This window comes from Alosa pseudoharengus, unplaced genomic scaffold (genome assembly GCF_046254945.1).
Source record: "Alosa pseudoharengus isolate Yale_2024_CS ecotype anadromous, Long Island Sound unplaced genomic scaffold, YU_APseudo_1.1 YU_APseudo_1.1_scf_10, whole genome shotgun sequence".
Classification (NCBI taxonomy): domain Eukaryota; kingdom Metazoa; phylum Chordata; class Actinopteri; order Clupeiformes; family Clupeidae; genus Alosa; species Alosa pseudoharengus.
This window is the reverse complement of record NW_027468565.1, coordinates 10,524,222-10,596,310: the sequence shown is the minus strand read 5'-3', so window position 1 is coordinate 10,596,310 and position 72,089 is coordinate 10,524,222. Positions and strand designations below refer to the sequence as shown.

The 72,089-nt window shown below is 42.4% G+C and overlaps 2 long non-coding RNA genes across 2 annotated transcripts; one reads left to right on the top strand and one right to left on the bottom strand.

Annotated features, from left to right (window-relative positions):
- The first annotated feature begins 32,435 nt into the window (after nt 1-32,435).
- On the top strand, nt 32,436-37,933 carry LOC143139540 (uncharacterized). Its single transcript, XR_012990435.1, has 3 exons — nt 32,436-32,797; nt 34,285-34,561; nt 37,261-37,933. It is a non-coding gene; the product is annotated as an uncharacterized LOC143139540 (long non-coding RNA).
- Nucleotides 37,934-38,592: 659 nt separating this feature from the next.
- LOC143139532 (uncharacterized) lies at nt 38,593-41,909 on the bottom strand. Its single transcript, XR_012990434.1, has 2 exons — nt 41,858-41,909; nt 38,593-39,667 (listed from the first exon to the last, which is right to left on the bottom strand). It is a non-coding gene; the product is annotated as an uncharacterized LOC143139532 (long non-coding RNA).
- Between the last annotated feature and the right edge of the window lie 30,180 nt (nt 41,910-72,089).

Below are 72,089 nucleotides of genomic sequence, written 5' to 3'. Positions count from 1 at the left end.
GGTCAGGCCTGATGCAGAACATGTCAGACGATGGCTTCTGTTCTAAATCTTATTATCAATGAATGAATGTATGAAACATAACAAGGAACGTATTCAAATGATCTTTTTTTCCCACATATCCTCTTCTGTGAGAGTAAACTTCATGCAGCATAAAGGCCAGAAAAATCAGATTCACTACAACAACAACCTTCTGAGTCACTGTCTGGTGGTGATATTTTTCAGTAATACTATTATCTCCAATATAATTTTATGACAATTCAGTCCATTGGCACCTCCAATTTATTGGCACACTCCCACAATAAGTAAGGGATAATGTATAGAACGCCGGTCATTATTGGGAAAATAAGTCCCGACAGGGCAAACCGGACCCCGACGCGCAGCAATAATGACCAGCGTTCCATTATCCCGCTTATTACACGGCTACTTGCCAAAACGAAATAGCCTAATAAACTCCCCACAATATGACTTTAGCCTACATAGCTTAGCCTATTACCGTGACATTTGCTAAAACAAATAGTTTGCAACACACGCGCTGAACTGGAATCAAACATTCTTTAGAACACAGCTGATCAACCGTCTGCTTTCACTTAAGTTCCAGCCCTTGCGTAGTGATATGAAATACCTGAATTAGAAGAATAAACTCCGTTGCCATTGACAGCGGTCATTATTTTTTTCAGAGGTCCTTTCCTAGGAAATAATGACCGCTAGAACTTTGGGAAATCCCATTCAAGTCAATGGAGCGTTCTACTTGCCTTGTGAAGAGCCATGTAATAACAAACATTAAGCCTATTGTCCATACGCATTAACCGCCATTGTCCAAAAGTGAATAACTAGAGAACTAACTCATGTTCCAAGTGACTTATATTGGGCTGGGTTATCTGAAAGAGAGGTAGTTGTCTAATTTCACCATTGTTTCTGTAGAAAGAAAACAAAGCAAACCTGTGGCTGGCTAACAGCTAATATGAGCCTACAGCAAATTAAGTGAGGGCCAGGCTACTTTGCAATTGAGAAGGTTGGAATGTTCCCTGGTGTTTTCGCCTTCAGCCAGAGAGTAATATTGCTTTTGGATCTCTGGCCTTTGAAAAAGGGTTATTGTTACAGTACAGTACAGGAGCTTTAGAAGATTAGTTTGAAAAACAAATGGTCTGGCTCAGGACTGATGTTTGAGTGTACTGTGTTGCTTTATTGCTGACATTTATGGAATGCTGGGTAGGGTTATAATGATTTGGGTAATGGTGGTAAAGATGATTGCAGCAGTTACACTAATCGTGATAAAGAACATAATGGTTTGTGATGATGGCAATGATGTTGAAAATGTCACACAATGATGAGCCCTTGACATCAGAACCGGCAAAAACGATCGCTGTCACAATAGCAGCGCCGACAGCTGCGACAATGATCGCATCAGTGACGAAAGTAATGAGAGGGAAGAGCAATACATGGCGACCGCTGCGTGCCGCACGGCAGAGGCAGAGAGATACGGACCGAGACTCGCTTTGGAGGATCATGAATGCCACCTGTGGAGATCTGAGCCGCGGCTTAAGCAGAGCCCATGGTGGGTTCTCTGCGGCAGAATCACGTACAGTACGTCGGCGCTGATCGCTTTTGATCTTGACGTAACCTTGCCGTTCGCTCACTAGCTCACTCTGCCACAGGCCAACTCCAGTGAGGGCTCTCTTTCTCTCCACCTTGCACTGTGTGTGTGTGTCTGTGTGTGTGTGTGCGCAATGAATTTGATGGGCGGCTTGACGTTGATCTTTTTCATTTTCTATTCTGTCTTTTCTTTTTTAAACTCCGTCGATAGGTTGATGGGGAAGGGGGTTCTTTGAGGGGTGAAAGTGAGCTCCATCTGCCTCTGCCTCAGCTGCTGCCGCTGCTGCTATTTCCATCAGTACAGTGGAACTGATGTTGGGCTTGTTTCCAAACACCCTGCTCTGAATTCTGACTTGTCGCTGAGAGCCTGGTTTATTTTTGGGGGGCTTTTGTTAGAGAGTTGGTAGGCATACACCATTTTCATAGCTCCTCCAAACTCGTTCACAGCCCACAGGAGATTTCTGGTAACCCTTCTTTTAGCAGTCCCCTAATTACTAAGTATTTGCCTTTTTTAAGTATTTCCTACATACAGTAGTTTCTCTGTATTTACATACAGGTTACCTGTGGTAATTACCCTGTAGTATACTATAATTGACCATGTATTTACTACTAGGTAAAGGAAGGGTTACCAGAGGGTCTGATGGTGCTCTGGCAAAGCAACTGGCCGCCAGTCACTGTGGCGACTGCAGAGCACTGCTCATTTTCATAAAACTAATTAGCTGTGTGTGTGTGTATCTGTGTGTGTGTCTTTGTATATCTGTGTGCATGTGTGTGTGTGTGTGTGTGCGCGCGTGTGTACGCTCCCTCCTGGCTCTAGCGTCTGAGTGTGAGCATGTGTGTTCATGCTATGAGGCTGCTAGGCTACTTAATAAGTCTTCCATTCCACCTTCTACATGTTTAAACAGTCTCGTCTATAGACTTAGTAGATGTCTTTCATTTTTATTTTGCCTCTTGATAAATTAATTAACATATCTCAAGCACGTGTTGCATGACTTAATAGGTTTGCTCTTTAATAAAGCACTATTCACTTAGATTATTGTTTAAAGGAACACGCCACCCAAAGTCAGTAGTAATATATGGTCTTACCTTAACTTTCACGAGTTGAGTCATACCTCTCCCGTGTCCGTACGTGCACTCAAACGCTCTGGCTCGCGGTGTTAATGTGTTAGCATGTTGCTATGCTAGCGGCCTCAGACGTAGCCATAGAGGGAGGAACATAGCGGTAATCAAACACATCCACGTTTTCCCTACTTAAATACAGTTGCACGAGTAGTTGATAAAAATGTGTAAGGTCACACAACATGAAACGTGGCGATTTTCCAAGCAAATAAACAGGAGAACTACAATGTGTGGCGCAATAGCACTTGGGAGTACTTCAACGTTAGCGTAGTAATATTAAAAAACACCAAATTGTAGATCCTATCTACCAGAGTTTAGAATTCATGCTTGATCGACCCCTCAGCCTCCCCCTCCCCTCTGAGCGAGAGAGGCACACACTAGAGATTCACGGATGGGCTATTATTTCAACCTTAACTACATAGCAAAACTTATCATCCATCCTCCATCCATGCACCAAAGTTTTTTGACCAATTTTCAAAACCGCACCCGCCCGCCATCACTGGTTGTTTAAATGTATATGGGTGATGCAGCGCTGCTGATGTGAGGCTAGAAAGCCCTTGCCTGTTCTAGAAAGATCCAATGCAACAAATATAAAAGGCTAAAGTCCTACATTGGCTATGTTGTAGCCTATCCCCAGAATATCAACAGCAAACTCAGTGTCTCGCAAAACAGTCTCCAAATAAAACGCACATCGGCCTGTAGCCTACAATTTTATCATTGTAATAAAAAACGCATGCTGTATCTGGCCTACTAATTAATGCCTATACTTTATTTTTTGTAAAAACAAAGAAATCCTTGATAAAAATAACAAGTCATTCACATTATAGGCTACTTTACGCACTGTCATGTCAGGGTGACACTATGTATGACAAGCCTGTTCTGAAGACTCCCATTCATTTTGACTGCATGGGAAGAGAGCGCGTCTTTTTCAGACAGACAGCGCAATTCATTTTGTACCAGCAGGCCGATCGGACGAACTATGGCGCCTCGATATTAAAGAAACGACTCTATTCATTCCGAAAGTCCACCGCACACAGCAACATGCATGTTCACATTTTAGTAACACCGCCAAACTTGCTTTGGTAACCCTTCTCTGCCTTACACATCTAAATTTTCAGACTATTTTTCTTACCTTCTTTTTTCCGCTGTGGATGTTGAGCTTGTAGAAGTTTTAGCTCTTATGTTCTGAACATTTCGCACTGCCCCGACGTCATTTCTGAGTCATATCACTCCATAATCCAGTGGTTCTCAAACTTTTTCTTTCATTCCCCACTTTGATCAAGGGGGCATTTTCGAGCCCCACCTGTCCATCCCCGCTCTAAGAAAGTGCATCAAGCTTAAAATCGTCAAATTTATTGAAATAACGACAAGTTCTAAATATGTCCTCTTCAGCAGAGTTAAAATCAGCTGGTGCTGCAGATATAATATAAATAAACATAATGTGCCACTGTAAATTAAACACACATATTTCTGTTTTCCAGCAACATATTAGCAAGCACAGGCCAATATTTTACAGCATTGCAGGCTACAATATATTCAATGAAATAGCCTACCAACATGCTGCATCAAGGCCGTAGTCATGATGTAAACATTGGGGGGGACCAAATCTGTGGTGGGGTCTGAGGGACCCTCAAACAGAATTTCAATACATTTCCTACCATGCAAAAATATTATTAAAAATCCCAAACAAGTCGTAAGGTCAGTCAAAAATTAACTTTTGACGGACATATGAATGGCATGGATGGATTATGAACCCCTGGACACAGATGCCCCCCCCCCCCCCCGGTGAGTTTTGTGAAAAGAGAAGGGTGGAGAAGAAGCAACTTCACTGGTCCATCCCTGGACCAGTGACTCCATTTGTGTTTAAAATGTATACTTTAAAAGAAATTACAAACTAGAGTATCTTATGATAACCTCTATATTACACAGAATGTGGTTCTTTGACTTAGCCTATTACTTACACCTGAAGATTTTTTTAAACTAAGGCTTAGACTCATTTGGAGCCTAATAAGATTTTGTCTTTTAGATTTTATTATGCTGGCGGCTAATCACACAATTTTAACATAGTTTGAAAGGGACAGGATTCAGGAATAGGCCACTAAGACAGGCCCCTCTTCTGTCTGACCCACCTCATGTTACCCCTGTATGCATTGGTGAATGGAGGTGCAAATTCCTTTCTTTGGTTATTGTCCGCGATTCACATTAACTGTAGGCTATCACGTACTGTAGGCTATCACTTAGGGCAGGCCTATTGTAAACGTCGCCACATTTGATCGTTTTGCCTGCATGGCTGCGCGATTGTGTGCGCATCTAAATAATATGCAAGATGCAACAATCATTTCTAAGAGGCCTATAAACGGTAATTTCTGGCATTACTACTAGCATATGAATGCATTATTTATGTTGAAAGACGTGAAAGAAATCACACAGGCTTGCACAATTCATCATTTAAAATAAAACGTTTCACTTTTGCTATCATTGCGAGAATAGGCTACAATATGGAAAATGTTCCCTTTCAGTCTGATCGGCTCCAAACATGTATGGGATTTCCTTAGCCTGTGCTACACCTTTTCAAGAAGTTTTGTGAAAATTGTACCAGTAGCTTTTGCGATATTGTTAATAGCCCTACCTCGCCGCAGTAGGGTGCATTAAATGGAAGCTTTTGATAGCTCACTCCACTAACGAAAAACGGAAAATCACCAGGACAAACCACTCAGGGGTGTAGGCTACTCTGGAACCATAGGTCACTAATTTGTGCGTTATTTACGTTTGATTACATTTCAGCTACAGTATGTGTTGGTTTCCTGTAGGCCTAGTATAGCGCTTTATTCTTTATTTATTTTTCTATGTCCGAATATTGAGGGGGACATTTTGGTCATATTTGAATATTGGGGGGGACACGTCCCCCTCAATGTCTATGGTGACTACGGCCCTGTGCTGCATATGGATCCATAATCCAGTACTGAGCACTGCTGGTTGGGAAATATTTTTGAAATAAACTTTGCAGGGATGTGATGTAGGCCTACTGTTTAATACATGGGATCACAAGAGTGGCTCCCGAATCAGACGTTTCTGCGATTTCACTCAGATTCTCAAAGTGATCGAGGCGCCTATACCTCGAGTTTTTTGGTGAATGCAGTAATCTTATCTGTGGTAGGTGCTTGTCTTTGCCTTGTAACTGGGAGATTTAACTCATTGAGCTTTCCAAATATATCGCTAAGATAGGCCAGCTTCATCAAGAAATTTTCATTAGTGAACAATGTTGCAGATTGCGCTCTTCCTCCAAGAAGAGGCGACACAGAGCTCAAACACGCGCGCACTTTACCTCGGCCACCTTGCCTCGCTGTGAAACAGTGGGCTACAGCTGTGTGGTCAGCTCCCATCTCCTCGCAAAGTGCGGGGAACAGACGCGCTTTTAAGGGCCGGGTCTTGAAATTCATCACTCTCACAACCTTGTTCAAAATCTCATTCAGGTCGGGACTAAGCTGCCTTGACACGAGCGCTTCCCTATGAATAACACAGTGCGTCCATTGCGCACCGGGTGCTGCCTAGGCTACAGATAAAAATAATTTAAAAAAAACTCCTGTTTTTCACGTCAGTTCGCGCCCAACCTGGCATGTCTCCGCGACCCAGTAGTGGGTTTGAGAAATGCTGCCATAATCTGTCTCTCTTTTAAATGCCTATTCCCTGATTGGTAGGCTACAATTACTATGTGTTTTATAATATCGAAACAAAATAATCCAGGCAGTCTCATGATGTTTACACACACACACACACACACACATTCACCTCCGTAAATAGAACCAACTTGACGTTGACTTCAACCTGTGCTAGGAAGCGAAATTATTTGCAATGGCTGACTTAATAGACGATGACGATAACGACTGGCTTGTAGCAGACCCAGAACCATATTTGTTTGAACCCGAATACACAGATGAGGAACTAGCTTTTATGGATTGTGAAAGGAAAGATGAGTGAGACGGTGAGAGAACACGGGCGAACAGCAACTGGTGGAGAGCCTGTGCTGTCGAGAATAGTGTTGCCATCAGTAGCCGGGGTCATAGATCTGGCTGTGCCACAGAAAGCGATGCGTTTGCAGCAATGATGTGGTGTAATCCTCCGGTGAGAAATGCTGAGAGCAAATCCTTCAGAATGCATGTTATAACCATGATTGTTCACAATCTGTTTTACCACTACCTGCTACTTTGCTAAGTCAGCTAAAACTAACGCTAATAGTCTCTTACGAAAATGCGTGTCTGCGATCAATCATGAATTCTAAACTCTGTGGTGGATAGGATCTACAATTAGGTGTTAATTAATATTACTACGCTAACGTTGAAGTACTCCCAAGTGCTATTGCGCCACACATTGTAGTTCTCCTGTTTATTCACTTGGAAAATCGCCACGTTTCATGTTGTGTGACCTTACACATTTTTATCAACTACTCCTGCAACTGTATTTAAGTAGGGAAAACGTGGATGTGTTTGATTACTGCTATGTTCCTCCCTCTATGGCTACGTCTGAGGCCGCTAGCATAGCAACATGCTAACACATTCACACCGCGAGCCAGAGCATTTGAGTGCACGTACCGACACAGGAGAGGTATGACTCAACTCGTGAAAGTTAAGATAAGAACATATATCACTACTGACTTTGGGTGGCGTGTTCCTTTAAATGTTTGAAAATTGATGCAAGTGAATATGAGTGTCCTAACTACCAAAACTCTACTTTCACCATTGCATCCAAGCACAACCCGTTAAAATAAATGTCAACACTTTGAATAGTCATAGTATTAAGTACAAATTAAATACCTTGGTGGTGATTCATATCCCTCTTCAACAAAAGGTCATATCCCAGGGTCCATTTAAAACCCATTACTGTAAATTGATGATTATAGAAGTCTTGTGTACACAATGCACTGCCAGTATCATAAACGCAGTGTGATAACCCTGATAAGTGAATCCCCTCATTATGCTCACAGTGAGAGTAACAATGTGTGCTCGGTGTTGACAAAACTGTCCTATTTGCCTGACACCCAGTCTGGACAAAACTGCTTTTTTATGACAATCAGATGATTTAAGATATTTTAAGATGCATCTTGAGCTGTTGTTGTACCACTCTAGAGTTGGAGGCAATGGTTTGGTGAGAGTGAGAGGATATAGAATGGATGTCAACACGACAGAGTCAAAGAGGCCTTTGTCTTTTTGGACAGAAGGCCAAAAACAAACATCTGAGGAGCAGAGCAGCAGCATTCTAAAGGGGCCTGTCGTTCAAAGACTTCCTGTTTGTTCAACTGCTAGCAGTCAGGGGCTGGGGCAGAGAAGTAGCACACAGGTTGTCTGCTGAAAGAAAAAAAAGACTTAAAAGGAAATATACAAATAGATGACGAGTACAAGTAAAAACAGATGGCTACGACTGTCAGGCCTCTTCACATGAGGGCAGACCACAAACAGTTTTCTGAAACACAAGATTGGAGGAAACTAAAGAGATTAGGACTTGAGATCAGTATGACTATCTCTTGATCAAAGATATTGGTGTGGTTTGTGGTTGTGTATAAGCTCTAAGTATAAGTCAATTTCATGTTTATTTCTAGGGGTATCATTGACAAAGTCAACACTACATACATTTTAAACTAGATGTACCGCAGAGCGGTACAAAATATGACCGCCGTCCAGTCCAGCACATTTTTTCCACAAAAATAAATCACGCTGAAAGGCCTATATGATTCTAACTGTCTCACTAAATTGCATTATCCACACTCAATTCTCACTGGTATTTGCTAGACAACAAGTACCAAAACATGATTAGTTTATAGATTTCACATGGAAAATTCATTTTATACAACCCCACCCCCATGTTGCCTTGAATTGTGTGCATGTGTGCGTGTACATGTTTATGTTTATGTGTGTGTGTGTGTGTGTGTGTGTGTGTGTGCGTGCTTGTGTGTTTGCCTGCGTATGTGTGTTTGTGCATGTGAATGCATGCGTACATATGTCTACTGTGTGAGTATGTGTCATACGTATGATTACTGTGAATGTATGTGTGTGCGTGTGTATCTGTTTATGCACATGTGTGCACATGGAATGGGTTAATATGACCCCTGGAGGCAAACATACGGAAAAAATTGGTCATCCTAGGCCCTACGGTTCTCAAGATATTCACAGCTGTGTCTGCCCTACCCTCCTTTCGGGGGGTCCAGTCCAGCGGGGAAAAACCATGGTTCCATGCTATCCATGTGGGGTTACATGCCCACCAAGTTTCGTGTACCCCGGTCTTTCAGTGTCCCGGGAATCCTTGTTGGTGTACGGTCACTAAATGTACACATAAATTATTTTATTGTAAGGCCCCCCATGAACGAAAGTTCACAAAACTTGGCAGGCATTCGGAGGGTGTCATAATGATCCTACACTTTCAATTTCGTGCAGTTTTGATCATGTCAGCCAGAGATATTGTGATGAAAACACTTAATTTTTTGCTTTTTAATTTTTAACTAGGTGGCGCTGTACATGAAATAAGTGGTAATGGGATGGGTTGACATACATACGTACAAGACCAACATACAAAAAAAAGGTGGACCTCCTAGGCCCTACGGTTCTCGAGATATTCACAGAAAACTGTCTCCGGCCACCTACAGGCCAGTTGGTGTATAGTAACATAAATTAATTTATTGTTATGTACCCCGGTCTTTCAGTGTCCCGGGAATCCTTGTTGGTGTACGGTCACTAAATGTACACATAAATTATTTTATTGTAAGGCCCCCCATGAACGAAAGTTCACAAAACTTGGCGTGCATTCAGAGGGTATCATAATGATCCTACACTTCCAATTTCGTGCAGTTTTGACTATGTTAGGTCACAGATACCTGCGATTACAACACCTCATTTTTACTTTTTTGTGTTTAACTAGGTGGCGCTATACATGAAATGAGTGGTTATGAAATGAGTTGACATGGCCCCTTGAGATCAACATACCAAAAAAAAATGGTCCTCCTAAACCTTACGGTTCTCGAGATATTCACAGAAAACTGTGTCTGCCCTACCCTCCTTTCGGGGGGTGCAGTCCAGCGGGGGGGCTACAGATCAAAACGAAAAACGATGGTTCCATGCTATCCATATGGGGTTACATGCCCACCAAGTTTTGTCTACCCCGGTCTTTCAGTGTCCCGTTGACGGAAATTTGGACATGCGAAAAAGAAAAAAAAAGAAAAGAAATCTGACTAAACCTATATGACCGCCGCTTCGCTGCGCGGCGGTCATAATAATTTAAGTCACATAACATTATGTGCTTAAATGGTAAGTAAAAAATCTGAAGCTGTGTACCATATCAGCCCTTGTTCTAGTCATCTGCTCATTTGTGTGCTTCAGAGCAGCAGCAATCAAAATGTTGATTCATCGTTGTTTCTGCATATATATTAATTGAAATGCATTGAACCATGTATAAGTTTGTGCTGGCATCAACACAATAAGATTTTCTAAACTGCAAGTGCTTAGTATGCAAAGCAGTCACATAACAAGGGTTGTCAAGTGACCTGACAGAGGCACCACAAAGTTTAGTTTGCATTTTGAAGAGGTTTTGACAGAAATTTTTATTTAATCGAAATTACAGTTGTACACTTTGAATACAAAAGTTGGATTTAATGGTGTAATTTGTGTGAAGTCTTAACAGTTGTCTGTAAACACGCATTGAATAGTGTGTGTGTGTGTGTGTGTGTGTGTGTGTGTGTGTGTGTGTGTGTGTGTGTGTGCTTATTATGACCACCGGGCAGCGAAGCGGCGGTCATATAGGTTTAGTCAGATTTTTTTTTTTTTTTTTTTTTTTCATGTCCAAATTTCCGTCAATGATTCCCGGGACACTGAAAGACCGGGGTAGACGAAACTTGGTGGGCATGTAACCCCATATGGATAGCATGGAACCATTGTTTTTCGTTTTGATCTGTAGCCCCCCCGCTGGACTGCACCCCCCGAAAGGAGGGTAGGGCAGACACAGTTTTCTGTGAATATCTCGAGAACCGTAAGGTGTAGGAGGACCATTTTTTTTGTATGTTGATCTCAAGGGGCCATGTTAACCCATTCCATGTGCACACATGTGCATAAACAGATACACACGCACACACATACATTCACAGTAATCATACGTATGACACATACTCACACAGTAGACATATGTACGCATGCATGCACATGCACAAACACACATACGCAGGCAAACACACAAGCACGCACGCACACACACACACACACACACACACACACACACACACACACACACACACATAAACATAAACGTGTACACGCACACATGCACACAATTCAAGAATTTCTCAGAATTATGAACAGGCAAGATGATTTATTTTTGTGGAAAAAATGTGCTGGACTGGGCGGCGGTCATATTTTGTACCGCTCTGCGGTACATCTAGTTGTTAAACAATTCATCAGAAACCCAAACATTATCGATAATAGATATGTTAAATTACTTTTTAGGTGTGCAGACTTTGATGACAGAATTGCATGTACAGTAAGGGAAGCATGAATATTGCACAAATGGAAAGCTTGGACAAATGGAAGCTTTTAGCAGGCTCAGGAAGACTCTAATGTTGCGTCATTCATTCATTACTGTCTACTCCAGACCGATAGCCTGTCTACAACTGTTCTGCTTGTTTAAGTGTGCCATCATTTTGACCCCCCCCCCCCCCACCACCACCACTTGCACCCCCTCTCCACCCCACCCCACCTCACCACCACCAGTTTGTTCCCTATCTGATTGTGTCTCCACTCTTGCCACCTCAATCCAGCAGGATTGTGTTTTGCAGTGTGGTGTTTAGACACAATCTGGCACACCTGTTTGAAAGATTTTCAAAGGACCACTGAGTGTTTTGTACTCATTTTCTTTTCCTCCATTGTAGTCGGATCGCCATGACTTCTCACATCTGTTACTGGTGTCTTGCCTTGTCATGCACTAGAGAATTAGGTGCACATGTATATCAAGTAAATCATACCAGAGGCAACTCCCATCTGGCAGTATGTCTCTTGACATCCATCTGTTGAGCGTTAAGTATGCCCTCTATATTATAAAAACATGAAGTTCCCAAATGCCATCATGCACCATTCTGAGTAAACACAACTAAACAAACCACTTCTTGACATGAGAGGAAACACTCTGTAACAGAGTGTCACAACTGAGCACACATACTTGGGTCTCATTTGCATGAACCAAGATGCTTGTGCAAGACATCAGGTCTGCAATATGCCCTGTGATGCAGATTTATCTATTTAGGTGACTGGCCCAAACACTATCTTTGAACTTTGGTGTGTCCTCACTCTAAAAACATGTTCTACATTCCTACTGTGACCCTCACCTCCTTTAGCATTACCAACATAATATTTATCTTAAAGAAATACAGCTAAAAGGAGTGACCATTTGACTTATTTGCTCATTAGTTTCTGTTTCCACTTCACCACCAGTGTGAAAAAGTCTTAATTACCCAGGGTACGTTTAGGGTTAATCTAATCATGGCAACCTAGTTTACCATAAAGATCATTTAGTTTCATAACCACAGTGGCATGAAACTAAATTATCTTTATGTGGATTTTAGATAAGGCATGCTATCGGCTAAAATGGGCCATTATGACATTGTAAGTTGTATGGTAACTTCAAAGAAACACTGGATTTGTGTATGGTTGCAAAGCTATTTTTTTTAAATAATTGAAAACTATGCTGATGAATATACTGATGAATAGCCATTAGCTGAGATGTAGTATTATCAGCAGGGAGCCCAAATACAATAGTAATACACTGACATCACTACAGATATACAGAGGAACTAACAAGGGGGTTGGTTAAACCAAAAGCAGTTGTTTATGATCAGTGGGTAAATCATACTGAATATACTGGGAATTACTGTGAGATTTCTCTTTCCCTCATCTGTTAAATGTGTGTAAGTCTTACAGAAGCCTGTAGGATAACGTCTTTACCTTCCAGTTGTTCAAATGATAGATATATGGTTTTAATACAGAGAGAGCCATTCACTGCACATAGCTCCATAGGGCATAATTGGACTATTTAAGTCTGCATGTTTAATCCGCTGGTCAGGACGAATTTATTTAAATTAAAAGAATGTTAAGAGTTCATATCAAGGAGGCCTTTAAATTCATTAATGTACCAGTGGACATAAACTAATAGCCTTTTGAATCATCCAATTTTATATCTCAAATTTAAAGAAATAAAAAAAATATCAAGATCATATCACTGACCTCAGTAAGAAATATCGATTCACGGTACATGCTGTATATGATGCCTACAGTCTTGTTGACAATGGGATAATGTATTAGATTTCCACAAAAATGTTATAACCTAGTCCAAATGGTTTTTCAGTGTAACTAAATCCAATTCACACATTGCATCAAATACCTCCACCTATTAACATCCTGACATGTGGTCTTCATTTTTTAATGTGTTGAATGTGATAAATTACATATTAATGCTTATATTATTATTTCCAACTATTTATGCAGCTGTCAAAAAACTGGCTTGTGGAGCGGTGTCCAGCGGTGTCCATTTCCTAAACAACGTGAGTGTAGGAAATGAGCACTGAGTGAATGATTTGTAAAAAGACTTTATCAGCCGTGCTGTCACCACCTGCCAGCACAACTGAGGGAGCATTCGTTAGCAAAGGAAAATGAAATCTCAAGAAACGTGAGTCATTTGAACTTTTGTTGTTTTGTTGAATTATTCCGACTGCCTTTCATCATGGAGCAAACTATAGTTCAGTCAGGAGCACTTTGTCCAGATAGTTAATTACTTCAATGCATAATGTTTCATTTGGCGATATGGCTCTGATCTGGGAGCCCCCTGCCCTTCCACGTGCAAACATGGAAAGCCTAAGGCAGAGGGAGCAACCAAATAAACTCCCCATAGGGTAAAGAACAGACCAGACATCAATGACAAAAACTAGACATTTATAACTCAAAGGAGGAGATGGGATGGAGGTGGGTTGCAAAAAAGGCTTGCATAGAAAACGGCAAGAGCAGGCTACAGCAGCTTAAAAAGGACATTCTGAATGATGTCCACCAATATAGCGAGTGATCAGCTGATCAATCAGCTGGGTGGTCAGCTGAACAGTTAGCCAAGTTGCTGGGCATGACTCCGTGGCCTGCCTGAACTAACGCTATGCTCCATCTTTAATTTAAGAACATTTAAGATCATTTATTTTTATCCTGACATTGTGCAGTTATCACAGCAGTACTGTGGAGCATAGGGGCATCTATTGTAGCAGTTCCAGTGTTCATCATTATAGGAGGGGCTTGAGATGTAAGCGTCATTGGGGGGCATATCAAAAGGCCTGATACACATCACAAGAACAGATTTAAAATAGTAGGGCTTTAGCGAGGGGCTGGTGAAAAAATCCACTAGGAATGAATGATGTTTGATCAAACAAGGCTGCAAGGCACCTCAAGGACAAAATGGTGGAAATGCCAAGGGGTATTTCGATGATTGGTGGGCTGAGGAGGAAGGGCAGGGTGCATTTGATGTGTAAATGCAGGAATCCTGCACAGGTCTCCCCCAGTACACACCCCCACCATATGTCTCGGGCAAGGCGTTTTTGTCGCCGCCCTAGCACCGAGTGGGAGGACTGCACATGTGGAGGGCCCTCATAAATACATAGTGGAGCTGCTTCACACTCCTCTTTGATGCCGGAGCCCCGCGTTTAGGAGAAGAGATGAGGAGAAGCAAAACAGATTTGGCCTTATGAATGTTTAATGAGTCGCCCGGCTCCTCGGGGAGCTGTTGTTGTGGCATACACACGATGATGCGCCCTCCTCCCATCCTCTCCCTGCCAACCTGCGAGGGCAAAGGCAGCCTCTGTGGCTGTCGTCTTTGAGCAGCGGGCGCAGGACCCAGCCTCCAGTGCTGCTCTGACGCCGGTCCCAAACTGACAATCCCACCGGATGAAAAAGCAGCTTTAAGTGAATGAAGATACGGAGAGAGACAGTGATAGAGAGAGAGAGAGAGAGAGAGAAAGAAGGGGAGGGAGAGAGAGGGCTAAAATGAGGAGGGAGAAAAATATATCCCTCCATTCTAAAATGACAGCACACCAGCCACAGCTAATCGGAAGAGATTTATACTCTTTCTTCTCCCCTCCTTTCTTTTTGACTTCTTTTTTTCCAGGAGAAGAAATGGCTGCCTCATTTATTCTGAGATGGCCAGGCAAGGACCCGAGGCGAATCGTGGCATGCCAAGCTGCCAGTTATAATTTTTCAAATATAAACAACTGTCTTCTGAAGGGACCACCTCTGACCCTCATTTAGCCTAACCTAGAACTTTCTGTCGCCACACATTGCAGAAAATGCCTCAGTATGACCATGCTGTCTCCGGAGAAATAAGCTTCCAATTATCTGTTCATCCCTTCACAATGATTGACTTTTCCACGTTCTTGAATTTTTTTTTAAAATATCTATTAGGATGTATCAAAGGTATATGGTACTGTAAAACAGTAAAGGGAGCCTTTAAGTGTCTGACCATTAAGGCCTTTAAGTGTCTAACCGTGCTCATGACTGTTGTGACTGTCATGTACTTATCATTTCCGCTGTGTGCTTTTGTACAGAGCTGCTTGTAAAGAGAATGAGGATTTCTGTCTGTCTGACGTAGACATTACGTGAGCACTACGTCATGTGACTCAGAGCTGATCATCCTTATATGCTCATGCATGTGTGAGCGTGCACATGCACACACACACATGAGTCTCAAATTACACAAAATACTGTATTTACAATCTGTTACACAAACAAACATTGTGGCTTATACAAACAAATATATGCTATATATCATAACTCTAACTAGATGAGCTGTCACTTCACCTCATCCATAGTTGGTGATGAACTAGATGAAACTGGACATAAGGCTTTAGCTATGACTGTGAAGAAATTGTGCTGATGCTGATACACACACACACACGCACGCACACGCACACACACAGCATGCGCACGCACAATCATATCTGTTTTTCATGCACTGCTGCACAATTCGCTATGCATCCAAGTACATGCACTCAGATACATAGACACACGAAGGAAATTTGAGACACACACACTGCCACAAAGACACACAGAGTCCCTTACTCTGCCAGCGATTCTGGGAAGTGAATGGTCAGGATGCTACAGAATCAATGGAGTGGAGTCACAATGTTGCAAGGGAATTATAATGACTTGTTGTGTCTCTTCCTGCTTGTATGCATGCATTGGAGTCCCATTACACACAACCTTGTAAAACTACATATCAACCTTTCCCACATGCCAACATTGTTTCCGTAAGTGACTTGTTAAAGAGACAGAAGCCACGGTTGTGGCTGCGTCCAAACCATACCCATAGTCCTTACTGAATTTATTTTCACCTCAATTTGCTTTGATGAATTCCTCATGCATTATAATCTGTATAATAGCAAGCATGACTTATCTTACATTATTATACGGATCTTCACAATGCAAGTAGAATGCTCCATTTACTTGAATGGGATTTCCGAAAGTTCTAGCGGTCATTATTTCTTGGGAAAGGACCTCTGAAAACAAGAATGACCGCTGTCAATGGCAACGGAGTTTGCGCTTGGAACTTCATTCAAAAGTGAAAGCAGACGGTTGATCAGCTGTGTTCTAAAGAATGTTTGATTCAAGTTCAGCGTGTGTTGCGAACTATTTGTTTCTCAGCAAAAGCCACGACGAAACGGTAACAAATAAGTGTAAAGAGACATAGGCTATCATGGAGTTTATTTTTTCGTTTTGGCAAGTAGCCGTATAATAAGCGGGATAATGTATAGAACGCCGGTCATTATGGGAAAATAAGTCCCTTCAGGGCGAAACAAGTTCGGGGTCCGGTTCGCCCTGTCGGGACTTATTTTCCCCATAATGACTGGTGTACTATACATTATCCCTTACATATAAGTCATATTTGAGTGTTTTCAGTGGGATTTGGGAAACTCTATAGATAAAGTTGAACTCTAAGGAAGGATTAACGTGGGCATACTATGAGTAAGTGGCTCTTAGTCCATGATCAATTTGAACAATGGGGACTCCCAGGAAGTTACAGTACACTGCAGAAAAAAAGGATATGTATATGGTGCACTTAAATACTGACTGCAAGTAGGGGGCTATAGGCATGGAGGTACAGTAGGGGCTCTCTGCTACATGAGGTAGGGGCTACAGTATATGTACATGTACAACAGGCATCTTTCTTACTTGTTCATCAACAAGCCCTGCATGCCCAAACAAAAACAAATCCATGTCATATCCCACCACTGAGCAAAGGACACTGTGGGTAACACAAGCATGCTAGTTGATTGCCTATTGAACCAAGGGGACTGTAATTAAGAGAACAATTTTGCTTCCCACACACCACGTCCTAAATGATAACTTACCAAATATTCATACTTTTCTCTCTCACGCTCCTCCACCCACACCAACTATGTTCCAAGAAAGATTCACTCTAAAAAAAGACTCTTACTAAAATGTGTAATACATTAAAGTTTCTGTGATCTACTCTAACGTGCATGTGCTGATGATCTGTATTAAATACTTACTCATAAATGTTTTGAACTCCCATTAACTCTGAAATTGTTCAAATCATAGCGCTACAGCCACCCCAACTTGCCGGCTTCAATGTAGGCCATTCTTTTATCTTAAATGATATTCACCACCCTCTTATTAATGCACAAGTGAGGGAATCGGTTAGACATCACTGCTTTATAAGCTAATGTCACGACCAGAGATCATTAACATTGCTTTCATACTGCGGAGCTCATTCTCAAAGGAACATCTCATGCTAATTCTATTCCTTGTCTTGTTTTGTCTGTAGGGGAGATCATTTTTAGTCAGGAAGCAGGCCCAGTAGCTAGTAAGCTGAGAAACACATTCATTCTTTAAATAAGCCCCATCACATTCACATTGCAGGCCCACATCGTACAACTTAACTATGTTAAGCAGACATTCATTGGGTTCATCTCAGTGCAGCTGTACGCAATATTTTAAGGTGCTCATCTACACTACATAGATGACATTTAATACCGATATGAATTTCTATATCGTTACTTACAAATATAAATTGCATTTGCATTACTCTGTGTATTACCTCAAGTATCAGGTAGGTATGTGGGCAGACAAAGATTTGGGTAGCTGTTGCCATGGATTACATCTTTTTTTTTATCCAAAAGGTGTTCATACTTGTATTCACAGGGAGAGGGTGGATATTTGCAAAAGGCTTTGTAAAGACCAGCAGACCGTGTGTGTGTGTGTGTGTGCACCCCAATCCCATCCACTACCCACATGAGAACCTGTCTTTGGGTGTAACAGGTTTAGCTCGTAGGAGGAACACGTTGCCATCCCTTCAAGGTCTCGCCGGCTCTGCATTTATTTATTTCCGAGCACGCTTCTGGGTTTGTTTCTGCAGACACTTTTCTCTCTCTCTCTCTCTCTCTCTCTCTCTCACTCACACACACACACACACACACACACAAACAATCACACACACACACTTTCTCTCTTTCTATCTCTCTCTCTCTGTCTCCTGGCGACGCAGGAAGAGATTTGTCAGTGAGCATAGCCCATTTAAGTGAAGATATCTTCTATTCCCTGCCAGACCTCTGTGCAGAGAGCAAAGCAAAGGAGGGAGATAAAGAGGGGGACTGACCAGTGCACTCGAGTCTCCACAGAGGGCACATGCGGCCAGGGCAGTGTGCAGACCCGATCACGTTACCCAAGTCTATCTCATAGACAGCTCCAGACTGCAACCCCAAATGCAAAGAGAGGGCAACAGGCAAACAAAAATGGCCAAAGTTGACTAAAGTCATGTAAACGAATGCTAGCCGAATTTCCTGTTTAACTGTGACGACGCCTACTGTGCAGCGATTTGTGTAATCGCATGACTAAAACAGTCATGAGTGTGTGGATTTCTAATGATAGCAGTAGAGGCTTAGTCATGAGTGTTGACAGCGTGTGCGGTGGGGGGATTTTAGGGTTGAGGCTGTGCTCCAACGCCATGGAATAAGAGAGTGTGGGAGAGTGTTCTGGTAGGATTATCTTAATGCTTTTAGCATCATATGTGGCTTTTTTTGTGTGGAGCTGATTGAATTATGACAATGTTATTAGTCAGAGCGTTGATGTAATTTTGAATCGTGTCAAAATGTCAGGAACTCTTCTGTTTTTTTTGTTTGTTTTTTCTTTCTTTCATTTTTCTCTCTGTCTTTCTCTTTCTCAAATATACACAGTGTGTCTTTCCCAACAGTCTCTTTCATGCTGACCAGAGGTATGGGGGAGGATGAGCGAGAGGTTGAAGCTGTTTCGAGGGGGGTGGGGGGCAGTGCGTTCATATCTATCCTCCATCTTCCTCCATCAAGGACACAGAGCCATGCTGCTGGCGTTGCCATGACGACTGGCCTGGGTTGCTGTGGGCGCAAGACAGACTGCGGGCAGAGCTGGTGATGCGTTAGTGCCAGGAGCAGAGTTTGAACTCTGACCCCTCATTCGCTTGGTAAGTGACCGCAAATCACCTGAATGGCGATGTGAAGCCTGCCCTGACGGACGATGCGAGCAGAGCGGGGACACAACCACAAGGGAGGAATTGTTCTCTGGACCTTTAATGTCTGTTTCCTCTTCCTCTGACATATGGTAGCACCTGAGAGAAAAAAAAAACAGGAACAATCTGCTAGCAGTCACACTTGAGGACAGTGTCAAATACATGATGCATAAGCTAGGCATAAAAAAGAGAAGAAATGCAGTTAGTAGACTGACATTCTGTGGAGTTTCTTGAGTTAGAATTGGGTGCGGTTGCTTCATTATTGTTTTAGTAGCTACTCCAGTGGGAGGTCTCAAACGTTTACTTCTATAAAAAAAAAAACAGGATACTTTTTCAGGGCTGATTGACATGTTCCTGTTTTGAAACACTCAATGCATTATGGTGACACTCATTCAAACCGACAACAAAAGAAACTTTTTAAAGGAACCAAATAAAGTCAGGACGGATCGTTTTTATCTACACCTCATCTTCTACACATTGAAGAAAAAAAAAATAATTTAATAAAATCCTTTGATAAGAAGACCTCAGAGGAAATCATGCAATCTCCTGTAAAAGCCAACGGCAAGTGTGGTGTCTTTCGATTTATCTTCCTTCTTTCAGGTTTATACATTCAATATGCTTTGAAATGTACCCATGTACTGCAGAAGAAACAGACTGTATGAGTAGACTGGACAGAGCAGACACTGGTCTGAGCTTTAGAAATAGGCTGAGGGTGGCTCAATAAGTCTGCCTTTAAATGTGCCCTGGAAAAAAATATTTTTTTTCTATCAAAACAAAGCTTCCACTCATCGATCCTGTATGCTTTAAACCCACTGAAACCAACAAAAAAGGTGATAAAACAGTGTGTGCGAAGGTATTCATGTGTGTGTGTGTGTGTGTGTGTGAGAGAGAGAGAGAGAGAGAGGGAGGGAGGGAGGGAACAAGACACAGTCAGTCAGACAGGCAGACAGACAGATAGACATAGAGAGGAGGTGAGGAACTACAAACATAAATACAGTCCTGTGGACTGCAAGCATTTTGATTTATATCAACTGAACATTTCCAGAGTGGTGTGTGCTCAGAGTTGGCCAGTGAAGGCAGCATCCCAGGGCAGTAACTCACACCATTTACTAAATGAAAACCCACAAGACTAAGGCCTTCCTTACTTACCAACAGAAACAACACAGGCAGCCACTTCAGGTGGCCTATCCTATGTTGTTTCAACTTCATAAAACTCAGTTTGCTTCATCTGGAAGAGGATTTAGTATGGATTTATTTTCACACTCTTTCTGTATCTCTCTCTCTCTCCTTCTCTGCATCATGTTTTCCCAAGGGATGGATTGTGGTGGGATTGATGGGTTCTCAGAATTGTGTCAGCGCTTGCCTTCTCCTGTGTTTAACGGTGACCTCAAAGCTTTGATGGAGTAATTACTGTGTACAGCGAGAGGTGGTGATTTAGAGTCTAGCTTTTAAATTAAGGTTGTGGGGTGTTATATGCCCCCCATTTCTACAGACACACACCATCATTTCCTTAAACGTCTGCTTCTTCCTACAGCAACTTGGGCTGTGGACTGGACTTGAGAATGCCTGCATCGCACACAGTCTCTTTCGGAAGCAGATTTATGCCATAAGCTGCAATGCAGCACTTATTAATTCATATTATCGTCCTGGTGTTTTGAATGTCCCTGCTGCACAAGATGAATCGATCGAATCAAGAGAGAGCGAGAGAGAGGGAGAGCAAGAGAGGGAGGCTGGGGAAGGAGAGGAAATGTCATACACAGCATTAATCAGTAATGAGAGACATGGGCATGACATGTATGGGCTCCTTTTGTGGCTGCCTTGCTTCTGATCTCCTGCAAGCCTCGAGAATTTCTCAAGTGGGGTTTTGCCTGCTCCACAGCAGGGGGGGTTTTGATGCATGGGAAATCAAAATCAATATAGTAGCACACATGTGCAAATATGTACACAGACAAGCACACACACACACACACACACACACATACAAACACACACACACACACACACAGACCATGGATCTTAGTGAATATCCAAACTCGTATCTCTGCTTGGAGGCAGTCTTCAGGTATTACCTGTTTTTTTAGGGAAGCCACATTTGTTTGTATGATAGCATATTCCCACAACTCATACAAGAATGTACAGTATTTCTTGAATATTCAATTGTACACTTGACATTTTGGACATATATGTTATATTCATTCACAATGAACTTTTTCACACATACCCAACACCCAGGGGCGCCTTAATACCACCCGAGGCCCCTGGGCTATATGTTTTTTAAGGACCCCCCCCCCCCCCGCAAATATTAATTATGATTAAATGATACCCGGCCCGCGATCTGACCTGACACATAGCGTGCGCTTTTGGTTAATAACATGCAGTGTAGCCTATCATTATGCAGCATGTAAAACCTTTACATAAACAGGAACAGAAAGCCCTCGAATCACGTCAGCCTACCCATGACATCGCTTATCAAAAAGGCTAGCCTACTGCACGAAAACAAGCGTTGAACTTTTACAACACTGGCTGTAGGCTAAGTTAAAAGATGGGTATGGACGTTTAAAAGCTTTTCAAAAGTGCATGTGTTTGTCGTGTCGGGGGGTTCCCCAGGAGTTTTTTGAAATTATATTACTTAACACACCAGTTTAACGCAGTTTGGGAGGGACAGAAATACTTTTAGCCTACAGAACAAGCTCATGTGACGTGAACATGGCTGCATATGCATTATGGAGAAAACATAACATAGACTATTTATTATATGTGCGAATGGGTTAGCACAAACTTAGCTGTTGGTGAACGGAGATGCAGATCACTAATTCATTTATTTGCGCCACAGCACATGTTCTGCGTTCACTCCAATGAGACAAGTGAAATACATGTTTTTAAAGCCGTTTCATTTCCAGGCTATTTGTTACGATATTTACCTGCTATGCCTTCTGTTTTCATGGACAGTTACAGGAATCCACGTCATTCGTTTATCGTTGCTTCAATCCTACCCACGTTATCTCCAGAGTTTGTATGATAAGTTTGTCAGTCAGTTTCAGCCTCTCCTCTAGCTACACCCGTTGGGATTTATTACGTTTTGTTACATTTTGTTACATTTTAGAATTGGAGAAGACAAAGGGGGCCTCTGCATGGATGTAATTGTAGAGCAGTACGATGTGCTCAATTATTTAGGCTAGCTCCAGAGTAGGCTAATGACGCCGCGAATAGGGACACGCCGTTTATTATTATTGATTATCATTATTATTATTAGGAGGCCCCTCATTGGTCGAGGCCCCTGGGCTGAAGCCCAGGTAAGCCCCTGCATTAAGGCGCCAGTGCCAACACCCAGTTACTGCACAATACTCTGGAAGCTAAAGGTTGTTGCTTTATTTATTTATACCATGTTGCGCATATTGAGTGTGCATGTTACAAGGGATGTATGCAGTCTTACAAATAACTTTCCTCAAGCCATTTAGAGGAATATTAAAACCACCCATATCTGCAAACATGCAGACATGTTACACTCTGCCAAGAATACACATTCAAACCAAAATATATGCTGTCTGTCACACACGATGCCTGCCTGATTAGCTCTGTGTGTGCCTGTGTGTCTAGTGGACATTCAAAATGTGTTTTTGGGAGACAGAGATGAAAGTAGGGAGCACAGACTAGAAAGGAGGTGGGATGAGTATGAGAGGCTTTAAAGTGTTAAAATTGCTTGTGGCAGGCAGGCCTGCATCCACTTCCACCGCCACCCCCCAACACCCTAACCCTGCCCGTCGGTCCGACAGGCTGTTGTTAGTCAGTCCCTCTGTTCAGGCGAGTGCTCTGAAGTCGTGTTCTCTGTTTCCCTCTGCGTTGTGAAGGGGGTGGGGTGGGGGGGTTACAGTTCTGGCAGAAAGCATGTCCCACTTGAGAAGGTGCCAAGAGCATAATGCCAGATGAAACCACATTCATTCCTCCTGCACCACAGCAGATTGCTGCTAATGGCAGACTGATCCTCGTCACTTCACAAAATGTGTCAGTGTCTCTCTAATCAGCATTGTCTGTCACAAACATGCAATGATTGCATCGTGGAACGTGAAAGTACGTTCATTATTAGAGAGCTTTTCTTTTAGAGTAATGTCAAAAGCCATTTAAAGTGATTGCATACTCATTTTAAATGAGTGTGTCAAGTGAATGGCATCCAGTATTCTGAATGGGTCATTAATAGAATTTAAAATGATTCAATTTAATGGGTATTAAGCATCCACTCGTATATGCTAGAAAAATGCAAGTGAATTAGTTTGTCCGGCAAAATCCACATTATGTTCCTACATTAAACCAGTCCAGTACATGTCGGTCCAGTCGTTAAGCCAATCTGGTGGTAAACAACACGTCCTAGCATTACATTCGCACCGGAAGGTTTAATAGACGGCTATTGTAGTTTATCCATTAAATCCGCCTTGCACCTCGTACACTATCTCCGCCGTTTGTTTGCGGGCCTATCCTTGCCTTTTCCCACAATAAGCACTGTTGCCCAGGCCTACCCATTTGTAATAGAATAAAAGCGTCTTTGTTTTGCTTTAACAGGCCATGCTAATTTCACAGGCCGCGGTAAATTGCGGTAATGGGGAGGAAAAAAAGGAGGAGATGTGGGATTTTTTTTCCCTCTCCCACTCCTTCACCAGACTGTAATTGCTCCTATTACACGGTCACATTCTCCACCATCATTTATACCAAGAATAGAGAGCCTCTAAGCTGAAAGAAACATTCAGGGTGAAATGGACTTTCTTAAACTCACACTAATGTATCAAATATTTACAAAGCGATTCCTTAGTAGGCTACACCTTATTGAGAGGAGGAGAAAGGAAGCTTGGAGAAGTACTCCTGACTGATAGGATTAATGGCATCTGAGTTGCCAATCAGATATGACAGCAGTCCAGGCGACTAAGAAGGGGGTTGATTTCCTAAACACATCCAGTATTCACTTCATTTGAATACAAGTCATAGTAGGCTCTTCTTCTTCACCTTCTGTTGTTCATATTAGGCCGCCTGCTAGCTAATTCAAATGAGATAATGGTACCCTATTCTAATGGCACTGGTGCATTCAGTGTGTGCTTTGCAGGCATGGGAACGGCAGTGGTTGCCCTTCAAAGTCATTTATGACTCATCACAATGACTCCAAGTCATTGCAAAGATCTGTTAATTGCAAGAACCTTGTTTAAAATCTCAGGTTCACTAATTTGCTTCATATTTATTCATAGGTGTGGATATAACCAAAAATACATTTTAAAGACTGAGTTAATACTCTTTTAGAAGCCTTTATACCAGGGGGTCTTGACTACCAATTCCAGGGCTCACCTTGAACACCCTTGTGAGTGACTGTGAGAGCCCCCCCCCCCAATACCCCTCCCTCTCCCGTTAACTGCTGATCCTTCTTGGCTGTTGGGGTGGTCTTTGAGGCTCGGCGCTGCTCCTCTCTGGCACGCTGTGTCCTGAGCGAGCTCCTCTCGTCGCTGGTGCCTGCCACCTGGTGCCATTCCACCTCCCCGCTGAGAGTTGCACGTTTGAGGCTCGCCAGGGTGGCACAGCTTGTGGGCAGGCCAGTCTCAGGGTGGCATAGTCATTAATTGGCCTCTTTGCTTTCGAGGTCTGTATCCAGGCAACGCTTCAGATGCTGCCTAGAGACAGCATGACATAAGCGTGAAGGATGAAGGACCTCTTCTGTTCCGCGTGCCCCGGAATATTTTGTAGACCGGATGAATGCCTGCATGTGGGTGGAAGTGTATGAAGGTACAGTTTGTCAAGGTGGGCAGCAATAGGTAGACAGCAATTAACCGAACGGAAATGTGGCAAAATGTCTCAATCAAATCTTAGTGTCTCTTAGTAATCTTCCCCTCTTTAATGAATTTGCCATTTCTAAAGTGAAACCCTCTTAGCATCTCTGCAGGACTCCTTCTATTTTCAAGAGATTCACTTGACTAACAGACATGATACCTGGCGTCACTTTAATTTGGAGAGCACTACAGCTGAGAGCGGTCATTTTTTGCAGCCTCATCAAAAAAATCTGAGCCAGACTGCGTGCAAGCATTTTCTTTTTATTATTATTGTTATTATTGGAATAATGCAAAGAGCCTTTTCAGCTGGAAATAAACCCCAGAGCCTCAGAAGGAGAGCCTGCACTGGAAGCCTCCAACTCTGCAATCTTTCCTTTAAGAGGCCATGGGGAAACAGGCACACAGAATTGCTTTCCTCCCATTTTCTAATGGTCTAGAGGTCGGGGAGGAGGGGGTAGAACAGAACAGAAGGGAGCGTGTTAAACAGGCCCCAGATCACAACTTTTCCTCTGGCAGAAACCGATCACCTCCGGCGGTGGAGGCAGCGGGAGCATGCGCGGGATGGCCGATCGATCCTTACGCTGGGCTCGGGGATCAATATTTAATTTCCGTCAGTTTTGTTTAATAAACAGAATAATTTGGATCCGTGATTTTTTTGGGAGAGTTATTTGCACATGGTTGGCATAGTGTTGTGGTGATTGCACAGGGTACACAGCTTCACACGCAAACATGCCGATACACACAAAACACACCCATGCAAACACATGCGCACACAGAACACACACACAAACACAAGATTTCTACTCAAAACTCTACCTTCATCTTCAGTGAATAGTATCATGTAAAACAATGTCATTTTGCAACACTTTTTACTGGTTCACAGACAAAACATGACCCTGGAAGTGCTCACTGTCTGATCCAACACACACACACACACACACACACCATATCTAGGACACACCTGTACGAGACTCGCCCCCGGGGTCAGCTGGAAGCTGGTCAGATGATGTGGCGTCTCTCACAGAAAACCCTTCCATTACGCCAAGAAGAGTGCTGTGTTTACTGGCGCCATGAGGAGGTGTTGCGAGTGCCAGTTGACTGCACTCCTCAGTGTTCCTCTCAACGCCGCCCCGAGGTAACAGGTGCGAGTCAGCTGCCTCTGTCTGTTTAGAGGCTACTGATTTGTTTGCCAAGCAATTTCTCCATGTGTCATTTGTTGCTGGGCACCACTCCCAAGGGAAGTTGCTGTGAAATAATTGTCACACGTGGCAGGGGAAAAAAACGAAATAATAAAGCACATATGAAGTGGCAGGCTCGTCTCGTAGGAGGAAAGGGGGAAGGATGTCGATGAGAAAGTAGTACCACAGCGTGGATTATTTTCCCCCTTCTTCTCCTACTTCTGCTGCTTCATCTTGGTTTTACCCTCCTAAAGGGAAATTCGTGGGGGGGGGGGAGCCCACTGTACGCGTGTGAGCGCGAGATGAATGGGCACTCTGGGGAGGACTCCCTGTCTGCTGCACTTCTACGGCTCAGAGGGGAAGCTTTTATTGTTTGGGAGCGTGATGGAGCGGGCGCTGTGAAGCCCACGAATGGTTTAATGAGAGGATGCCTGCATTCGCTACAGCCATCTGCCACCGCCGCTCATGTCACTTTATTACACTCTCTTATGATTTTTGCTCTCTTTCACAAGATCGCTTTTTTTCTTCTTCTTCCCTGATCTCTCTCCATTTCTCTTACTCATGCACATTAATGCTCTGTTTCTCTCTCTAGAACACACACACACACATTCTCTAGCTCTCGTTCTCTCTCTTTGCACCACAGGATGGATGTTTCCTCCTGAGGAAAATCGTGAGCCCTGCGTCTCTCCTCTGCATCGCCCTCCCAGCACCTCCTGCCGTCTCTGTTAGCCTCTAACGCTGCTGGCTCCTCCATCTCTTCACACACACACACACACACACACACACACACACACACACACACTCCTTTCTCTCTGTCTCATGCTGTAGTTTGTCTCTGACTCACACTTCAGCTGTAATTGAGACAATGCTGGCGCCAGCTGTAGACGAAGCACAGAGTTGCCATGCTCTTGGCTGAGGAGATGATCGTTTCGCTTTCAACGTGGCAAGGCTTTGACACAAACCATTGTGTTTAGTTCAATTAAAATGTCCCTGTCTTGGAAGGCTGATAGACAATGAGAGGGTACTTTTGTTTTCCAAAGATATCCTTCAGAAAAATCTTTGTATGCTTCACTGTTCTCTGCAGCCGGAATTCAGGAGGAGAATGATGTCCCATTGTAAAAAAGTACAAAGAAGAATGATTCTTTCTTTCCCCACAGATACTGTAGATGGATAGGCAGGCAGACAGACAGACAGAAACAAAGATAAACTGATAGCTAGACTTGTGGGTGCAATCATTACCTTGACACATCACATGATGCATAGTCTTGGTATTGGGTGCAACCGTGGATTAAAGGCACATTGAAAATGAATGCAAACAAGGTAGCTTTATTTGTATTACTTTTAGCCTCCTAACTGTGCTAAGCTTCACATACAAGAGGCATGTGGAATGGTCAAATGACATAGAAATAACATCCTACATTTACACCACAATTCTTTGGTCACAAGAGTGTCTCTAGACATTGACTTCTTGCTAAACGATACTAAATAGCTAATCTGTACAGTTATCCTGCTTTACCATATGCCCTTATCTTCCATCAACACAATGTCAATGTGTTATGGAGTCTAAGGAAAAAAAAAAAAAAAATTTACAGTCTCTTAAAAAAAGACAGCTCTCTGAGTGCTGGCTTTTGTCAGATTCTCTTTGAACCAGTCATGAATCATTGTTCAGCTGAGAGCTTGATATCTGCCTCATCATGATGTTCTTATGGACGAAGTGAGCTTTTTCTACCTGTTTGTTTGTTTGCTTTTATTACAAACTTAAGATCCACCTGAATGGAATAGGGCGTGTACATCCTTAATTACTGAATGCTGCATTCTTGCTCCACAAGCATCATGGAGAGGATGAGAACATACAAATGCACACATTCCCCCCATTGACTTTATACTCCATTTGGGACCAGCATGTCAATAATGTCAATATGCTCGAAAGCTGCCATCCTTAGCCATGACAAGTGTTGTGCTCGGTCTAACATTTTCTCTTAGCCAAAATCAGTCTGCCAATGGAAATCACCATGGGAGGGAACCTAGTCCCTCAATTGATTTTCGTATCTCTGACTTCGGATGCAAAGTGGATTTTCTGGAGAGTACAAGAAGTATAAGAGTACAGGAACACTGAGAGCAGTCAGACAGTCAAAATCCTAAACTACGTAAGGATAGCCTAGAAATCTAGACGCACCCTAGCGGCGGCAAATTAATTTGCTCAGCCTGTACGTCTAGTATCGAACCATAGGAATTTCTATTGGCTTAACACCGTGGATGTTCTCCAATCACAGCGCTCTATTTCGTTAGAGAGTCTTAAGGCGGGCTTAACAGGATAACGACAGTCCTGTGACGGTGAACAACAAGGAAGGTGGCTATGGTGAACGAAGAGCGGTTGTTTGAATCAGCGTTGGCGTCAACTTTGGAGGAGTTGGACTTGTGCTTTTCTTTGAAAGTTGAGCAACACAATGCACTTAAGTCATTCCTTTCTAAGAAGGATGTGTTTGCCGTTTTGCCTACCGGATACGGATATGGTCGTAGCGCTGGCCTATTGCATGCCTAGGCAGTTTGAAAGACAATTCTCTGCCCGCCCCTTGGATTAAGCGAGGTGAATGATTCGATGCCAGACTATACATCTCAATGATATAGGATGGCCCCGCCAGGCTAACGTAAGGATTGACAAAGGCAAAATACTGTCCATCCCAATTTATGCATCCCCAGTATACAACCTATGACTCTCCAGCAGATTCCCCCCCTTTTCATTAACTTTTTATTTGACAGCAACACATCCGGTGTAACACCCTCCGTCTAAATTCCCCCCCCCCCCACCCCCACCCCCTGAAAATAACTGAGTCACAATAGAGAATTTCCTCCTTAATGAAGCGAGTCGAAGGGCATTTCTGTCCTGCTGGTCCCCTTTGATTGAATCTAGCTCAGAGAACACTTCACATCCACTCCAGGGGAGGCCATGCTGCTAACCAGCTGTGTGGCGGAGCACGGGGCCATATGCTACTGCGCCATGCCGTGCTGCGCCGCACAACAAGCCGTAAAGCTGATGTATGCTAATATCTCAAAGAGAAAAAAGAAAGATAAGAGAAAAAAGACACAACAGGCCCACAACACTGATGGCGATGATGTAATGAAAGTTTTCTCCCAAGACTTCCCGGCGCTAATCTCGGTTCATTGCGCCCATGTCGCCTTGGAGATAAAGGCAGCCCACTCGAGAAGAGGCGAGAGAGAAGGAGATAGTCACTGATGGCGTTTGGCAGTGTTAGATACAAACCACCTGGCAACTTCAAGAAGGGATGTTCACTGGATGTGTTTGTAGGTGGAGAGGGGGTGAGTGGGGTTGGGGTGGTGGTGTGTGTGTGTGCAGGGAGATGAGTAAGTGAATGAGATGGCAAAATTGAACTGAATTACAGATGCACCCCAAGCATCTCTTTGTGTCTGTCCACCTAGCTCAAGCAAACTTGATACATAACACAGAAAAGAGTTAGAACATGATCAGATTTTTGCCAGTGCAACATGTTACGTAAAATTGCATGAGTCATACATCCCTTTCACATGGGCAGAAAATGCCAGATCTAATACGCCTCCAGTGCAGTACAAAGACCTTTCTTCACAAAGGCACTTTTACAAAGTTAGGCTGCATGGTCAGTGGCAAAAGTGCTGCCACTTTATAATAATGATTTGCTTTAAGTTGTTGTCATTCTAAAAACTCAAAAAAAAAGCGCACATGTTCCTGGTACAAAGTCAAGGACAGAGAAAATATCTCTCCTGCTGAAAGGCTTTTTCAATATGGTTGCTAAGAGATGGCTAGAGTCGTTCTTGTATTGAGAATGTTTTCTCTACAGTACAGTTCAGGATAAGAGGGAAAAAAGGTAGACCTTTCGGAATGGCACAGTGGGTGGTAGACTATATAATTTCCTGGTCCCTGAGGTTGCTTTTTGAAATAATTGAAATAGGTCCAATTTATTATCAATTTATTTAAAACACATAATTGTACATGTCGATACAAAGTGAGGTTTGCTCAGGGATATTATTATTTTTTAATTTACATTAACATTAATTTACATTTTACTACAAAGTGCCACAGTATTCAATCACATAATTGCTTACTAACACAGTGTTCATAAGTAGACTTAATGCACAAGTGAGACCATCATCATGGTATGTGGTATACATTTCAAATACCTGGACTGGGGGAAAATCTCTTAGCTTTTAAGTATGATCACAACAGTGTTAAGGTCCATGTAGTAGTTTTTGGTGACCATGATTTCTTCTAGTAAGAGTTGTTCCTGGATTAACATTGGTGTTCCTGGAACAACAACTCTTTAACCAATCAATGCCATGTGATGTCATGAATGTGATCCTTCTCCTCCACCCACTGCAATTTTGAAAAGATCACCACATGTTTTATCTCAATGCAGGTAAGTCAAAACACACTCAAAAGTGTGTTTTTCTTCGTCCCCGCAAGAGTTTAACAGGTGCAATAATTCAAATCCCTATTTTCCCATAGGAAAAATCGTAAGATACTGGATCTCAAAGATGGCAGCTTTTTTGTAGGCGAACTTCAGAGGTATTTTGATCAAGGATTCCTAAAATGACTTCCTACTTTGCCTAAACTTTACAAACTGTCAATAAACAGCATCAGCAGTCAGGAAACAATGTATGTAAGCCTACCTTTGCTGTAAATAAATGTACACATTCTTCTGACTACAGTTTTTGATGTATGAAGGTGTTGCTACTACAATTTACCAGTTTCGATTTTGAAACTGTAGCGTCATCCCTCCCGTCACTGATTGGACCGTCATTTCTGGGGTCTGATGGAAAAGTTTGTTAATTATGGTGTTCCAGACTAGTATCTCCCTGAAAGGAGTTCTAGGTGGGCGAAGCCAGGTTAAAATGAAGTATCTATTGATCCGTCTTCCTGTATGTCTATTATATGACCCCTGTTCGAGTTGCAACACAAAGATGATCAAAAAAAAGGAAACAGCACAAACTGTGTTGTCCCTATCTGGCCACAGAGATGTGTTAAAAACAACGCAAGTTGTGTTGTTTTCAACACATTGGTTTTAAGAGTGTATCAGGACAGGGTCCAAGAGATAGTAGAATTTGTTCAAATTTGCTAGAATTTTCTTCAACCAAGAAGAGTATACCCCCCCCCCCCCCCCCCCCCCCATATCTGCCCATAGTCACTGCTTTTATCATTTGTATGCCTGATATTTTTAATGTATTAATGTTTCAATGTACATATATTTACACACATCTATTATTTATAATGAAAATCAGTGTAACATTCTTGGATCTTTGTTACAACTCTGTGAGGCTCCAATACCCCAAACCACATTGCTACCCCTGCCATTTTAAATGCACTGTTGATATTTGAAAAGGACCTAAGTGACATTTTAATTAATCATTCAGTGCATACATTAAACATAAATAACATGAATAATTATAGAGGCAGTCATACTAATGCGTTTTCAACAATGGGGGTGGGTATTATGATGAAACCCTTTGATATTAGTGGGGTTGTGAGGCTTAACTGCATTTTTCTGATTAATAATGATTCTGGCCATGGATGCTGAAAACTAACCTACACAATTTCACAGTCGCACAAACATGATTGCAAACATCTACTGCTAATGCTCATGTTTTAAGCAATAGCTGTTGATGTCGTCATATTTAAAATACAGCTTGGATTTTTTTCTTTCTTTCCCCAAAACGGATCCAGTCCATAAAAGCATATATATATCTGAGAAGACGGTTGGAAAGACGGTCATCTTAATGAGGTCATACGGTTCTGTAAAATTATGCAAGATTTCGCCTCTGTCACTGTGCGTGTGTGTGTCCACTTGTGTAATATGCGGCTCTTGAGGACGCTTGCCAGGGACTGTGTCTCGGTAGTGTCATAACACTGTCATCCAGTTTCAAGGGGAAAGGTTTTTTTTGGTGTGGCCCTTTTCCTGTTTTCTTTGAAAACTGTCAAGTTCACCTCACTTGACAGTACTCTCGGAGGGCCCCTCTCTCTCTCCTTAAGTCGGCCTCTGCATGTTCGCCTTCAGACGACACAGTGACTCACGCCGGTCTATGATGCTAAAAGGGTGCTCCGCTCAAAATAGCTGCATATACGCAAAGCGTTATGCAAGGGTGCTTACATCTGCTTATCATATCCAATGGGGGGTTAGTGTGTATGTGTGTGCAACCCAGTCTCACGTCTGAACGTGTCACTGTCACGTTAATTAATCTATTGGGACGTGTTGTGTAACACGTTTCCTTGTTAAAAAACGTGTTGAGCAGGACGTAATTATCGTGTTACTATCACGTTGTATTTCGCTTTCAACGAGCCAACAGAACCACGTCATCTGTCAAAAAAGCCTGACCTCACAAAATGGCGAGAATGTTATTTGATGCTTTTGACGTGCAGTTTCACACTCTTAAGCCTGCTTTGAGTTGTGGGTTAGAAGGAGCCACCTTCTAGCTAGCAGTTTTAGAAGGCTGAACCCCAGAATCCAGAAACAAGAACCGAGCAGGGACGGAGAAAAAAGAAGAATCCAAATGGGAAATGAGGTGAGCCTTGCTACTGCCGCTAGCATGATCATTTTGCTAGCAATTGAGCAAAACATTTTAAAGTTGATTTAACATGAAATAGTAGCCTATGCATGGGCAATACTGTGAATTCAGAGTAGGCTTGCACAATTTATAATTTAGCTAACGTGCATGATGTAATGTTACATTAATCTGTAAAACAGCTGTTGTCTGTGTAAATTAACATTGTAGCCTAATATTGTTAGTGTGGGCTACAGCTAACAGCTGGGAGGTAGCCTATCAGCCAGGCATGTATAATCGATAATCATGATGAACGTGAATAGATTTCGTTGCGAAAACGCGCATTGTTTTAGGCCACATATCAGGTATAAAACAATTGTATTCTGATACAGCAGTTCTCCAGATGTTAGATATTCACTTATATTATAATATAATATTGTATTTCTTTAACCTGATTAAGAGAGGGGTTTAATTCAATAGAGAATTGCAATGTGTGTAGCCCATAATATTAGATATTAGATTAGGCTAGATTTAGATTAGATTCAACTTTATTGTAATTTAAAAGAGTAGTACAGGTACAGAGCCAATGAAATGCAGTTGACATCCAACTAGAAGTGCAGTTAGATAAATAGGCAAGTTTTCCAGATGACATGTGTACAGTGACAGAAATAGCCTATACAGTGAATATGGAATGTGTGTCTAGACTATAACAAAACAAATTGATAATAATACATAATAATGATAATAATAGCAGTAATTACAGTAGGCCACTGGCATTGTTGTTGGTGACGTGTCTGTTTCCTATTGTTCCATGCCACTCTCCTACTGTCTCAATATCTTAGCAATATCTTAGTTCAATTCAATGTCTTATAATGGTAAAAGATGTGGACAAATACATGATATGATATACAAATAAATCGTTGTTCACGACATGTTATGGTTAAATTATCGGAATGAGTGCGATGGTGATGCAATCCTGCTTTTCAATTAGTTGAGATGGTGTTTGACATTAAATTATAAGCAGGTCAGTTTCACATAATAAGCTATTTGTTTCTTTGGGTCTGGGTAATTCATGTGACAAAAAATTCTGTTATAGGCTTCTACCGTTTTTCTGAAAAACAAAGCAGTACAACAACATTTCTATCTCCAAAATAATGCATTGTACGCATGTGTGTACTACGTACATGTAGTGCATGCAGCTTTTAATGTCCAAAGTAGCCTATACTGATTTTCCTGCATAAAAACTACAAATACTCCTCCAAAACTACAGTGTTGACACTTGAAGTTGTGGAGTTATATTTTAGTAGCCTATTCTATAATAGAATAAATACCCACATCAGTTTTACCCTTGTCTCACCTGTATACAACATATGTCTATGAATTGCAGTAGTGATCAAATGAAAAAGGAAAGAAAGGTGTCCTGATGTGTTGTTTAGGGATGGTCCTGCAATGTTTTCTCGACATATCTTTATGTCTTTTTTTTCTCCCCTCTACTTATGTTTTCACAGATCCTTGCTCCTGATATCCTGATGTATGGGTTGCACTTCATTATATGACTCCAACAGAACACTCACAGAAAGGAGAGTGGTGTCAAACTACAAGACAGCCAGCATGTAAGCAAGGCCTTGTTTGTCCTTGTTTGGCTACTCATTTGTCTACTTCCTGAAGAGGCTGAAGCATGATGGCCTTGACACCTCAGTCCTTGCTTCCATTAACAGCTGTGTTATGAAGTGCATCCTCACATCATGGTCTACTGCAGCGGTGGATACAAAGGACAATTGGCAGGTATTTTACGTCACTTTTGCATTACTTTTACTGTGATTTTGCTAAATATAGGCCCATATTGTAGATGGAGAAACGCGTTGTACAGCAGATACATCTTGGGCTATACTATTAAGGGACAGCTGAATTGACCACCTAAACCATATATTTTCTGAAAGCCTATAGCCTCTAGATGTCAATTAATATACATTAAGACATGCCCCACCTTCCTACTGATTTTGGTGCATCATAAGGCGTACATAGGCCCATATTGTAGATCGAGAAACGCCTTGTACAGCGGATACATCTTGGGCTATACTATTAAGGGACAGCTGAATTGACCACCTAAACCATATATTTTCTGAAAGCCTATAGCCTTTATATGTCAATTAATATACATTAAGACATGCCCCACCTTCCTACTGACTTTGGTGCATCATAAGGCGTACATAGGCCCATATTGTAGATCGAGAAACGCCTTGTACAGCGGATACATCTTGGGCTATACTATTAAGGGACAGCTGAATTGACCACCTAAACCATATATTTTCTGAAAGCCTATAGCCTGTAGATGTCAATTAATATACATTAAGACATGCCCCACCTTCCTACTGACTTTGGTGCATCATAAGGCGTACATAGGCCCATATTGTAGATCGAGAAATGCATTGTACAGCGGATACATCTTGGGCTATACTATTAAGGGACAGCTGAATTGACCACCTAAACCATATATTTTCTGAAAGCCTATAGCCTCTAGATGTCAATTAATATACATTAAGACATGCCCCACCTTCCTACTGACTTTGGTGCATCATAAGGCGTACATAGGCCCATATTGTAGATGGAGAAACGCATTGTACAGCGGATACATCTTGGGCTATACTATTAAGGGACAGCTGAATTGACCACCTAAACCATATATTTTCTGAAAGCCTATAGCCTCTAGATGTCAATTAATATACATTAAGACATGCCCCACCTTCCTACTGACTTTGGTGCATCATAAGGCGTACAGAGGCCCATATTGTAGATCGAGAAACGCCTTGTACAGCGGATACATCTTGGGCTATACTATTAAGGGACAGCTGAATTGACCACCTAAACCATATATTTTCTGAAAGCCTATAGCCTTTATATGTCAATTAATATACATTAAGACATGCCCCACCTTCCTACTGACTTTGGTGCATCATAAGGCGTACATAGGCCCATATTGTAGATGGAGAAACGCATTGTACAGCGGATACATCTTGGGCTATACTATTAAGGGACAGCTGAATTGACCACCTAAACCATATATTTTCTGAAAGCCTATAGCCTCTAGATGTCAATTAATATACATTAAGACATGCCCCACCTTCCTACTGATTTTGGTGCATCATAAGGCGTACATAGGCCCATATTGTAGATCGAGAAACGCCTTGTACAGCGGATACATCTTGGGCTATACTATTAAGGGACAGCTGAATTGACCACCTAAACCATATATTTTCTGAAAGCCTATAGCCTTTATATGTCAATTAATATACATTAAGACATGCCCCACCTTCCTACTGACTTTGGTGCATCATAAGGCGTACATAGGCCCATATTGTAGATCGAGAAACGCCTTGTACAGCGGATACATCTTGGGCTATACTATTAAGGGACAGCTGAATTGACCACCTAAACCATATATTTTCTGAAAGCCTATAGCCTCTAGATGTCAATTAATATACATTAAGACATGCCCCACCTTCCTACTGACTTTGGTGCATCATAAGGCGTACAGAGGCCCATATTGTAGATGGAGAAACGCCTTGTACAGCGGATACATCTTGGGCTATACTATTAAGGGACAGCTGAATTGACCACCTAAACCACATATTTTCTGAAAGCCTATAGCCTCTAGATGTCAATTAATATACATTAAGACATGCCCCACCTTCCTACTGACTTTGGTTCATCATAAGGCGTACATAAGCCTATATTGTAGATCGAGAAACCGACTGTACAACTGATACATCTTGGGCTATACTATTAAGGGACAGCTGAATTGACCACCTAAACCACATATTTTCTGAAAGCCTATAGCCTCTAGATGTCAATTAATATACATTAAGACATGCCCCACCTTCCTACTGACTTTGGTTCATCATAAGGCGTACATAAGCCTATATTGTAGATCGAGAAACCGACTGTACAACTGATACATCTTGGGCTATACTTTTAAGGGACAGCTAAATTGACCACCTAAACCATATATTTTCTGAAAGCCTATAGCCTCTAGATGTCAATTAATATACATTAAGACATGCCCCACCTTCCTACTGACTTTGGTGCATCATAAGGCGTACATAAGCCTATATTGTAGATCGAGAAACCGACTGTACAACTGATACATCTTGGGCTATACTATTAAGGGACAGCTGAATTGACCACCTAAACCATATATTTTCTGAAAGCCTATAGCCTCTAGATGTCAATTAATATACATTAAGACATGTCCCACCTTTCTACTGACTTTGACAATATACAAAATAGTGCCATGTATACATTTATGTCCTCCAAAGTTTGCAGGAAGGTGGGCCATGTGCTAGTCTATGTTAACTCACATGTACAAGTGACAGGCTTTAAGAAAATATATGGTTTGCATGGCTGAAACTGCTTTGCCTTTGTGTTGGAGCTCAAAATGTTCTAAACATATCTTACATTTCTTTCTGTTACTTATGTTTTCACAGATCCTCGCTCCTGATATCCTGATGTATGCATTCCATTTCATTATATGACTCCAACAGGACACCTACACAAAGGAGCTGTTAAAGCAGTGTCCTTCTACAAACAACAAGACAGCGAGCATGTAAACAAGGCCTTGTTTGTCCACTTCCTGAAGGGGCTGAAGCATGCTGGCCTTGACACCTCAGTCCTTGCTTCCATTTACAGCTGTGTTGTGGAGCGCATTCTCACATCCTATGGTCTGCAGCGGGTGGTGTCATCACTTTATTTATCATCGTTTGTGTAAATCTTACACATCTTACACAAAAGTCTAAAATAATCTAAACTTCATTCACTCTCCATGTATAGATCAAGATAGACTTGCAGAACAGGCTGCAGGGCAACAGTCCGATAGCCTGCATGAAAGCATAAATGGTCCGCACTTGTTAAAGAGTGCAATTATCAAAGGGCCCTTGAATTGTGTTTTTTTAAACCAAGGAGTATGACTGTAGCGATGCTGTCAGCTCTGCCATAAGCAGTGACTGTGATTACGTTTGCACATTTTGAAAATGTTGTTTTTCTTTCTTTTGCATTCTTTTCCACTTCATTGTTGTATAGTTTGTATAATGTTTGTTAAAGTTGCACACATTAATTCACTGTTCTTATTTGTAAAAATGTGTATAGTGTGGTATAGTTTGTATGGTGGAGTTTGTGTATGATTTAAGAACTTTTGTTGGTCAAAACAATGCTCTCTGAACAGCCATTTCTTAAGATTTATTGTGCATCAAAAGTCCCACAGCACCTAAGATAAGTGAAATTGGGTTTATTTCAGCACAGCACACCTCTGTGTATCATATTCAATCAAAATATGGATGTTTTAATGGTTTGTGTATGATTTAAGAACTTTTGTTGGTCAACATCTGTCAAAAAATGCTCTCTGAACGGCCATTTCTGAAGATTTCTTCTGAAGATTTCTTGTGCATCAAAATTCACACCGCACCTAAGATAGGTGAAATTGGGTTTATTTCAGCACAACACACCTCTGTGCATCATATTCAATCAAAATATGGATGTTTTAATGGTTTGTGTATGATTTAAGAACTTTGTTGGTCAACATCTGTCAAAACAATGCTCTCTGAACGGCCATTTCTTAAGATTTCTTGTGCATCAAAAGTCCCACAGCACCTAAGATAAGTGAAATTGGGTTTATTTCAGCACAACACACATCTGTGTATCAAGATCGATCAATCAAAATCTGTAAGTTTGTGATTGCTTTAAACAGGGGGTTGTCCAATACACATAAAACAAACAGCAAAGGTATGCTAATACAAAGCAGCACTACAGGCACTAAATAATAATTTACATTTGATCAGATTCACCTTTATTGTCATTGTGCAGAGTAAAAGTACAAACAGGGTTCCAACTGTAAGTCAAATGTAAAATTCTATAACTTTTCCCTGACAAAACACCTGAATTTCCATGACTTACAATATACCGACCAATGATTTCAGAGCAGCCGCATCAAGAGTCTTTTACTTTTTTAGAGCGGGAGATGAATAAATAGGCATTGAATTAACACAGTTGGGCTACTCAAGCAAGCTGTAAAGCTAATAACCAGATATACATACTGTGTGGAAATATGCATTTTGGCTAGTACATCATAAACTACTACGACAAAATTCCCTGATATTCCATGACTTTGCCCCCAAAATGATAAAAATTCCCTGACTTTCCATGTCTGGAATAGACTTTCTAAAATTCCATGATATTCCAGAAATGCTATGACCCGTGGGAACCCTGTACAAAGCAAAAGTGCAATGTGATATACAAAGTATAGACAGATGGTGCATAGGCAGGACAAGAAATACTGTATAGTGTCGTGTAGACAGTAATATGCAGTTGGTTTACAGAAGGTGGTTTAGAGTAATATAAATTAGATATAAATATGGGCAGTGTATTAACAGAACATATGAGAAAAACAGAATAAATATGGATATTCAGTATGAACCATATAGACAGATATGTGCAGTGTGGTAACAGTACCATTGTAGTGCAGAAACAGTAACATTATAAGAGTAGTAAGAAGTGTTCAGGATGGATAGCATGAAGAGCAGTAGAATATGGTTATGTATAATTGTAATTACAGTATGTGCATTTGTAAATAAATAACACTATGGGTGGAATAGGGTATTTGGGGGCTTAGTTGATTGGTTGTCACCGGGATACAGAGCTACAGTCCAGTCGGGTGACAGCAACAGAAAAGAAGCTTCCTCTGAACCTGCTGGTTCGGGTGCAGAGAGACCTGTAATAATAATAATAATAATAATAATAATAATAATCCCCGGGCTTTGCCTTGCTCCTTCCTGGCCTGTGCCTTGCTCCTTCCTGGCATGTCTTTTTGCTTTGGTGATGAGCCTGATAACAGCTGACAACCTGGAAATTAGAAATAGAGATAAAACAAGTGTACAAAGAAAGAAACTACAATCTCAGTGTTTCTCTTGACATGTTCAAACATACTGATGACTATAAAGTCCACTAATAAAATGCAGGTCTATGCCTTTAATATAGTGCGCCAAAGTATTTAAGGAGGGTGGACCAAGTCCTAGTATGGTTTAGGTGGTTGAATCAGCTGTCCCTTAATAGTGTACGCCAAATTGTATCAACTGAACAATTTGTTTCTCGATCCTCAATATGGGCCTATGTATGCTTTATGATATGCCAGAGTAAGTAGGAAGGTGGGAAATGTCTTAATTAATATTAATTGACATCTAGAGGCTATGGGTTTTCACAAAATATGTGGTTTAGGTGGTCAATTCAGCTGTCCCTTAATACACTAGCACATGGCCCACCTTCCTGCAAACTTTGGAGGACATAAATGTATACATGGCACTATTTTCTATATTGGTGAATTAATGGGGCATATGATTTTTGATGATATGATGGTTTTGAGCTCCAACATAAAGGCAAAGCAGTTTCAGCCATGCAAACCATATATTTTCTTAAAGCTTGTCACTTATACATGTGAGTTAACATACATTAGCACATGGTCCACCTTCCTGCAAACGCCTTATGATGCACCAAAGTAAGTAGGAAGGTGGGACATGTCTTAATGTATATTAATTGACATCTAGAGGCTATAAGCTTTCAGAAAATATATGGTTAAGGTGGTCAATTCAGCTGTCCCTTAATAGTATAGCCCAAGATGTATCCGCTGTACAAGGCGTTTCTCGATCTACAATATGGGCCTATGTACGCCTTATGATGCACCAAAATCAGTAGGAAGGTGGGGCATGTCTTAATGTATATTAATTGACATATAGAGGCTATAGGCTTTCAGAAAATATATGGTTTAGGTGGTCAATTCAGCTGTCCCTTAATAGTATAGCCCAAGATGTATCCGCTGTACAATGCGTTTCTCGATCTACAATATGGGCCTATGTACGCCTTATGATGCACCAAAGTCAGTAGGAAGGTGGGGCATGTCTTAATGTATATTAATTGACATCTAGAGGCTATAGGCTTTCAGAAAATATATGGTTTAGGTGGTCAATTCAGCTGTCCCTTAATAGTATAGCCCAAGATGTATACGCTGTACAATGCGTTTCTCCATCTACAATATGGGCCTATGTACGCCTTATGATGCACCAAAGTCAGTAGGAAGGTGGGGCATGTCTTAATGTATATTAATTGACATCTAGAGGCTATAGGCTTTAAGAAACTATATGGTTTAGGTGGTCAATTCAGCTGTCCCTTAATAGTATAGCCCAAGATGTATCCGCTGTACAAGGCGTTTCTCGATCTACAATATGGGCCTATGTACGCCTTATGATGCACCAAAGTCAGTAGGAAGGTGGGGCATGTCTTAATGTACATTAGTTGACATCTAGAGGCTATAGGCTTTCAGAAAATATATGGTTTAGGTGGTCAATTCAGCTGTCCCTTAATAGTATAGCCCAAGATGTATCCGCTGTACAACGCGTTTCTCGATCGATCTACAATATGGGCCTATGTACGCCTTATGATGCACCAAAGTCAGTAGGAAGGTGGGGCATGTCTTAATGTACATTAGTTGACATCTAGAGGCTATAGGCTTTCAGAAAATATATGGTTTAGGTGGTCAATTCAGCTGTCCCTTAATAGTATAGCCCAAGATGTATCCGCTGTACAACGCGTTTCTCGATCTACAATATGGGCCTATGTACGCCTTATGATGCACCAAAGTCAGTGGGAAGGTGGGGCATGTCTTAATGTATATTAATTGACATCTAGAGGCTATAGGTTTTCAGAAAATATATGGTTTAGGTGGTCAATTCAGCTGTCCCTTAATAGTATAGCCCAAGATGTATCCGCTGTACAAGGCGTTTCTCGATCTACAATATGGGCCTATGTACGCCTTATGATGCACCAAAATCAGTAGGAAGGTGGGGCATGTCTTAATGTATATTAATTGACATCTAGAGGCTATAGGCTTTCAGAAAATATATGGTTTAGGTGGTCAATTCAGCTGTCCCTTAATAGTATAGCCCAAGATGTATCCGCTGAACAATGCGTTTCTCCATCTACAATATGGGCCTATATTTAGCAAAATCACAGTAAAAGTAATGCAAAAGTGACGTAAAATACCTGCCAATTGTCCTTTGTATCCACCGCTGCAGTAGACCATGATGTGAGGATGGACTTCATAACACAGCTGTTAATGGAAGCAAGGACTGAGGTGTCAAGGCCATCATGCTTCAGCCTCTTCAGGAAGTAGACAAATGAGTAGCCAAACAAGGACAAACAAGGCCTTGCTTACATGCTGGCTGTCTTGTAGTTTGACACCACTCTCCTTTCTGTGAGTGTTCTGTTGGAGTCATATAATGAAGTGCAACCCATACATCAGGATATCAGGAGCAAGGATCTGTGAAAACATAAGTAGAGGGGAGAAAAAAGACATAAAGATATGTCGAGAAAACATTGCAGGACCATCCCTAAACAACACATCAGGACACCTTTCTTTCCTTTTTCATTTGATCACTACTACAATTCATAGACATATGTTGTATACAGGTGAGACAAGGGTAAAACTGATGTGGGTATTTATTCTATTATAGAATAGGCTACTAAAATATAACTCCACAACTTCAAGTTTCAACACTGTAGTTTTGGAGGAGTATTTGTAGTTTTTATGCAGTATAGGCTACTTTGGACATTAAAAGCTGCATGCACTACGTAGTACACACATGCGTACAATGCATTATTTTGGAGATAGAAATGTTGTTGTACTGCTTTGTTTTTCAGAAAAACTGTAGAAGCCTATAACCAGCCCAGACCCAAAGAAACAAATAGCTTATTATGTGAAACTGACCTGCTTATAATTTAATGTCAAACACCATCTCAACTAATTGAAAAGCAGGATTGCATCACCATCGCACTCATTCCGATAATTTAACCATAACATGTCGTGAACAACGATTTATTTGTATATCATATCATGTATTTGTCCACATCTTTTACCATTATAAGACATTGAATTGAACTAAGATATTGCTAAGATATTGAGACAGTAGGAGAGTGGCATGGAACAATAGGAAACAGACACGTCACCAACAACAATGCCAGTGGCCTACTGTAATTACTGCTATTATTATCATTATTATGTATTATTATCAATTTGTTTTGTTATAGTCTAGACACACATTCCATATTCACTGTATAGGCTATTTCTGTCACTGTACACATGTCATCTGGAAAACTTGCCTATTTATCTAACTGCACTTCTAGTTGGATGTCAACTGCATTTCATTGGCTCTGTACCTGTACTACTCTTTTAAATTACAATAAAGTTGAATCTAATCTAAATCTAGCCTAATCTAATATCTAATATTATGGGCTACACACATTGCAATTCTCTATTGAATTAAACCCCTCTCTTAATCAGGTTAAAGAAATACAATATTATATTATAATATAAGTGAATATCTAACATCTGGAGAACTGCTGTATCAGAATACAATTGTTTTATACCTGATATGTGGCCTAAAACAATGCGCGTTTTCGCAACGAAATCTATTCACGTTCATCATGATTATCGATTATACATGCCTGGCTGATAGGCTACCTCCCAGCTGTTAGCTGTAGCCCACACTAACAATATTAGGCTACAATGTTAATTTACACAGACAACAGCTGTTTTACAGATTAATGTAACATTACATCATGCACGTTAGCTAAATTATAAATTGTGCAAGCCTACTCTGAATTCACAGTATTGCCCATGCATAGGCTACTATTTCATGTTAAATCAACTTTAAAATGTTTTGCTCAATTGCTAGCAAAATGATCATGCTAGCGGCAGTAGCAAGGCTCACCTCATTTCCCATTTGGATTCTTCTTTTTTCTCCGTCCCTGCTCGGTTCTTGTTTCTGGATTCTGGGGTTCAGCCTTCTAAAACTGCTAGCTAGAAGGTGGCTCCTTCTAACCCACAACTCAAAGCAGGCTTAAGAGTGTGAAACTGCACGTCAAAAGCATCAAATAACATTCTCGCCATTTTGTGAGGTCAGGCTTTTTTGACAGATGACGTGGTTCTGTTGGCTCGTTGAAAGCGAAATACAACGTGATAGTAACACGATAATTACGTCCTGCTCAACACGTTTTTTAACAAGGAAACGTGTTACACAACACGTCCCAATAGATTAATTAACGTGACAGTGACACGTTCAGACGTGAGACTGGGTTGGTGTGTGAGTGTGTTTAGGGGAAGCAGTGAAATCCCAGGCGCTTGCCTTTTTTCGTGTGAGGCCCTGACTTTGTGTAATCTTGTTTTAACAAAAAAGCGCCACGACTTCCCACGGGTGTAAACACGGTTAGCCGCAGCCTAACGTGTGGCTCTCACATGACAGGTGACTTGTGCGCTGATAACATCAGGCCAAGCAGATTACTTTGCCTCCTCGTTATTCTTTTTTGCCTCCTCCTCTTCCTACCCTCCCCTAATTCAGTATCGATTCATTCAGGCAATTCCCAGCCCTTATGAAATTTAATTTGATATAGAAATTGAAAGTAATTGACTCTAATGTCATACGGCTACACCCGTTACAGTGGTGGATTTCCAAGCATGAGCTGAATTTTAAAGCAGCTCGTCTGAAAAGAACATTCTCAAATTTAAGGAACGTGTGAAATTGATCCATCTGAATTTTGGAGCTCATTCTAATAGGGGCATATTGCCCTGGCTCTACTCTACCCAGTCAGCCACATTTACTATGAAGATCACATACTGTAAAGTGTACATATTTATTCCCTCTGATCACATATCCACATATCTACATACCTGATGTGGAATGGAGGAATTGAAACAGGCAGGGACCACTGCCTGAGGGAATTGTGTGTGTGTGTGTATGTGTGTGTGAAAGAGAGTGAAAAGTTGATTATGCCACTTTTAACGACTGTGCTAATTAGCAACGACTCTAATGAGCTTTGGTACCAAGTTAACAGTTTGGAGTGTAATTTATCACCAAAAAGGCGGCGTGTTGGAATTAGTGTCACACTCTTCTCCCCACATAGTGCAGGTTTTTGTAAGTCTCATTATGCAATGATGCTGTGCTCTCCTCAGCACCGCTCGAATTTGGGCTTTAATATCTCAACCAGACTACATTATCAGTGGCAATTAATCTTACAGAAGCTGGTAGCATGTTTTGATGTACTGAGTGAGAGAAAGTGAGAGAAAGACAGTCAGTAAGCAGAAGAGAGAGAGAGAGAGAGAGAGAGAGAGAGACAGAGAGGGAGATAAAAACAGTGTGCATGCCCATGTGTATTTGTCTTATTTATGCCATAAATCTCTTGCTCCCCTGCTGGATTCCAGCTTTATCTTCAGAACTGCTGTCATGACAACAACCTGTGTAACTAATTTATCGTGGTCAGCTTCAATTACGGCACAGGCTAGAGGGAGATATATATATCAAAGCAGGCCCCAGCAATATGTTTCAAGGACAATTTTTATGCTACTTGGCCTAATCTATCTGCATAAGCTTCAAACCATGAGCCTGACAGATCCGTCCTTCATTTTGGACCTCTCTGTTTTCTGTCGCTCCTTGACATATTTACCACTTAGCTTATTACCCAACTCGTAAAATACTCATTAGGGTCTTTCTATGCAGCTACTGTGTACAGGCCAAAACCTAGTTTACGGTATTGACACCAGTGCATGCATCAAACATCGACAAGCCCATGACTTGGGATAGAAATGGATTAAGCGCATAACTTCATTAGTATCATTTACGTGAATAAATGAGGGTTCTTGTGATAGGCCATTGCTGTAAAGAGGAGGGAGAGTCCATGTGCATCAAACACATGGTGTAATGTTATACCATGACAGTCCTTCACATAACTGCCAACACCAGTAATGGAACGTGACATGAATTATGGGAGGTTTGAGTCAGACACATAGCCTCCTCTCACAACGTGTAGTGATGTCATTACGTATTCCTCTGTATCCTCCGTAGTTCAGAGGAATAGCAGCTTTCTTCCCTGATAGAGGTTTGTGTGTGTGTGTGTGTGTGTGTGTGTGTGTGTGTGTGTGTGTGTGTGTGTGTGTGTGCGTACATGCGCGTGCGAGGCTTTGATCAGGGCCCTCACGCTGAGCCCCTGGCTCGGAGGGAGATGCACTCACGGCGGGGATTACCTGGGCGGCGAGGCTCAGCAGTGGGGCGTGGTGGTGCAAGGGTGCGTGGGCAGCTCCTGGGTTGGATCCAGCCTTTCATCTCTCTGGGGATCGGAGTGAGCTGGAGGAGGGTGAAGGAGGAGGCTTCCTTTACCTGCCCACTAGGCCTGAGGTAATCACTGGATATAAACACACCAAAGGCTAGGCCTGGGAGCAGCTCGAGTGGATGACGCATCCGCTTGGAAGGCAGCGGAGAGAGAGCGCAAAGGAGCAAAGAATTTGCCAAACATATTTATGTGTGTGGGGTAAACAGAGAGAGAGAGAGAGAGAGAAAAAACAAACATCTCACTTGATATGAAGCATTGGATGTTGGAAATAAACTAAAATGGATTTCAAATAAGAAGTTACAAAGCATCAGAGAGACACTTCACAGAGAATGGTCAGGACTCTGCTCTTATAGTGCCTGCAATTATGCAGAATTGGTCTGCAGCCTTATTATTGTTATAAGGCAGAGCTGTGGATTTAAGACACACAGCTACCTAATTAGCTTTCTATGTACCTCAAATTGCTTGATGAGAAACTCTACCCTTTTTTTGTTATCTTCTCCCCACCCACCCCTCCCGCCTTTCATATCTTCCCTCTTATGTTTCACTTAACCTCTATACAGCTTAGCTGTTTGTTTGGGTAATCTTTTATTGCAGCCAGAAGGCTTGCTGATTGCATATTTCCCTATGGAGAAAGTGTATTGACCTAATTTGGAAATGGTAATGGCGTGTAATTGTGTACACAAAACATTGTTGACAAAACTTGAGTGATGATTGCTTTGACGATTTAAGCTGGTTAAAGTGCTGATAATTAGCCGTCTCAACAGATCAGACTAGTTTGCAAAAGTATAGAATGATCAGGATTTAATTAGAGTCGATTTTCAGCTTTTCCCCCTCTGCGATTCACGCTTATGTGTTGTTCTTCTAAATATCACTGGGATATTAAGCTGAGTTATCTCCCGAATCTTTGCAAAGCTAAAACATTAAATGTAATAAAAAACAGAAACTCTCAAATGCTTACGCGTTCAAATGCTGAGGTAATTATGGGAAATGTCGACAGAAAGACGCAATCATCATCAAGATCTCCCGTGTAAACTTCCGAGGGGCTGTTGAATGATTTTGGCTCTCCCTTACCTCTCAAGCGTTCAGGTGCCAAGCGCAGCTAACGGGCTAACGCTACATTATTCAAGCCCTGACTCAATGAAATGCTTCAGTGACTACCTGGATGTGCCCCACCCCTCCAGGGGCTGATATTTCACCCTCGCTTCTTGATGTAATGTGCCATGACCACTGGCCTTTCAAACATAACTTGTGCTCCCACTGTTTAAAAAGAAGTGATCCAGAGCGCTTAAGTTGGCACAGGCATAGCCCTCTCTACCTACCCACACTCTGACACACACACAGACATACATACACACACAGAAATACACACACACACACACCTTGCACCCCATAGCAGCACACTGCAGAGGTGAGTAATAGACTTTCCCTTTGCCGACTGAGGATAGATGTGACCAGACTCGAAACCAGGGGGACCCTATCGATCAGGCCACAGTTCTTGGAACAGCAGGGGTGACATCTAGCCTCAATTAAAGCCAGGCCCCTTGTCTGTGCTTGCATCAGCAGCGGGCAAAAAAGCGATATTCTGAGAGCTGCTCACACACACACCCACAGAGGTGGACAGAACCACTAAAGGAACATCGTGTCGCTGTGGTGGTGGTGATGGCTGAGGTGGCATGGGGTGGGTGATGGGAGGGATGATGTATGTCCGGGGTCGTCTGGACGGGCACACGCTTGCCCTTGTCTGGCCGGCGGGCAGCGCGCGGGGGGGGGCGGGGGTTGGGGGGGCACGCCAAGCGGGTGATTGACTGTGGCCAGCCCAGGTGTGCTCCCTGGGTCGACATGTAGCTCTATGCTGTCCGGCGGCGCCACCCTCACCTACCCACGCGTGTGTGTGTGTGTGTGTGTGAAACCTCGGCCACGCCAGTCCACACAGGGGCCACAGGGCGAGCTGATTTATGCTGAACCGATACCCTTGTGTAATGGATCGCATCATTAGGTTGGCGGCGAGGTTAATCCGAGCCATCTCCTTCACAACAGCATTATCTCCAGCGCTGAATGTGTCTACAATGGCCTTTTTTAAACATTCATAAGCACCGCCACTGAACCTCTTGGATGTCTCGGTTCATGAAAAAAATGTTTTTTCTTGTATCGCTACCATACTCCACCATCTAAATATTTAATTGTACACTGTATGCCAAGATACAAACATACACTACACTTGAGGTTAAAGAAAAAATAAAGACACAATATAGCAAATAGATATATGACACAAATTCTTTTTTCATGAAAACTTTATGTAGAATAAACATAGGCTGCACATTGTTTGTTTGTTTTTTCATATTAGACTTACAGCTTTGCCAATACCAAAACCAAGAAACGGAATCACAAATAGTACATCAACTGTGAGCAGATAAATATCCCAACTTCCTTGGCCTCCTAACTTCCTTTTGGGTAATGTTTCATTTCTGCTGTTTTCACGGTCTTATGAAGGGTATTCATCATCCGGCCGAGTTCCGTCAAAGTAGCTCTGTGGGAAATATCAACTCCTGAGCACCTTAAGCTTTTGGGATTTTGAGTGGGAGACAACGCACCAGACAGGCTTATAAATGGCACCCGTCACATCTGAGCGTTAAAAAAAAACACAATAGAAAATAGAGTGGGGAAAAAAGTTTCATGTTACAACTTCTGCCTTTCATCCAGCACTTTCCTTTTTTCATCATGCCGAAAGCGAACTCCAGCTGATCCATGCTTGACTGAGGCTCGGAGGAAACCGTGCAGGCCTTGGCAACGTGGGCGCTTTCACAATAGAGCCGTTCATGTGGAAAGAGCCAAATTATATTTGCCAACAATCCCTGGTGGCCTCCATGCAACACCCCGCTCGCTGTTTCATATTTAGATCACTCAAACGTTGCGCTGATCATGGGAGTGGAGTCGTGTTTCATGTCGATAAAGTAAACAGGAGAGCGGGGAGAAAAACAAAAAATCGCTGCACCGATGTGTGGCCCGGTGCATCATGGGAGCTTGGCTCGTACCCCTGCCGTCCCGATGACGCACGCACACCCGATAAAGACGCATCTCCACAGAGAGGGAACAAGGGCTCCATGTGGTAGCGCATGTCGACGCTCACAGCCGAGCTGTGGTGGGTCGAGGGAGTTGTCAGAGGCAGAAATTACACACAACACTTCTATGGATTAGATTCAATGAATCTATGAACTACATTTCATAAGCAATTTCAGATTCTGTCATTTCTGTTTTAAACCCCCCAACTTGCTACTGTATACAGACATTATATCTCTCTCTCCCTCTTTATCTATCTCTCTCCCTCTCTTTTTATCTATGCTTCTCCTCTGTCCTGTAAAAATGAATCATTCTGCCTGCTGTTCTTATAGGAGATTCTATTATTTCTCACAGGTACACTCAGGAACCACCAACAGGGAGGATCTCAAGACTTGAAACGTAGCCTGGACTGAACTGTAATTGAGTCATAGTCATAGATGTGATGCAACCACGCATGCAGGCACACACATTGCCCCTCTCAGCCTGTCGGAAATCTCTATCTCTCTCTATTCTCTCTCACTCGCACACACACACACACACACGCACACACACACGGGGCTCCAACACTGCCCCCCCGACTCTTCAGGGGACTGAGTGGGAGTGATGGCAGGAAGTCAGCCCGTGAGTGTGTGCTCTCTGACGGACCCCACTAATGAGCAGACCAACTGCTGTGCAAGTGTGCCTGAGTGTGTGTGTGTGTGTGTATGTATGTGTAAGAGTATGTATTTTGTATGTGTGTATGTGTATATTTTTGTGTGTGTGCGTGCATGTGTGTGTGGTGTATATATTCTTTTTGTTTGTGTTTATGAGTGACTATCTGCATGTGCTTTTGTGTGTGTGTGTGTGTGTGTGTGTGTATGTGTGCATGCATGTGTGTGTGTGTTTGGACGTCTAATTATTAAAATAACATCCCTTGGCTACAAATAATTCTTGCACTATGACTCACAGTTTGTGCATTCAGTCTGTGGGATTTTAAGATCGTGTGTATTTGTGTGTGTGTGTGTCTGCAGAGCTCACGCTCTATATTTTGGTCGACTCCGCCACACTGTCTCGACCATGTCTCAGTTGTCCTCTGTCTGTGTCAGCCCGCCCGTCACACTACGGGGGCCAAAGTGTCTCCCTAATGCAGTGGACTGCTGTCAAAGAAGCTTTAAAACTTTCTCATCAGCAAACATCTGGCCTCCGATGAGAGAGAGAGCACCGGCCCTTCAATTATTCACCAGCCACCCGCCCTGGCTATGCCTTTTAATGGCCAAGCAGAGAGTCGGCCGACAGGTGAAGGGGAGCAAGCAATCTCTCAGAAAGGAGGCCCTCCGAGAGTTGTATTAGTGCCATGGAAAAAAATGCTGTCTCCTGCAGTGTTTCCCATACGTTGACTAAACTGTGGCGGGTCGCCACGAAATCAAAACCGGCTGCCACACATTCATGTTCTATGTTGTAGGCTACTATTTAAATTAAAGATAAGATAAAATCCTTTCATTGAGCTGCACTTTTTATGCACACAGCCTTTCCTTGCCCCGCCCCCCTCTCTCTCGTAACAAACCCGCTGTCCCTCCTCTGCATGTGCATATAACAAAATATTAACTATTGTTGAAGGATTGTTGTTGCCACATAGAATTGCATTGCATAGACGACGGTGGGCTAAATTTCTATTAAATCCGCTTAGCATCGTAACCATGCTGCGCAAATTTGATCAAAACTGCAGCATTCAAGTTAACTCTGAATGTTTGCAAAAACCTGATGTAAATGGAAAAGTGTTTTCCAAGTGTTTGTCCCAAGGAGAAGTACTGACCTTTATTTTAACTACGTAGAAAATATTATGAATGGCATCCACACATCAGCAGCCTTTTAACTGTGTTGCAAGTGTTCCCTCACGAACGTCTTAAAGTGCAGGCACTCAATTAGACCTATACACTACCAAGACCCCCCCCCCATCCAAGTCAGCATCTACCGCTACAAATTGAAAACACTGGGTTGGGCTAAGCACACGAGGAGGCATAAACTGCCTGAAACATGCCATTTTGATGACGTCAATGCACAAAAAAAGTACAAAATTTAGGATCTTGGCCTCCGCAGCTGATGCGAATAAAAAAACACGCTGCCATAACATGTGTAAGGACCAGAGAAAGACATCAGTGTGTGTTGAAGATTTGGCGGCATGATAGCCCAGAGCAACAGACACACTATTAGCCGGTGTGTGCCTTCGTTAAATTAGTAAAGGCCTACAGAAAACCCCATCGCTCGAGGTCTTTACAAGAGTTGTGTAAAAGCACAGATTCAGCCTCCTCTCTTGAGTCAGTCGACACAAACACGGTGCTCTAACCAGCCACCACCCCCAAACCCCCACCCACCCAAAGCTTTGAATTATTCAGCTCTTCTTTGGGCTGGGTGGATGGTTGTATGGCTAGCAAGGGAGGGACACACTCTAAAATCAGACACAATACCCTAGGCCTCTAACAGACTTCCAGGAAAATAGCTCCAGTATCACCACCCATTTATTTATCAGCAGGGAGGCTGGGTTTGCGGCGTACTTTTTTTTTTTTTCTTATTCCTTTTCTTGTCCTCCTCCTCCAGGTCTTGTCAGGAGGACATAATACACACACACTCAGAATGCACGATCCTTCAGCCAACAAGGCTTCTGCTCAATTCGTTATCATTATGCGGTGCTCTTTGTTTTTACGGAAGCCCAAAACAGTGGCAGCTCTCAGCTGCTCTTTAATATGGTTGGAATGGCAGAGCCGTGGGGAGAGGATTTGGGTTGGGGTGCTATAGTGGTGCCCCACTAAGCCGACAAGAACACATCCAAACAGACTGCACACAGTGTTTCATTTACACCGGCTACTCTTTGACAGCGCATGGACATCAGGCATACACACATACACACACATACAATCAATAGACCCTAGAAAAAGAGTGAGAATGTTGCAACTAACGTTACCAGATTCTATTATACACATATAAGACTTTGCCACACACACAACACAAGAACATACAGCGTAATAGCAGCTGCTAGTTCAACAGGTTTATTAGTCCATTGCTCACAGTAGACAAGAACTTATCCAAATGCACAATAATTAGGTAAGGGATAATGGACGACACAGCGAGTCCATTATCCCGCTCATTCCACTGTTGTGTTCATATCCTGTTATAATTTAAACGTTTTAATCTCTAAAACTGTCTTGTTTGTACTACTTTTTTCCGACACATCAACTAATTTCTCAACTTTCCGTTACTAGTTATAAATGGATGGTTGCTATGGCCAAAGGCCACTTGTTAGTTCTAAATGGATGGTTGCTACGGCCAAAGTTCCATCTCTCCTGTTGTCAAGCGGGCATATCCCAGGATTCTGATTAACCTTATCTTTGAAACATCACTATATTTTACTTAGCCTACTGCCATCCAACTAGCTAAAAGCCACCTCCGTGATATGCTAAATGTTGCTATGTTCTGAACGTCTGTATTTTACAGCTTGGATGCAAAGTGACAGTTCATTTAAACTTCACGAGTTTGGCGAATTAATATACTGTACTAAGTGTGAAAAAAAATAGATCTACTTCATAGGTGTTCAAATAACATGTTATTGCATGTTTTTATTGCAACATATAGGCCTACACACCTACTTTTGCAACAAATCAGCTATCGGTGTGAAACACTTAAAGTGTAAGTTCAGTGTAAATTGACCCATAGCCTTGTTGTATAAGCTCACCACATGTAGCCCATCGGAAAAAGAATGAGACAATTTGGGACAACATAGACCAAGTTATGGACAGGTAGCTTAAAGCAGAACCATAGGGGCATCAAAACTGAAACTGAAAGTAACTCCCCACTGCCTCCATGGGTCTGCTTTAAGCTGTCTGTCCATAACTTGGCCTATGTTGTTCCAAATTGTCTCATTCTTTTTCCTATCGGCTGCATGCGATGAGCTTGAACAATAGGACTTTGGGTCAATTTATACTGAACTTACACTTTAAAGCAACACCAAAGAGTTTTTTGTACCTTAAAATAATGTTTCCAAAATTGTTTCCGTGGTTCATCAACTCGTAACAGGTTGAACGGCACACTGCATTCGCTTCGCGGACCTCTCTATCGGCTATAACCGCACTATGTAAGTTTGCCAGATCGGGTAGCGGGCTTGTAGTTCGATGGAATGAGACATAAGAAACTACACATTTGACTTGCATGATGTCGCAATACATAATACTTTAATAAAATCATGCAAAATATTCTACCTTGTCTATGGATATCATTACTTGCAAAGCCGTTGCTGGATAAACAAATAGCGTGCGTGCAACAGAGGAAAAGTTCTTTGGTGTTGCTTTAACAGTATGTAAACTACTCGGCAGCTCATAATAAACAGAGCTCTTGTTTGTGGATGGAGCTTTGATGGACATCTAACGGAGCTTAGACAGCTACATCTTTTTTGCTCCATCGAGACTCCCTTGTGACTAGCATTTTTAGCTGGAGATCAAGGCTGAAGGGGGTTCCAAATAGACTGTTCCTCCTTCTGCAGCAACTATAACTGCCCTCTCTGTTTGCTGCTAGTGTCATAGTCTCCTGATTGAACCATCTCTGCAGCTCTATGGACACTAAGTCAACAGCCTCGTAAAACCCACGTCTCCAGGTCACTGCTGCTGCGCTGTGTGTGTCAGTGCTTCTGGCCCCCTTGTTTGGTGAAAGCGTTGTAGAATAGCCTATTTATTCACAATTGTTTATTATTCACAAAAAACTTAATCAAACATTAAATTCCTGTAAATAACAACTGGGATATAAAGCAGCACTACAGAAGGTTTGCTCTTGGGGTCCCCTTACAGTTGAGAAAAGCAATAATAAATTAACTAAATGTGTGTCTTTGCAACAAACTATAAACAAAACTCTGATACAATGTAGAGGGAATGCAACAACAACAGTCTGTAGAAAGAGAGCTCCGAATTTCTGTAAGTAGCCTATCTATTTGTACTCTACAGTCTGTAGCATAGCAGCTCTTTTCCATTTCGATTTGGGGGTGGGGGTGGGGGGGGGTGTTCATCAACTTCCTATGGCTTCAGAGTGCAGTTCACTCTATTAAGAGTTGATGTGCCATCAATATGATTTTGGAAACGTTAATTTAAGGTAAAAAAGGAGGCCTTTTAAAAAATGTTTTAATACGATGTATGTGTTTTCTTTTTTAGCAAGCTGCAGGGGTGCTGCAGCGCCCCCAGCAACCCCATTTCCGACGGATATGTAACAGGCTCATGTCGTGAGGATTTTGATTTGAGATTTTTTTTTTTATAGAAATCTTTTAATAAAGGCGTAGGAGCCGTCTTGCCGACCCCTTCATGCAAAATTAAGACCAGCAGACATAACGATCAAGCACACATCTAATTGCCTGCTTTTATCCTACCTTTTTCCATGATTAAATGTGACCAGTCATTACCTCGCTTCTAATATTGCGCAGAAGCTCAGGGCACCACTGTCCTTCCCTGTGACAGATGAAATACTAATTCTATTACCTCAGTGGCGCGAGGCTGTATTATGCAGATGCGGCCAACGGTAGGCAAACAACATTTATAATTAAACGTCTCGATCTACTCTCCCTGTCAGCGTCTAGAGAAAGCCAAGAATATTCAGACTCATTCACACACGTTACTGCGGAACACGAAAGGGGAAAGGGTGAATTAGCAGGCAGCTAGCGATTAAGCATTCATTTCTAAAGCCCAGGCATTATGCGAGGCATCTCATTGTTATCCAAAAACTGAACAAACGAAAGTAAGGTCTTGTTTTTTTCATTTGTTCAATGTTGTTGTTTTTTTATCTCCCTAATGCTATGCATAGAATGTGGTCAGTACATCATGCAGTGTGTGTGTGTGTGTTGAAAAGAGGCTAATTAGCTCAGAAAGACAAAGTGACCTCAAAACTTTTGAGATTCTTTTCCCCCCCTTCCACCCCCACCCCAACTCTCGTCAAAGGTTGGGCTGCGAACGGAGGGGTTGAGGCGGAGGCTCATGCAGCAGATGGCCAAATTTAGCTTCCCATCAGGCTCTCTCTCCTCGTGGCTGGACTCAGTGACACGTTCCCCCGCGCCGCCGCTGCCATCTCCGTCCGTGCCACCATGTGACACGATACGACAAGCCTCCCAAGAAACCTTTTGACCCCACATTCTTATGTGGAAATATGAAGGAAAAAAATGCCAGTCAACTTGAGTTGAGCTTAATGACACAGACATTTTTCCCCCCACAATGAAACGATCGGGGGGGCACTTTAACAGTATGCAATATTAACCTCTGTCGGAAGTAGTGGTGGCATTGGCGGTGCGAGTGGGATGGTGAATGAAGTCCCCCAGGGTCACTGTGTGAAGGGAACCTGAAGGGAGGCCTGTCAGGAGCCATTTCCTGTGTAGCGAAGCATTCAGTCATTGAAGAATGCGGCTAGCCGCTGTCAGTTGGCCTAGCTGATTAATGGTTGGGTGTGTACAATGCATGGATTAAATGGAGGCCTTTGAAATAATGTTATGTGCCTGCAGATGGAGACAGATGTTGTTGTGAATATAGTCCGACGTTACTGAGGAAGGTTTGAAAAAAGGCGATACCACATGAGTCAATGTTAATGTTAAAACTGTCTCTCAGTCAGTCACCATCACATGTTCACTGTCATGCACGTGTGTGCACACAGATACACACATGCATACTAAGATGGGCAGACGTCAGCTTAGACACTGGGACAGGTTCTGGGAAGCCCCAGTGGGCAGGTGATTGGAATGGCATCTCACCGAGATATGGTTGGTTACAAGGTAATACAAAAGATTTGATAAGGGAGCTCATCTTTTTAATAGGCACGCCTCTGGAGAGAGGAAGAGAGACAGGGGCGATAGAGAGAAAGAAAAAAAGAGAGGACAGCCACAGAGTGGGTTGGGGTAGAGGTAGGAAGGGGGCATTATCTCTGAGATGGGAGGCACAGGGCGATAAGGGAAAGCTATTTGCTATTGGGCTGATGAATCGCAATCGGATCATGCCCCCGTGCTCCGCGCACACTGTTGGCTCTGGAAGCCGACCTGACTCAAGCTGTCACCTCTAGCCAAATGCCCCCACAACCTCCACTACCTCAACCCCCCCCCCCCCCCCAGTGCCAACAAACGGGCGCTAAAAATGGAACAGGTGTCCAGCAGGACTCCAACAAAAAGCGCGCACCGGAGACCTGCAATGAGCTGTCAGTCCGCTTTAATTACACTCGGGCGGGCCACACGCGCTAGTCATGAGTCAGATGGTGACAGGCGGGCGGACAGGCGGGCATGGGCAGGGCAGGCGGCCACGGCTGCGAGCAGCGGCACACTGGGGCCCGGAACAAAAGGAAGTGTGGAGATCCTCCATCAGCCAAGTATTGATTACACATATTTTTCATGATGGGGGATAAACATTTGCAAATTGGACTTGAGTGAGCATGAGAAGACGAACAAAGCACTGCCAGAAACAATGTGATCATCTTGTGCATGTGTGTCATGAATGTGGCAATGTTAAGTGTGTGTGTGTTTGTGTGTGTGTGTGTGTGTATCTGAGAGAGAGAAATAGAGAGAGAGGTGATTGAACTGAAATATACAAGTATTATCCAAAGATTAATTTAGCTAGTTCAGTCAGTTACTTTTTCTCTATACTTTAGTATTCCATGCTGCTGATGCTTACATGTTTGATGCAGTGCTTCCTCTGATGTGGAGAGGGTGTTAGCACAGCACACTGAATTTGTGAAATTCCACTCGTTTCCTTCTCTCTGTCAGTGGGGAAATCTTCAGCTGTTTTTTTTTCATGCAAAAGTGAGGAAACCTTTGAATGTGAGAACTGTCGTTGTAAACATTAGTAGAGCGTTACTGGCATTACTTTGGCATCAACATACAGAGAAAAATGAGCTGGCTCCAGCTTGTGTAGGCAGCTATCTGCTTGTGAAAACTTATGAGAGCCTTTAATCTATGTATATATTTTTGTTATCTGTGTTCTTGGATCAACCTTTTTCAACCAAGTATTTATTCTATTATATCAGTATGGGTCAGTTTACGCATACCCCTAATAGCTAAAGCCAAAAACAGGAGAAGAAAACATCAACAACTTACTGTATGCAGATGATGGCTCTGGTATACTTTCCAGTAAAACATTTTTCATCTACTGTACATGTAACAAATTACTATAAGCCTATAAAACAAATACAGAACTAAAAACTCTTTATACTGTAACGATTTGATAGCGAACCACACACAGTTGTCCAATCAAAAGGTTTATTCACTGGGAACGAGAGCCGGGACACAGATAGACCAAGACCAAGACACAGAACACAATTCAAACAGGGCAGGTCAAGCACGCACACACACTACACATACAGGGGAGGACGCAGCCTCCCACACAAAAAGGATCACACACGAGGGAGAACTAAAAGGGAAACATGTTACAATAAAGACGCTAACATTGCACACAAAACTAAGGAGAATAACGACATAAACCCCCCAAATGTTCGCTCTCGTATCCCAGGATCCCCTGCGCGGGAGAACGCGAACACTGTCTTTTTGCGCCGACGTTACACAGCTCCCCCAACAAGCCATTGCCGTCCTCGGCAATGCCCACGAGGTAGCCACATGCTAACGTCGGCACGCGTCGCCCGCCACTCAGTTCAGTGCGACAGTACCGCCAACTCACGTGGGGTGCACGCCGCAGGAGCTCACTCAACGGGCGCCACGCTGCTAGCAATCCAGTACGGGCGTGCTAGCAGCCACGTGGCCGACCCGCTCGTCACCAGCTCCCTCTCAGCAGCCGCCCTCAGGCTGCACTTTCCGCGGCGTGACACCGCGGCACTCCTCCTCTCCAGACGGGGCCCTAGGTGGCCTTACAACCGTCGACACTGTACCAAGCACCGGGGTTCGAGGGGGGCCAGATGAAGCTGCGCCAACGCCACTCTGCTCCGTCGAGTCGCCGACCAGGACAGACAGGCACCGACTCCGCAGCAACCGGACCGCGCTGAGCTCTCCCGCTGCAGCTACCGTCTTCGGCGTCCCTCCTCGTGTTGCCATCTCGCAGAGCCGTACTGCTCTGTTCCCGGCCCGTTCCACTCCTTCGCGGCCTCGGCGAAGGCACGACCCCCGAGATGGTCGTGCTATCGAACTCCACACAACGAACTTTTTTCAAAAGGCGCCGGCCAACAGGCCAACTAGAACTAGCGCCTAGCACTGCAAGGTGCCCCTCACACGCACCCAAAAGTTAAAGCACACACCAAAACAGTCACACACTAGAGGGCCCTTCCGTCGAAGCTGCCCCACCGTCGTGAGTTCGCTGCCCTCAGCGGCTCCGCCAACCGTCCATCGTCTAGGAACCTCTTCCTCGCCGCACTCCCTCTCTGCTCACGCGTCGCGGCTCGCCGTGGAGTCAGCGCCCAGGCCATCGCCGTCCTCTCCGCGAACGCTTCTTCAGGCTCCTCTTCCGGCAAGAACTTCTCCCATGGCCGCAGGCAGCTCCAACCGAAAGCTCCTCTCCTCCGTCGGCAGTAGCGATAGAAGGCCCCGAGCTTTTTAGTAGCCCTTACAAGGGCTCTCTCTGGATCCTCTTGCGTGGGCCTCCACCCAGTGATGAGGTCTCCCGCTCCCAGCTGCTCCCGCTGAGTGGAGGCCATGTTCGAAAGTCGCTTCTGACACCAATGTAACGATTTGATAGCGAACCACACACAGTTGTCAAATCAAAAGGTTTATTCACTGGGAACGAGAGCCGGGACACAGATAGACCAAGACCAAGACACAGAACACAATTCAAACAGGGCAGGTCAAGCACGCACACACACTACACATACAGGGGAGGACGCAGCCTCCCACACAAAAAGGATCACACACGAGGGAGAACTAAAAGGGAAACATGTTACAATAAAGACGCTAACATTGCACACAAAACTAAGGAGAATAACGACATAAACCCCCCAAATGTTCGCTCTCGTATCCCAGGATCCCCTGCGCGGGAGAACGCGAACACTGTCTTTTTGCGCCGACGTTACAATACTATGGCCAATACGAGGTGCTGAGAGTTTACAGACTGTGGAATGCCTGAACTGCAGTCAACACAGGGCATTGTATATTTAGTATATTTCACATTTTAAAAAGGCTGTGAGGGGGTGTTCAAAAGACGATTCCAGCCACACCCAGCAAGAAACAGTGATTCATTATAAATGTTCCAGAACATTTCCAACTATCCAGAATATGATAGAATAGCACATGCACAAACAGTGGTGGCAGTAGTATGAAAAAACTGGTCGGGTGTCACTCCCTGGATGTTTTTTCTAGTTGCTAATCAAACCATTTAGCCTAACATGACTTGAGAGGGACAGGATTCAGGAACTAAGACAGGCCCTTCTTCTGTCTGACTCACGTCACGTTAACCCATGCACTTAACCACATAGACCCATATACAGTAAAAGAAATGGACGAACAGACTCCGTCGTTTTCAATAGGAGGCTACTGAGTCAAATAGAACGATTTTTCAGTTGGCACACTTAACTTTGTGACGTTAGCCATTGAACTGAATCTTGTAACTCATATGATAGATACACAGAAATTCTTCTCACACTTCCTTCGCCTTCAAAGTCATCAAAGTTAAACATTTATTTATGTATTATTATTAATATCATCCTCACCAAGTCGTGTTAATGTTGAAGCTACCACACATGATCATCTTTTTGCTAAAATAAAACAAAAAAGTTATAGCCTTGAAGCTAATCTTCTTTCCACTTTTCCGACCTACGGTCAATCTGTTGAAAACCTCTGAAATGATTAGTGCCTTTGTTTTAAAAATTAAGTTTACTTTTTTTATTATTATTAGGTTGCCTCTGTGTAATGCTTTACCTTAACATACGGTCGTGTATGCTAGGTTTTGCTTATGAGTTACCGTCATAGACAGTAAGGTGGACTGAGCTTCTTATCCAAACAATATGGTTATCTCCCTACGGCACGAAAGAGAGATTACGTCAAAGCTAGCTTCCCTCCAACCGAACAAGCTAACCATTCTTCTTATGGTTAACCAACGTTACGGACGAGGTAGTGGAGTCTGTTTTGCCTTTGTAGTGTTTATGTAGATTACACAGAAGCCACAATATCGGCACAGGATATATGTTATATGAAATTATGGTATTTCAAAAAAATCCTAGAATGAATGGGCTTCTATGGGAGTTAGCAGAGAGGTGGTCCCTCCAGCCTACGTCGATTCTTCTACTTCCGGGAATTCGCCTGCCCCCTTGCATAGACCTCTGAAGTTCGCCTACAAAAAAGCAGCCATCTTTGACATCCGGTATCTGGCGATTTTTCCTATGGGAAAATAACATGGGGATTTTGAATTATCGCATCTTTTAAACTCTTGCAGGGATGAAAATGTCTAAAATGCAGACGTTTTCCTGAACACACTTTTGTCCTCTACCTTCGAGTGGATACTGTGATCTCCATTACATGAAGGCGGCACACTTAGATTTTTGCTACCCCAGAGCTAACTTGCAATGCAACTTGCCATAGGTAGTTAGCTTCAATTAACAACCGGATCTCCTTATATGGGCAAAGATGGCTGTTTTGGTTCTTTTTTGTAGGCGAACTTCAGAGGTCTATTGTCACTTGAACGCTTGAACATACCGGTAGTTCACGTTGACAATGGAGAAACGCTTAGCTTCGTTTATTACAGAAATTAAGTTTTGTACCAACACGTTGTAAAAACAACCCACAACACTGCCTTTATTTGGTGCAAATCTCCTTTACTTTATAGTCTACTAGGCCATCACCGCGAGTGCATACAGAATGTTTTGCAATTTACCTTCGTTACTACCAGCAGTCTGTCGTCGCGGAGACATCCTCTCTCCAGTTTCATTTTTGCTGTTGTTGCGAGCGAGTTTAGGCCTATAGACTACGATATGGGAAATACTTTAGCCTATACAATCAGCTTCAGAAATGAATGGGTTTTCCTTGGCCTGTGCTACACCTTTCCACCAAGTTGTGCGAAAATTGTAGTTTTTGCGATGTTGACAAACATGCGTAGCACATGGAAGCTCTTGATAGCGCATGCCACTAACGTCTATAAAAACAATATATTTATGGAATAAAACTAGACAGGTACCTCGGATTAGCATTGCTGTTTATCCTTAAACTGCAATTTTCAGCAGCCAGCAGAGGGCATTTAGCCTACTATGCTTCCGGACAATATGTTGTGTCTCCCCTAATTCTGAAGTGGAACGCTAAATGAAGAGGAAACACTGAGAAAAAAGTCAATGCTTATAGGCTACATCAATACAATATATAATATGTGAACTGAAACTGGACGGGCCATAATAACCACTGACTAGTTTAGGCTACTTATTGTTAATTTGCAATGTGAGCGGCAGCCAGCAGAGGAGGATATGTCGCAGGATTATTATGACCGCCGCTAGCGAAGCTAGCGAAGCGGTCATATAATGATTGTCAATTTTTTATTTATTTTTTTCCGTCATCTACTTCCTGAATTTTTGGTCAACGATACCCGGGACACCGAAACACCGGTGCACAGGAAATTTGGTGGGTATGTAGCCCCACTAGACTTCTACGGAAAAGTTTTGTTTTGTCCCCGGGGGCCACTCCCCCCCCGTGCTGGGCCGCCCGAACCGCAACAAAAGCAGTTTCTCCTAAATAACTACCTGAACTGTGGCACTGAGGATGAAGAACCTTTTATGGTATGTTGGTCTCAAGGGCCCACATCAACCTGGCCCATAATCACTCATTTGTGATTTGCACCCCCCCGGTAAAAAATAAAAATGCAATATCATTCTGCTTTAATCGCCCCTATCTTCAGTTAAGATGTTCAGAACTGCACCAAATTTTATGTGTATGATTGACCTGGCATTCTCTGGGGGTATGCCAAGTTTCGTAGAATTTCATGGGGGGGGGTCTAAAAAAAATTAGGTTATGTGTACATTTAGTGACTGTACACTCATTGGCCTGTAGATGGCGGTGCACACATATACACATGCACACACACACACAGGCACGCACATACTATCGGTATTAGAACGGCCGATACATAATTACAAATTCAGTAGGATTAAAAGAAAGCCAAATATTCATCATCATCATCATGGCTGCATTTCCAGTATTGGCGATACGTAGTCGTTTGTCCACTAGATGGCGCATCGTTGCAGTGAGACGTAATTTTGTTGGAAGTTAAAAGTGGGTTGGAAAAACAATGGACGCTTCCTACAAGGACTGTAGTTTACCGCAGAGAACGTCTAATAAGGATAGGACGATGTACACATGAAGGGCCCTATCATGACATTCTAAAGTGCATCGTCACTCGTCAAAAGTCTATTCAAATTTAGTAGGATGTCCAGTTCACATTGGGAGGGGTTTCGTTCTCAAAAGTGGAGCGCATGGCGTAACAAGGTGTTCCTAGGTCTTTTAATCAGTCATATGGGTGTGTTTTGGGCGAAACATCATTTTAAACCAATGAGAATGACATCTGTCATTCCCTTTAATGGCGCAACGCGCCATATGTCAAATAAATGCATCGGTATTTTGGCATTCAACGGCGCATTTGAAGGAGGCTGCTTGCGAGACCGTATGGAATAGTCATTCTTAAACCATGCTTTACTAAAACCTAGCATAGCCTTCACGCATTTGCACTCGTCTATTATTTGAACTCATTGGCAAAGTGAAACTAACTTCACCAAGGAGTCAGTCAACGACAAGACAGTTATATGCAGTTACTTTCACTATTGACTGACAATGGGTTACCATCGAAAACATAGGCTGGAAAAAGCAACACTTACCCTAATGTTTCTCAAATGACTGAATAAAACAACATTTATCCTGCAGAGGAGTTGCTTATATCTCGTGACAGTGCGTCTTCAGCTGTGCTCCATACGTGTCTCTCGCCTCTCCCCTAATCACTTTTAACCGTCATTACCAATTTGCAAATGATGGTGAATAACTACTCATCATGAGATGTACAGTATTTCGTAATATCTTTATTCTAATTATGTTTCCCATTGTAATCGTGCAATTTAATGCTTTGCATGGACGTGCGCTGGTGTGCGTTCATGAATGATAGAAGGATGGTGCGTGCACCTGCCAATATGACTGTTGACATGCGCTCTTAAAATAGCATATGAACAACTCGCCATTGACTTCTGACCAGGTTTAGGTGGTGTATGATAGCGATTTTTAGACAATGCGCGAGTCCCCTCCCTAGGTTGTTAATTGCCACACCCCTGGGCGCAATGCTTAAAAAATAAACGTGCAAAATACCGAATTCAACTTTCCGCGGGTGAATAACGAGTATTACGCCATGCGCTGGTGGCCCAAAATACAGCCCGAAATGTAATTCCGATTTCTTCTTGAAGCCGAAATAAATCTGAGAATGTTTATCGGACTTGCTTGGTTTTTACTGCAGGTACGTTAATCTTATAATATCAATAAGGACCTAGGTACAATAATGTTACAGTTAGCGTTGGTTGAGTGATGGAGGCCAATTTGATTGATTGCATTTGTAGAAATCTATAAATGCGGTTATACCAAGCAAATTGATAGCAGCACTGTAATTGTATCTTTCGACTGTCATTTGTTGCACGTGCTACAAAAATCATTCTGTGCAATGGAAGATTTACCAACGTTACACCGGTCTGATACAGTTTTGCCTATACATGCGTGAGACTGAGAGGCCTGTTTATTTGTTTTAAGTGCGTGCAGGGTGTGAGAGGGGAATCGATGTGCTTTGATTCCAGCTTGGTAGTTGTAGTCTGTGAGATTAAAAAGCACGTGTGTGTGAAGTATCCAAACAATGACACCTTAATTTCATTATGGCTGCTTTAGCAACACACCTTTAGCTACTGTGTAGTGGGTCCCATTTAGAAGTGGCTACTTCATTCGTGCTTTCCTTGACTCATGAAGCTGCGTGAATTTTTTTACAACTTTTCGCCACGATATGGCAGTTTAAGTCCGCTTGATACTGTAAGGCGTAAGCCATTGGTTTCCAAAGGAGATTTTAATTGTGTCTCCAGCATAGCCTATTAACAATTTATGTTGTAAATAGGCCTACCTTATAGGCCTACCTGTAGCTTAGGGAAGCTAGCAGCTTTCTATTAGGATCTAGTTTGTTTGTTACAGTTTTGTCATAACTCCCTGATGCATTTTTGCATTTAGAATAGCCAGAGCGTGGATATCTCAATCGGAAAATTAAACAATATCGGGCGCCTATGGACTAGGCTGGATGAACCCAGCCTGATCTGCTCTAGAGGGTGACACGGGAATACATTTTCACTCCCGTCCCATCCCGAGCCCGCACAAATAGAGCTGGTAAGTCCCGCCCTTTCCGCTATCCCCGCTGGACCTCTAGATTGAAAAATCGTTAATGCAAGTGAATGTGAGAAAATAATTATTTTCTGGTCCCGTTTGAATTTTGCCATGAATGTGAACATATGTTGTCTGTGAATTTTTAATATAAATTTTCGTGTAAAGATTACTACAATTGAGCGGGTAGAAGTTTGATGCGGTTAAACTTTGTGTGAGAGCACTTTGTGGACTACAACTTTCCGCTAGACGACAGCTAACTAGTTTCCCATAACAACCATCAGTTGGTCGAGATGTAGAGGGTTATTAAGATCGACTTTGAACACAGTGAACCATACAACTTTACAATCACACTGTATCATAGTGTTAATGTATTGAGTGAAGCTAGACATGTTTCGAATATTTTTGTTACCATGTGTGTTTATTCCTGCCGTTACAAAAACTAGCATCTCAGTTAATGTTAGCGATTAGAGCTAGCTCACGTCACAGGCGACATGTAGTCTTTCTCGTTATGTCTTTTCCACAACTGATAGCCGAAGAACAGTGTTGGGCAAGTTACTTCAAAATCATAATGTATTATGTATTACTTATTACTGTCTTTTAAAAGTAATTTGTTACATTATAATATTACTGTCTCTGAATTGTAAGGCATTACACTACTATTGCATTACTTTTAAGTTACTTTCACCAAAATATCTAGAAATATGGATTTGCCATTCTAAATGCAGTTTATTACGCTCAATGCAGCTTGTTCTTCCAATGGAGGGAGATGTGGTTTAGCATAATGAGTGAGCTAGGTTTAAGGCTAACAACAGTAGAATGCAATAGGCGCAGTGCTCATGATGCAATACAAGGAACATCATAGTCAGAATTTTGTTAAAAACCGACAAAAGGTCAAAGTCTGCTAAATTGTGATAGAAATACTGTAACTTTAAGGCCTAGGCCTACTCATTAAAATCAATAGAGAGCCTACTATATTGTAAATCAAAGCTTAAAGGAACCGTATGTAAGATTGTGGCCAAAACTGGTACTACAATCACTTTCAAATTACTGTAGAGCGGTGTATCCCCTTCCCCTCCCCTCTGACTGGCAGAGTTGGCAACCGGATGACGAAACACTACTGACTTTGTGATTAGTAGATAGGTGGAGGGTGGCGCATTAGGCCAAAACACAACATGACAACATCAACATCAGTTGAGGGCTGCAACTTCACTTTTTAAATGACAATATCCTGGCCAGACTACTGTTGTCAGTGATATAAGTATTTGAAATGAACATGATATCTTAATGTCTAGTGACATATCAGGGCAATTTTATGATTCATTGAAATACATTTTTTACATACGGTTCCTTTAATAAAGACATGTCAAGATGGTGGCCTGCTGGCCATTTCGGTGCCCTAAGTGAGTGGCTTTGAGTGAGTGACATTTAAATGATAACTCAAACACTCAAACACCTGTGTGTTTTTAAACATTAATTTCTGAAGAAATTATGTTTTACCTATAAATGGTGCACTGTCACTTTAAGAGCATTGATCTTTACGTTGTCATAATGCCCTTTTGCCAGCTCTTGTTTACAAGCCTTATTTGTTTGAGTTACATTGATAGCACAATATTAACAATAATATGCACAATGTTAAGTTGTTTGAAGCAACCTTCATTGCTTTGGAAATGGAAGTATGCAATGATGTTGCTTCACATTTAGTTTTGCGAATACAAGTGAATTATGAGCCTGGTATCCACCTAGCTATCTGAATGGAATGCGTTTCAGTCGACTCAGCATATCATGTGCTTCATGTAGCCTAAATGCTTGGAAAACGAATTATTGAAGACCCACCAATTCTAGTAGGCTACTACGTGGTGATTGAGAGAACCCAAAAGGTATCAAACTTGCATGTAACATCGTGTTAGTGCATTTTGACATTGTAAACGTTATTGATGAAGAGTGAAACGCAGTTTGCAATAAAGCTATTCATTGGTTACATTTGGGTGCCCCCTCTGTCCTTTGGTGCCCAACGCAAAGTGCGTGATGCGCGTGGTGGGAGCGGTGGCACTGCCAGGCTACACAATCTTTTTCTGCATTTCTATCCCGTTATTCTCTTCAATTCAAGTTCACAGCACAAAGCTGACATGCACAACAGCATAGTTTGTGTTTTATCAAGAATCAAAAAGATTAGCGTGGCACTACTTTAGATGTTTCATTAATTTACTTGTGCTATTTCGCGAGGCATAGAGAGATCTTTCGGTTTCGCACACAAAGTGCACTAACTATTATGTTCTTCATAGCCTTGTCTCTGACAAGCTGAAAATAATGAGCGTAGGCTTATGTCCATCCCGCAAATAGAGTCCGCCTGCGAGTTTGCTGCAGCAATCATACTCAACCAGTATCAGGAGATAACGTTCTACTATTTTGCGCTGATTTTTTCTCCTCTGTTGTTCTCGCATGGTGTGGTGGCAAATATGTATCAAAACAAAACACCCCTTAATTTCGGGTTAAATGCATTGTAACGCGCGTTACTGAAGTTTGTACCGAGTAAAATATTACCCAATTTTTTTTTGTAATGCCTTACATTACCACGTTACCGCAAACAGCAATATATTACAGTAATTACATTACTTTTGTAACGCGTTACACCCAACACTGCCGAAGAATCATATAATATACTGTCAAACTCGTAACATGAAAAATTATATTAAAAATTCACAGACAACATATGTTCACATTCATGGCACAATTTAAACGGGGACCAGAAAATAATAATTTACTCACATTCACTTGCATTGACGATTTTTCAATCTAGAGGTCCACTGGGGGTTTAGCGGATGGGCGGGACTTACCAGCTCTATACTCCCGTCATATCCCGATCACGTGACAGCCCCCCCAAAAAAATTCTGTCCCGCAAAATCCCGAGAGAAAGACTCCCGAATCCCGTCCCGCTCCCTATGTTGATGTCTAAAGTTATCCGACTGTTAGGCTACCCAGTAGCGTGCGGTGACCATACATTTTGGTAGGGCAGAAAGCCTTGTCTAACTTTTCTTTAATAGCCAATCATTTTGGGCTACATTAAAAGTACATATTTTACAGGACTTTGCTGTAGGCTATGCTTAAATCATTTCATAATCAGAATTGTAGATCTCATCCCATCAGTTAAGTTTGCACCGTTCTCATCACGTTAAACCAGCGAAGCATAGGCTATGGGTAAACAAAACTATTTTTTGTGTTCCGCCAGGGTTATGCGATAACTATATTGAGGAATACGATCCTCGAGGTGCCATGCCCCAACATTGCATGACACATTAAACTCAACGAGAATCGCTTTCCCGGACAGCTCGTGCAATTGAATAGAGTTGTCCTTTGCTGGCACTTTCGCCTGTAGGCTAACTGTTTCTTTGCATCCATTTTGCCTCAGACCTAGGGCCTCGCTGAAGCTGATTGATTGTGAACAGGGCAGCTGCTTTGTCTTGCTCTGATAGGCTACCAATCAACAACAAACGTATTGTGGGTTGTAATTGGTTCTCTTTTCTAAAACGAAATGCCTCACGTCTTTGGGCGCACTCACTGCATTGCAGCGTCAATTTTTCTCTGGTTTCCCGCCAGCTCCCGTTTATTATTTCCTGTCCCATCCCAATCACGTTACCAACAGTGAATATTTACTCCCGTAATGCGGGAAACCCGCGGGAATACCGTGACCCGCGGGAGTCCCGAAAAATTGTCACCCTCTAATCTGCCCGCTATTTATTTTTTGATTTCTTAAAAGATTGAGCTTGGTCTGGTGAAAGCCAGACTAGCCATGGACCTCAGTTACACAATGCAAGGGAACATGAATCAGCCTACATGTATATTTGCACGAACAATAACGGACAACCGCTCTTCAACTTTGGCCCGTTAAAATGTGTATTGAACAGTCTAGCGACGCATTTCATCAAGGCCCATTTGGACATGTCAGTTATTTGCACCACTGGTTAGATGTAAAACAGCATTTCGTTTCAGACTACAGTTACTTAATTTGTGCATTGACAATAAAGTATCACATGAACTAAAGATGACTAAAATCTTATGTAGAAGAAGAAACATTCACAAAAAATCCATCCATCCAAAAATGACCTTTGTTTTTGATAGGCTAGCTGTTGAAAACGGCATGGAACTGACAGAGATGTTTTTGTTTATTAATAAATAAATAAAAATATAACATTATGCTGATACCTTTTGCTTTTCCCAAATACAATGTAGCCTACAGGTGTAAGTGACCTTTCATCAATCCAGTTGCAATGGATGAACTGTGATGAACTGCCCTAGGCCTACTTGTGATTGTTTAGAGATTTTAAAGGTTTTATAACAATGCTACAACTTCTTTGGCTATTCTACAATCTATTCCCCTTTTCAGCGCCAGTAGGCTACTTTCTGTGCAGCCGCACACACACACACACAGGCATGCCAAACAAGCCTACACAAAAGTTTCAAGAGTGGGGGATGGAGTAAAAGATGGAGACAAATTGATTAGTGTGATTTATTTTCGCGGAACGGATGTACAGGACTGAGTGGTGGTCATATTTTGTACCGCTATGCGGTACATCTAGTTTAAAAAGCAAATGTGCGTCTGCCCTGATTCTGATACCGTGCCGGTATTAATTAAACCGTGGGGGGCCGCCATGCTGAAATAAACGTAGAGGAAACACTGCATGCGACAGTTGAAAAATTCATATTGTAGGTTGTCAAATCAGCTAAAGCCCATGCATGGATTGAACACCATTTTTGTATTCACCTTATGCCGTCACACCCATTTTAGAAATGTATTTTTTTCTGCAAAGTGTTCAAAGTTCTGGTCGGCTAGATCCGGCTAGTTAGCTTCATTGGGATAACATGGCAGAAGAGGATGGAGAGGCTAAATTGGAAAGAAACCAAAAATGCCATCAGGAGGTCAGATGGCAAGATCGTACTTTGCCACCCAAGGCTATTCACCGCCTGGAAAATCCAGACCCTGATAATCTAGAAAGATTAAGGGTCTGGCAAAGAACAATGTAATGGCCCAACTCGAGGGGCGGCAACAAGCATGCATTTAAAAATCTCACTGCACGCAATTGGATAACACTAGACCATGTTTACTCTGAATGATTTCGGACTTCGACGCAATCGGATAACACTACGACCAATGTGTACTGTCCTCCAACGTTGCAGCGCTGTCTTCATCAATTTAGCTGGTTCCCCGGGATGTTGGGGTAAAAGTAATGTGCATCATTGCTCTTTGCCAGAGTGTCTCGCAGAGACAATTCCATTGTGCTCTCGCGAGAACTCCAGGAGATTTCCAGGGTAATTCACCTCTACAGAGTGGATAGATGATATGCGGGGGCGGGCCAGTGGCCTCCTGTAGGCTACAGTATGGCAATATTGGTTTTAAGAGACAGACTAGCCTCAGCACAGTATGTTAAGTCAAGCCACGTTTATTTATATAGTGTATTTTTATATTCACAGAGTGTATGTCAATGCATAATTGGCATGATATATTCTTATAAAGTGCTTTCTTTATTTTTTTACGCAAAACCTAATGCATTATCTGATTATTTACAATCTTAAACGCTAAAACCAAAACACTTACTGACCTGGGGCCGTACAGAAACTTCCTAACTCGCAAATCCGATCTGATCTGTTTGTTAAGGCTTCCATTTAAGAAAAATGTCATTACAGGACATCCTCTCCCAAGTCAGTGTTCTTATCCTAACATTCCTAACTTTAGGATGGCCCACATATGATGCTAGCAGAGCCAGTTTACTCATATTTGAAATTTTCTGATCCCAGTCATCTCGATAGAACTCAACGAACATGAATGTAACTGATATGCTACTGTATCTCAATGAATCACTATGGATGGATGTACAACCAGAAGTTCGATACAAAATGGGAAAGATGGCGCCCCCCCATGTTATGGCGCGGAATAAGGTGAATAATGAAAAACAATTGAGGGGAAAATGGGGGGACTACAGACCCCCTCAACTTTTCCCTCCCACCCCCACCACCCTTGTAATTTGTGTGTTTGTGTGTAATTTGCGCCGCCGTCTTGTACAGTAGCCCAGAATGGACAAAAGAAAAACACTGACTGTAGAGAGGGTCTCTCAAGTTTTTGATATCAGGTAGTCGCAATTCAGCAACTTTACCACTAGAGGCACTGCACACTGTGGCCTTAAGTCTGTACAAATTGATGTTGAAGAACTTGAACAAATAGCATCAAATACTCGCATTAAAAGCTCGAGCAACTAGTTTGTAAAGTTACCAAACTAAGATAGGAACGATGTTTTGAGTATCAAGCTGAGATGAAAAAGAAAGCCAAAGAAAGAGGTGGTCAAGTGATCACCGATATGTGATTTCAGAATTGTGATATGTGATTTCAGAATTGGACTATGCATTCAACAATAGAAATGTATAAAAAAATATGTATTTTTACACGATGACTACAGTTTTATTGTAATACTATTTCCATCATGTATGGTATATGCATTGTCTGTGAAGACTGCAGCAGAATATATTATTATTATTTATTTATGCTCAACAAAGTTGAAGGTCAACTTAGAGATCAATATCAGTCCTCTCTGTCTGACCTACAACTCTGGCCAAAGCTCAAGCTACGCCACCAGGGAAGATCCTGATTTCAGTTTTTGGTTTGTTTGTTTGTGTGTTTTGATAACTCAGGAATGAAAGGCTCAGTAATATCTCTGCACTATTAAGAATTCCTCACCATCTCCCACAAGCAAACTTGAGAAATTAATATTCTCTTAAAGTGCCTCAACACAACATCAAGTAAAACGGTCTTAAATGATCTGATTAAAGATGAGGAACTAGATGGCATGCTTGGAGACGTGATTGGGCTCAGATGACATGTTATTGAAGACGTTTAATTAAACCCACTGCATTTTTGGTCATCTATTTGTGAGACAAACATTCTGGGTTACATTGCAGCTTGATTTTTGTAATTTACTCAGTTAAATTAACAGTAAAATCCTGTTAATTTCCATTTGTCCACAAATGTCGTAAAAATAAATGGTTTCTTTTCCAGTGGCAAAATACTACTACATCACACAGTTGGGCTTGATTCTTCAGCTAATAATCAGACGATGACTGTCCGTCTTTAATAAAAAAGCTCAAGTTGATGATCATAAAGTTGAAGTCGTATTTCTGTACTTAAAAATGTTGTGGTGCTGGTGTAGTTAAAAAAGGAAAGAAACTTCTTATAGTGAGTGCTGCAGTCAACATCCTCATAACACTAGAAACTACACAGCTGTGCACAGGATGTGACCCTAATCATCTCAAATTGATGACTACCAGTTGAATGCCTCCTACACTAATCTACCATGTTTTCACCATGGGATATTATTCAATGAAAATTTGTGTTTGTGTGGTGATTTTTAATTTTGTCTTTTTTTCCATTTCTTTTCTGTGTGTGTGTGTGTGTGCATGTGTGTTTGGGTGTTTGCCCATTTCCGGTCTGCATTTGACCTGTCCATAGGTACTTCATGCAGTAAGTCCGTCTGTAAGACCATGCATGCGTGCACCCGTGCATGCATGCGTCTCAGCGTGCAGACAGATCTGGGTGATCTACCGCCCGGTGCGGGAGCCTTCAGATTGGTTTGCAGACTGATCAATCAGCCGCGCTGGAGCTGGAGCCACAGCGGACCCGGCTGTGCCGGGCTGGAGGAGGGATGGCTTTTCACCACTGCACCTGATTTGTAACATGAGCACTTTCCATTAATCTTCTTTAATACAGCTCCCAGCGCACAGGAG